General features: G+C 39.1%; 1 protein-coding gene across 1 annotated transcript; it reads right to left on the reverse strand.

The window, feature by feature from the left end:
- Positions 1-19,971: 19,971 nt before the first annotated feature.
- Positions 19,972-35,573, reverse strand: RAP2C (RAP2C, member of RAS oncogene family). The gene is made up of 4 exons (XM_011958251.1): positions 35,386-35,573; positions 34,472-35,276; positions 31,601-31,913; positions 19,972-22,504 (listed from the first exon to the last, which is right to left on the reverse strand). Exons 2-3 carry the CDS (start codon positions 34,742-34,744, stop codon positions 31,635-31,637), a joined length of 552 nt encoding a protein of 183 aa, XP_011813641.1. The 5' UTR covers positions 34,745-35,276; positions 35,386-35,573; the 3' UTR covers positions 19,972-22,504; positions 31,601-31,634.
- Between the last annotated feature and the right edge of the window lie 36,516 nt (positions 35,574-72,089).

The following is a 72,089-nucleotide window of genomic DNA, read 5'->3' on the forward strand; positions in this document are numbered from 1 at the left end:
AAGGGGGAAGCCCCTTATAAAACCATCAGATCTTGTGAGAACTCACTCACTATCATGAGAATAGCATGGGGGTAACCGCCCCCATGATTCAATTACTTCTCACCAGCCCCCTCCCATGACACATGGGGATTATGGGAACTACAATTCAAGATGAGATTTGGGTGGGGACACAACCAAAACATATCAGCATCTGACTCTGCACACCATGCTGGGGCTCTGCAGGGACACCATTCTCACTGTGCTTAATCTCTGACTCCTCCCTCCAAACTGCCTTTCCATATACCTTGCTCCAGACCTCATGATGGCCTGGGCACTGAATTATTCAGGAAGAGAAGGACAAGGAAGAGAAGAGGAACAAGTAGAATTCTACCCATTTAACAGGCTCCAACCACTCTGCTGCCTTTAGTTTCTGAGGCCACCATACCTCTCACCCAGGATTACCTGAGTTACTTCAAAAAGCTCCACCTTTTAAAAGGGTCATTTTAAATGTCATCTCTTTATGAAGCATTTTCTTCTCAATCTATCCACATGGCATGGACTACACTGGAGGCAAGAAAGATGAAGGGAAGCTAATGGATATAGAATACATGATGGAGGTAAAACTGACAGGACCATTTGATGGATTGTTTGTGAGAGGGAAAGAGAAGAATCAAGAATGACAGGTCTTGGCTTTAGCAACTGGGTGGTGCCAATAACTGAGACAGGGAAGATTGGGAAAGAGAAAGGTTGGGGTGGAAGGGGGAAATCTAGAATTCTATTTTAGCAAGGATGAATTTTGAGTTCTATCAATCAGATATCCAAATTGAGAATGTTAAGTAGGCAACTGGATATAAATCTTTGAAATTTACTCCATTTTAAAATTTCTGTCATACCTGCCTTGCTAATCCTCAATTCTGGACAAACACAGTTATGTCTCTTTTTTAAAAAAAAATTTGTTCCCTTTACGGGGTTCATGAACCCTCTGAATTTGTGTGAGAATTTTGTGTAAGAACTCTCTGAGTTTGTGTAAGGATTTTCCATATATGCATGTATGTACAACTATATGGATAGACAATTCATCATAGTTATCACATTTGCAAAAAATCCAGGATGTAAAAAAAGTTTTAGAACAATTGCATTCAATGGTACTGACACATATTAAAAACAAGCCAGAACAATAATTAGTCTCATTGTAAATTCATGTTATTCAAGCTTAGCTGGTTTCTTAATGTTATTTAGTGATTTTTTTTTTTTTTTTACTGTTTACTGTTTACTCCTGTTAAAAGTTCAGGTGTTGGAGATATTTGAGGATAAAAATATAGGTTTTTTTGAGACAGGGTCTCACTCTGTCACCCAGGCTGGAGTGCAGTAGCACAATCATGTCTCAGTGCAACCTCTGCCTCTTGGGCACGAGCAATCCTCCCACTTTGGCCTCCCAAAGGGCTAAGGTTACAGGCATGAACCACTGTGCCACCTATACAATTATATTGAGGTTGATTCTTTGAATTATAGATGTTTCCCAAGGTATGCTGAATATTCAGCTAGATAGGGTAGAGCAGAAAATGTTTGGAATCAACTGACCCAAGTTCTAGTTCCATATCTGCCTAAAACTCAGGGTGTGTGTTTGGGCAAGTCATCTAACTACCTCTAAGCCTCACTTTCCTCATCTGCAAATAAATATAATAATATCTCACAAGGTTTTTAAAGGTCAAAATTGTAACCAATATTTATGAAAGCATTTAGTGCATATCTAAACTTCAAACCACATGCTGAAAATGAGAAATGTCTTAATTTTTGATGGTGTGGTTTGAGGAACTGCTAGACTGTTTTACCTGGGCAGTTTTTAGAATCTACAAATGCACTGCCCACCTCACTCATCAAAATCAAAATTTCCCCTTTTACAACAGGTTGAGAAGAAGGGTCACCAGAGTGAAGGCCTGGAAGCAATAGAAAGTGGACTGAAAATTCATAACTAGTAATTGATTCAATGTGTTTTGGTGTAAACATACTCCTGGAAATATTTTCGATCTTTCGCTGTAAATCTCTAGGCACTAAGCTGGGGCAAACAGGGAGGGGTTCTCCTTGGATAAATGATGAAATCCAGGATGTGTCTTTTTGACCCTCTCATGCCCTCCCCACCCCCACACTCCATCCCTGCCCTCAGTGTCCCCTACTGGCAGAATCAGAATATATCTCACCCTCCAGAAATGTGGGAATGTGGAACAGCCTGAGGGCCGAAAGAGGCAGAGAGAAGTCAAGCAATCATTCCTGCCAATTTCCCTTCCCTTTACCTTTTGCCCAAAAGAAGTCATGTGTTTACCTGGTTCTCTCTCTGTCTGTCAACTTCCTTTCTGCCAGGGAGCTTTGCAGTTTCTTAAGAAACTTTTGAAGACCCATAATCTTTCCAGGCCCAAATGAAAGAATTTTTTCATGGTGTTATTCTAGGTAATGTGACAAGCAGTATCTGGAAGCCGGGCTTTCTCAGCACATTGAAAATTCAGCCTGATATTTGCTGTCTTTCCTTCCTGCTTCAATGATGAATCTTGGTGACAGAAAAGAGAGCTACAAGTCTGGAAAGTCCTAGTCAAACCTTCTCTTCCCAGAATTATGTCACTAAGTTAGTTGACTTAGCTAATGAATAAATATTGAAGCACCACTGGCTTCTTGTTGAATCCTTGCAGTTGATAATTATTCAAAAATAGCTAATATTAAGTAGTGCCATGTATCAAATGTCATTGAGATTATGGTGTATTGCAATGGTGCTCAATGCAGGGTGCACAATGGAGTCTACTTGGAGGGTAAATTATTGGAATCAAGTGACACCCATCCCTAGCAAGTATGATTCATTTGGTCAGGGTTGGGGGATAAGTGAGGTGGGCAGTGCAGTAGTAGATTCTAAAAACTGCCCAGGTAAAACAGTCTAGCAGTTCCTCAAACTATTAAATATAGAGTTATTATATGACCTGGCAATGCCAGGCCTAGGTATATGCCCAAGAGAAGTGAAAACATATGTTCACACACAATATTGTACGCGAGTGGTTTATAGCAATGTTATTCACAACAACCAAAAGATGAAAGCAGCCCAAAATCTATCAATGGCTGAAGGGATTAAGAAAATAAATACATACATACAATGGAGTATTATTTGGCAATAAAAAGGAATTAAATACTGATACATACTGCAACTTGGATGAACCTTGAAGACATTATGCTAAATGAAAGAAGCCAGTCACCAAAAGTCCAGATATTATATGACTCCATTCATATGAAAGCCCAGAATAGGGAAATCTATAGGGATAGCCAGGAGATTAGTGGTTGCTTAGGGCTGACTGTGGAGGATGGGGGATATCAGGGTGATAGCTAGTGGGTATGATATTCCTTTTTGAGGTGATGAAACATTCTAAAATTAACTGCAGTGAGGAATGCACCTATCTGTGAATATATTAAAGCCATTGAATTGTACACCCAAATTGTACGGTGTGGATTATATCCCAATAGAGTTGATTTAAAGAGAGAAAAAAATACTCCCCAGATGATTTTAATGTGCAGCTGAGTTTGAGAACCACTGATGTAGTTGAAAGAGCATGCACTTGAAGTTAGACAGATTGGAACAAAATGACTGTGTCATTAGGTGACCCAGCTGTGGCTTTCTGAGCCTCATTTTCCTCATCTGGAGAATGAGGATAATAATTACCGTCTCATAGGCTTTAGAAAGAGGATTTGGTGTGGAAAACAAATGAAAGTATGTGTAGAGTCTGACACTTAGCAAGCCAGCACTCTACTAAAGGAAGCTATTGCCATCATTGTTTTTCTTTTCTGCCTGAATGCTCACAGGGCCAGCATTAGAAATATGCGTCCTCACTGCACTGACCGGGGAGAAGGTGATCTGGAGTAGAGGGGACCAGGCCAAATGCATTATCTGAATGCAGACTCAATAAATGTCCTCTGTGCTCATAACAATTTTTTTGGCCCCATCACAAAGCCCACATTCTTCCCATGAGTAAGACTGCAGCGTCATTGTTCTCTAAGGAAATGTGATTGCTTTTGTTTTTTTTTTTTTTCTTTTGGGCCATTAAAACTTATGGAAGACCAAACACAGGTCCGCAGTGGGATCTTACTGGTAGACCCTTGCCTTTCATAATATATTTGTCATCAAATTCTATCAAATCTACTGCTATAATACACCTCTCAAATCCAGCCACTTGTATCCATTTCCACTGCAACTACCCTAGACCAGGCCTCTAGCATCTCTTACCTAATAATTCTGATCTTCTTTAACTGCCTCTACCCTTTCCCCCTCCAAATCCTTCTCCGCACTGCAGCCAGAGTGATTTTTGTAAAATGCCAGTTTGATCAAATCTCTCATTTAAAGACCTTCAAATGGCTTAAAATCTTTCAATGATCCCCTATAGCTCTAAGAGTCCAACGTCTTTCTTACCCTCCAGCCTTATCTCTTACTACTCTCTGTCTCCTAAATATCTTTTGAAATTGGCCATTTCTTTGTTGCTCTATACTGTGAGTCCAATCTGCCATCATACTCAATCAGGGCTCTTGAACAGCTTGCAAACAGTTTTTCCTAGCTTCAGCCATGCCCCCTTTGAATCCACCTTCCACACAGCAGCCACTTTGACTCCTTTGCTTAAACCCTTTTTATTCTCCCAGTTTGCCTAAAAACAAAGATCAAGCTTCTTATCAGGGCTATAAGACCTTCCATGATTTGACCCTGCTGACTTATCCCCCTTCATGTATAATTACTCAGTTTTCCGTACACATTACTTCTTCCTATCCACAGACCTTTGCAAACATTCTTGCTTTCTGGAATTTCCTGCCTCTGTCCTTGCACGTCCAAGTCCACTACATCCTTCAAGGCCTAGTTCAAATAATACTGTATTCAGGAACTCTCCCCCAACTTCCCCGAGGAACAGTTCTTCCTGGCTTTTAGATATCTCATTTTGCATTATCTTTGTCTCATCACTTTCTCATTTAGTTTATCATCATGTCTAGTATGGATCTCTCTGCCTCAAATCTAAGATTGTTGAGATTTAACCACAAATTTTGTTTGAGCCATAAATAACTGAGTCTTAAACAAAAAAACAGAGGATCTGGGCAATACCTGAAGGTATTGATTTGGGGGGATGTGGCTATGCAAGTGTGAGGAGTAACAAGCTTAAATATATAAACTCCTTGGATTACTAAAATAGATTAGAATCATCCCGCCTAGGTGGTGCAATGTGTGAATTTAGATCGAGGGGAGTTAAATCAAAATGAGAGAAGTTGTCATAGAGTTGAAAAACAAAATCAAGATCATTGGCAAGGAACTAGATCTAACTAGAAACGTATTAGAAGGATGTGCTGGGCATGTACCACTGAATGTGCATATGTATACATAAATGTGCACATGCATGTTTTTTTATAGGTATGAGTGATTACATATATGCGTGAGTTTAAGTGTGTGAATGCATAGCTCTACACGAACAGACATGTATGTATCTGTTATAAATATTTTAAATGTGGTTTTATATGTGTGCATAGCTGGGGAGTAGGGAGGGTCCTAGCTTGAGCCTAAGCTCTGTCAATTGCTGACATTCACACATGCCTGGGCATGGCTGGGAAACTGGTGGGGCAGGCCCGTCAGAAATATATTTGTATTGAAGGACTAAGGATCCTCCTGGGAGATAATTTATCCTGGAAAAAGAAAGAGGTATACAAACTTGGCCCAGTTAGAAAGCTTTAGTCACTAGAGGGGAGGGACATTTCTGAATAGAGCACAGTGGCTGTCACTTGAGTTTGTCTACAGACTTAGCACCATAGATTCAATGTCTGAGCCTTATGGGTATGTAAGAAGTTGTAGTCAATAAAAACAAAAAGAGTTGTTTTACAAAAAATATTTTGTCATTAGGCACATGCATGACTGCTTTGGGACTGTACTAATTCATTCATTTTTTTCAGTCAACAAATATATTTATCTAACACCTGCTCTGTACCAGATACTGTGCTAAACGTTGGGGATGAAGTAGTAAACAAAGTGACAGCTTACATTTGAGTGTAGCCCCCAAAAGAGAGGCATTTTCTGCCACATCCTCCCAATTATCATATACCTGGACATCTACAGGCAGAGTTGCAGCTAGTCTATACTGTATCTGTACAAATTAGAAAATGGCACTTGCTCTAGGCAGCCTCAAATCTTAGAGAGGGGACAATGCACTCTCTGAGCAGGTGAATTAGAAATAGGTATCCATCTTCTACTCTAGGACAGATTCAAATCCACAGGCAGAGTTGCAGCTAGTCTATACTGTATCTGTACAAATTAGAAAATGGCACTTGCTCTAGGCAGCCCCAAATCTTAGAGAGGGGACAATGCACTCTCTGAGCGGGTGAATTAGAAATAGGTATCCATCTTCTACTCTAGGACAGATTCAACTCCACAGGCATACTGCATGACAGGGGAACGCGGGATGAAATTGACAACTCCTTGTCCTCTCAGAGAGGCATCTCTTGTGCAGTGTGCAATCTGCACAACAGTCCATGGTGACCGTGGCTGCAAGTCTTCAAGGTGTCAACAGTTGCTCTGGGCACAAGATAGTGATGGCCAGCACTAATTTTGGTGGGTATCTTAGAAAAGCTACTACTAAGGGAAACTATTATTACTCCATAGAAGTAACAGCAGTTTCTACTGTGAATTGCAGAAGCCAGCAGAGGTAGCTGATATCCAGTTGATGTGGTACCATGCCTTCCAAATGCAGCATTACACAGCCTAAGTGTCAGCTCTGCTTAGAAAATATAGCATAAATGATGAATTGATGGGTGCTGATGAGTTGATGGGTGCAGCACACCAACATGGCACAAGTATACATATGTAACAAACCTGCACGTTATGCACATGTACCCTAGAACTTAAAGTATAATAATAAAAAAAACAAAAAACAATAAAAAGAAAATATAGCAATGCTTAGATCACATAAGGGCACCTAGAGGATATAAGCTGGAGCACAATAATGGGAGAAAGAAAACATAAAAGCCATGTACTTATTCTGACACTACACATTCATGATCATGTGTGAGAACCCCCCTAAAAACACGCAGAGAAAATTTATTGTGTTACAAACCCTTCAGGGGGATAAAGGAGAAGGCAAGAACTAGGAAAGTGTGTGTGTGTGTGTGTATGTGTGTGTGAGAGAGAGAGAGCACATGCATGTGTGCAAATATGTGTGTGCACAGGCAGACCAGGGGCTTCTCTTTGCATTTCACATGAAGAATAGAGCCCAAAATGCATAGCTTTCCAGCCTCTCCAAGAAGAGGGGTAGTTTTCCCTTGAGTAAAATAAAATCCATTTGTTCAGCTCCGCAGAGAGTTTTCCTCAATATTGGTTGAACGATTGAGTTTAGATCCACAGGACTCAAAGTACTATTGATAGCAATATTAGGATATTTATATCTAGAATCCTAACGCTTTGTTTAGATTTATGCGAGTTCTTTGTATAATAAGAATATCAACCATTTAAAGAACTGCTGTAAATATTCAGTTTTTCCTAATGTGTTGCTTTTTATTAACAGACTCTTTTCTGATTTTAAAAGCAGTATATGCTAGCCTGAAGAGTATGTAAAATTCATAAAGAAGGAAATAAAAATTAGCCATAGCCCCACCATCTACACACACACACACACACACACACACACACACACACACACAAATGCTATGTAAATAGTAATTATACTATATTTTTTATTTTCATTATTATATATATATATATGAATAGTTTTGATCAGCAGTTGGTTGATTCCACAGATGCAGAACCCATGGATATGCAATCCGTGGTTACAGAGGGCTGATTGTATATATACATATATAATCCATATCCACGGATTATGCTGCTATATACAATTTTGCGTTCTGATTTTCACTTAACCTTATATATATATACAATCAGCCCTCCATTTCCATGGGTTCCATATCCATGTGTTCTGCATCTGCAGAATCAACCAACCGCTGGTCAAAACTATTCCAAAAATATATATAAAAACAATAAAATAATACAAATACAATATATAGTATAACAACTATTTACATAGCATTTTCCTTGTGTTAGGTATGATAAGTAATCTAGAGGCAACTTAAACTGTATGGGAGGATATGTATAGGTTATATGCAAATACTACACCATTTTATATCAGGGATTTGACCATCACAGATTTTGGTATCCACGGGGGTACTGATAGCAATCCCCTACAGATACTGGGGGACAAGTGTGTGTGTGTGTGTGTGTGTGTGTGTATCCGCTAATATTGTGATGTTTTTCCCTGCATACACACACACACGCACATTAGGATTATGCCTCTATATACAATTTTGTGTTCTGATTTTCACTTAACCTTTTATCGAGAACATTCCCCATGTCAAATTGCATATTCTTTTTTTTTTTTTTTGAGACGGAGTCTCGCCCTGTCACCCAGGCTGGAATGTAGTGGCACAATCTCGGCTCACCACAACCTCCACCTCCAGGGTTCAAATGATTCTCCTGCCTCAGCCTCCCCAGTAGCTGGGATTACAGGCACCCACCACCAAACCTGGCTAATTTTTGTATCTTTAGTAGAGATGGGGTTTCACCACGTTGGTCAGGTTGGTCTTGAACTCCTGACCTTGTGATCCACCCACCTCGGCCTCCCAAAGTGCTGGGATTACAGGTGTGAGCCACCGTGCCCGGCCGTCATATTGTATATTCTATAAAATATATTTAATAAATGGCTGCATACTATGTCATTTTATGAATATGCCATAAAGATTTTCTTTTGCTATTATAAATAACATTTCAATAAACATCCTCAAATATACATGTTTATGAGCATCTTTGCTTAGTTACTATTATATATTATTGGAAGTGGAATTATTCAGTTGAGTTGATGAACATTTAAAAGATTCCAGATACATATCACTAAAGTGTGCTCTATTTAAGGTTAAGCTAATTTACACTCAATGTACAGTCTTAGCAGCAGTGTATAAGTACTCTTTTTTTTTTTTTGAGACGGAGTCTCGCTCTGTCGTCCGGGCTGGAGTGCAGTGGCCAGATCTCAGCTCACTGCAAGCTCCGCCTCCCGAGTTTACGCCATTCTCCTGCCTCAGCCTCCCGAGTAGCTGGGACTACAGGCGCCGCCACCTCGCCCGGCTAGTTTTTTGTATTTTTTTAGTAGAGACGGGGTTTCACCGTGTTAGCCAGGATGGTCTCGATCTCCTGACCTCGTGATCCGCCCGTCTCGGCCTCCCAAAGTGCTGGGATTACAGGCTTGAGCCACCGCGCCCGGCCATAAGTACTCTTTTCACCCCATGTCTGTTAATAATGAGGATTATCTTTTTATAAATATATTTATTAATTTCACTCATAACAATATGTATGTTTTAGTTTCAAATAGTATGGCTGTATAGGAATTTGGACATATTTCTGCAGGCAGAAAATAGCTAAAACTGCTGGATAAAGTATATGCATATTATGCTATGTACAGTGTATATATACATACATAGATAGTATATATATGATATGTGTGGAGAAAGAGAGAGAGAATCTTGTTAAAAGTGTCAAAAAGCTAATGAGATGGAAAGTACCAGGCACGGATCTAAATGAAGGCAGCAACCCAAAGAAATAAGCCAAGCCCTGAAATTTTTCCCTAAGGACATTTGCCAAAACAGCCTAATTTGAGCTTTGCTCTTTTGTGTCTATGTGATTTATCCAGATATGGGGACAGAACATAAAGCTCAGGGCTCTACCAAGATGGGGAAACTAATTAGGATTCCCTACCACCATAAATCTAGTGTCCTAAAGGGTTATGTTCTTAGTGTAAAGGTGAACCAGAAATAAATACATATCCTCAGGAAAATGTAAGGAAAGTTTCTTTGTTGCCTATCACAGCTAGTTGGTGGGAAAAGGCGAATAACCATTCCTGGTAAATTATAACCACAATTTAGTTCTTGTGTGGGTTTATTGCCCCAAATTTACATTACAAGTGAGAACATGTGGTATTTGGTTTTCTGTTCCTGCATTAATTCATTTAGGATAATGGCCTCCAGCTGTATTCATGTTGTTGCAAAGGACTTGATTTCCTTTTTTATGGCTGCATAGTATTTCATGTATGTACCACATCTATGAAAATATCTTTGAATCTTGAGGATAAAATACAATTTTCAAACAGAGACTTTGCCACCAGCAGACATACAATATAAGAAATGATAAAGGATGTATACTACAGGCAGAAAATGATTTTTGATAGAACATCTGAATACCAAGAAAGGTTGATAAGCAAAGAAAATGACAAATATACAGGGATAAGGAAACATTAACTATATAAAACAATAGTATCTTGTGGAGTTTTTTAAAAATAAGAGAAGTTAAGTACACAATAATGAAATAATATTTTGCTGTTGTATTATTTGCGTATTTTTGTTACCAGTAAGCTTGAACAATTTTTGTATGTAGCCATATATATCTTTTCTATGAAATATTTTCTTTGTCTAATTTTCTCTTGAGTTTTAAAGTTTTTCTTCTCAATTTGTATGAGTTTTAAAAGATAGATTAAAGCTATCAATCCCTCATTTATCATATTTGTTACAATATTCTTCCAAGTTTTAAAAATCTAGTACAATCTAAAAATATTTTATGTCATCCATTGCTTTTAAACTAAAAAGGTTTTCATTATTAGCAGATCTGATGAACAGTCTTTTTGGTTTTTTTTCTATTGTTTTTGTTCAGTTCTTCACATTCCCTTTTTCAGATCCTTCTGGATTCTATACTGATACATATTGTGAGATGAAGCTCTAAAGAAGCCATGTTTGCTCATTTTTGCTTGCAAATATAATTTCACAAATACCCTGACTCTGTGATAATGTGCATCTCTCTGGAAAGATGCTTTGAAGACGAAACAGGATAGAGCACATGGTCCCCCACTTCTCTTGCCTGAGACCTATATTCCTTAAAAGATGAATGACCCTAGTCCTTGCCTTTTCAGCACAGAAGATAACATCTGACTGGGTTAGTGATTATGCCTCTGTATTGATAACCATATGTACTCTTTATTTATTTTTTTCAGACGGAGTTTAGCTCTGTCACCCAGGCTGCAGTGCAGTGGCATGATCTCAGCTCACTGCAACCTCTGCCTCCTGGGTTCAAACCATTCTTCTGCCTCAGCCTCCCAAGTAGCCAGGACTACTGGTGCACACCACCACACCTGGCTAATTATCTGTATTTTTAGTAGAGATGGGGTTTCACCATGTTGGCCAGGCTGGTCTTGAACTCCTGACCTCAAATGATCCACCTGCCTTGGCCTCCCAATGTGCTGGGATTACAGGCATGAGCCACCGTGCCCGGCCCCAGATGTACTCTCATACCCAAACAGTTATATGATTGGAATGTAACTTCTGAGCAAGTTTAACCCCTACAACCTGTATATAAGCAATAGGCTGAAATACAGTATTTAGGCCTTGGTCTATAGTCCTCCAGAAGACTAAATAAGACTAACTTCATTTAAAGGCTTGACTTTTTTCTTTAGTCAACAATAGTTATCTAATTATCCAAGCACTATTTGTAGTATAATTTCATACTTCCCCACATATGTTAATACCTTCTTATAATGTATTACATTATATGAACAAGAAATCTTTGGGGGGATGATCCTTCTGTTTCACTGATTTGTCTGTTCATTCTTACAGTTGTGTCAACCTGTTTTAATTACTATAGCTTTGTAGTATATTTTCATGAATGCTAAGGCTAAGGCCTTGTGCTTCCCATTACTCTTAGTTTTCCAAATAATTTGAAAATCAAGATGAACAGTAAATTGGTTTTCAGAAGTATATTGATTGATTTGATCTTGAGGCCATCTAATTCAATGTTAATAGATCATCAAGAAGATAAAACACAAGGTAATTAATATGCCTTCACAGAGTGTGACAGAACCAGAATAAAACATTATATCTAATTTACCTGTCTTAGGATACCCAGAAGAACATAAGACTTGGGGCAGAAAAAAATGGCCTTTCCTTCCTCATGCTAACTTTTAGGATCATAATAAACTCTAAAAGAAACAAATGTGCTATTGTGAAGCTAGTACAGTGTACATGATCCTGATCTTAGGTGGAGGAAGGCCCTGAGGTAGCTAAGTGCAGAACTACCCATGTAGAGAGGTCCTGTTTCTTGAGTCAAAGAAGGTCTTTTAGGTGTAGCCTTGTCTTCTTCATGGTGTATTTCTATAATGTCCATCATGGGGTTTCCTAACGAGACACATTTAGAGAACAAGGCACAATAGGATGAAATCCTATGCTAGACAGCGGAGATGCATACTATAGGATGACTATCCTCTACAAGGTGGGTGATCTCTACACTCAATCTTATAACACTGCTATATATCATTTTCTTTTTTTTTTTTTTTTTTTTTTTTTTTTTTTTATTATACTTTAAGTTCTAGGGTACATGTGCATAACGTGCAGGTTTGTTACATATGTATACTTGTGCCATGTTGGTGTGCTGCACCCATCAACTCGTCAGCACCCATCAATTCATCATTTATATCAGGTATAACTCCCCAATGCAATCCCTCCCCCCTCTCCTCCTCCCCATGATAAGCCCCAGTGTGTGATGTTCCCCTTCCCGAGTCCAAGTGATCTCATTGTTCAGTTCCCACCTATGAGTGAGAACATACGGTGTTTGGTTTTCTCTTCTTGTGATAGTTTGCTAAGAATGATGGTTTCCAGCTGCATCCATGTCCCTACAAAGGACGCAAACTCATCCTTTTTTATGGCTGCATAGTATTCCATGGTGTATATGTGCCACATTTTCTTAATCCAGTCTGTCACAGATGGACATTTGGGTTGATTCCAAGTCTTTGCTATTGTGAATAGTGCCGCAATAAACATACGTGTGCATGTGTCTTTGTAGTAGAATAATTTATAATCCTTTGGGTATATACCCAGTAGTGGGATCAAAACCACAATGAGATACCATCTCACACCAGTTAGAATGGCCATCATTAAAAAATCAGGAAACAACAAGTGTTGGAGAGGATGTGGAGAAATAGGAACACTTTTACACTGTTGGTGGGATTGTAAACTAGTTCAACCATTATGGAAAACAGTATGGCGATTCCTCAAGGATCTAGAACTAGATGTACCATATGACCCAGCTATATATCATTTTCTAACAGCAAATAAATAAATATATCAGAGCCAGAATTATTTGCCAAAGGCAATGCATGTATTAGTTTCTAAGGCCTCCATGGAAACCTTAATCGGAGGCTGAAGCCCTTAAGTTTGTTTACATCAATGAAAGATACTTCAGCACATCCAAATAAAATATGGAAAAATACTCACTCACTCAGTAACAGACTAAGAAGCATCTTGATTTGCTGGAAGGAAGGGAAAGGGAAAGCGGGACTGGAATTTACCCATAAATGTGCAAGGTTTGCAGCAATAAGAGATCCTGATATTAGCTTCACTTGACTTTGGCTACAGCCCCACTTGAAGCTGATGGAAGAAAAAAAATCTTTATCATCCTATTCCAACCCCCATCTTCAGGCACAGAGCCAGAGGCAGAGAGGACTAGAAATTTGGCGTGGCTGACTTTTCCGCACTGGGTGTGGATTTGGTGTTGATGTAAATTGGGAGGCTGACATCCACCATGCTTAAATAGAAACGGTGTTTGGGTCTGCTTTAAGAGTGCCACTCCATGAATGGGCAGAAGACAGAGGCCTGTCCTTGAGATAATTAGGGAAAGTACCCACCGCACTTCCCCACCTGTTACATGCAGTTCGCCATGCTCCAAGCTGAAATTACACACCCCCTTCACTCCCAACTACCCCATTAACTTCCTTTTGCAGTACAAAAGGTCTACTGATAGTATTATCATCTACCCAGCTGAGTTCAGTTCAAAAATCTTTACTGATCATCTATTTTGTGCTGGATACTGAGATAACTAGTAAATTACACATTAACCTTTCTCTTTTAGAGCTTACAATCTAGAAAAGGAGACAGACAAGCAATTTCAGTGTATGAGTAGGATAGGAGATAGGCAAAGAAGAGGAAGGAAGTTTCATATGGGCGAAAGATGCTAAGCAAAATCTTGAGAGTGTATGCAAGAAGCTATGAACTCATGTGATAGTCAAAGGGAAAGTGTGAGAATAGAAGCAGTGGAAAACAGAGACAAACAAGTAGTCAGGGGCCAGGTCATTCTAAGAAGTCTGGACCAAGTCTGATAGTGATAATGAGACACTGGGGAGCTTTTGACTGGGAGAGTCAGGATTATATTGACCTTTGTAAAAGATCACTGTGGCTGTTTCATAAAGAAAATACTAGAATGGATCAAGAGTGAAAGCAAAAATACTTATTTAGAATCTAGATTATTTAGGCCTGTCCAGTTACCCAAGCTAGAAATTGCTTACTTTATACTTGCCCCTTTTCATCATAACCAATAATCACATCAAGTTCTCCCAGTTCTACTGCCAAAATTCATTTAATCACTCAGTGTTTATTGAACTCTTCTATGCATCCAATGCCATGATAGGTGAAAAATAATTCATTTTTCTCCTGAGAGGCTGATTGCCTTGTGGGAGTGGAAAACATGTAAACAGGTAATTTTGAAATAATATAATAAGTATTTACTGGGTGCTCTCCAAGCTGGAAGTGTAGAGAAAGATGGGGGGGGAGAAAGATAAAGAGAGGGAGGGAGGGGGAGAGAGAGAGAGAGAGAGAGAGAGATTCTCTGTGAGGAGAATGAGAGAGAAATAAGGGATCCATGGAGATGAAGTATGAGTTATAAAGATGAGTAAGAATTCCCTAAGGGGAGGAAGTTGGGAAGAGGGTATTGCATGTGATGGGAATAGCTCATGCAGAGGCATGGAAACATGATTGAGTAGGGCTTGGTTTAGGAACCAGCAAGAAGTTTGGAGTCGCTGAAACTGGAGCTTAGGTTATGAGAGTTAGCATAAAAGGTGAGGTTGGAGAGATAGGCCAAGTTGGAATGTGAAAGCCCTCGTGTGATGAGGTGAATCCTGGAGAGTCATGAGAGATTTTTAAGCTTAAGAATGTGATTGATCAGATTTCGGACTTGACTCCATATCCTAGGTCACTATAATTTATCACCATCTCTTCATCCTCCCTAATTGTGTCCTATGAAAGCTCTTGCTCTTTCTTATTTATATGATTGCAGTGGTCTCCTTACAGATCTCCCTGCCCCAGGTAAACCCCTCCAAACTATCCTTCACTTTTGTGTCTTTCTAAAACCCCAATCTGCTCCTACCACTCTGCTGCAGCAGGCCAGTGACTCCCCATCGTTGCCAGGAGAAATCCTCAAAGGCTCAATATGGCATGCAAGACTCTCACGTTCCAGCCTGTGCTTTTTACCCTCATCTCCCATCTCTCTTTCTCACTCTTATTCTAGCCAGCCCCTCTTGACATCCCTGCTAACTCCAGGTCTCCCAAACCTGCCAGGCACACTCAGGACTCCACGCCTTTCCTGAGTCTCCTCTCTCAAAGTCTATCTGGAGATGTTCTTACTGCAAATTGCTCCTTAATCTTCAAGAATCAGCCCACAAGGCAAGTTCCTCTGACCTTGCCTTGACTCCTACAGGAAAAATAAATCCCTTTCCTTCTCTGAGCTCCCTGGCATATGGCACATGCTGATATTAGCACATACATCACATTGCCTCATAATTGTTGCTTAAAAGTTTGTCTCTTAGGCGAGAATATAAGTTCTATCAGAGGATGAGGCCATATCACATTCTTCCTATAAACTCAGCTCATAGCACCGTGCCTGGCACATACTTAGAAGCTTGGCAAATGTTAAAGACACTGATCTTCTTGTCCCATTTTTGTCTGGAATCTAGAATCTTCCTCACTAAGCAACTACTTCCTGTCCAAGGGAAGTCACTACTTTTTGGGCTAGGTTTCCATTGCTAGGTCACTGCAATTATTCTCTTTAACCAGTCGGACAGTAAAAGGCCTGTAGCTGAGACATTTTTTGACTTAGAGAGCACAGGCCTCATTCTCCATGCCATAGCTTCCAGAGGGACTCAAGCACCCAACACAGTCTCAGCTTGCAACCAAGCAACATGATAAAGCCTGTGTTTGTCTTTTAAATGTCCACCCCTTCCATTCACCTCTGTATATTTTGGGGCCCAAGCAAAGACCAAGAACATTCTCAGAGCTATCGTGGGGCATGGCATAACGTCTATACTTCAGCTGAGATTTTTCTAAGGATAGCCACACATATGTCCCAAAGAGGGATTACAAAAAAACAGGGAAAACTATGTCTGCTAGTATCCGGGCTTCCTATGGCTCCCTCTTAAATGGAGGAAAAACAAACCCCCAAACTGGGGTTAGTTGAAGGGTCAGAGCCCTCAGAAATCCTTCTATTTCTCAATTGTGGATTTAACATCCACCCACTTTCAAACTCCAAGTAAAGTCCAGCATGGGCTCTAACCCACCCCCCACACCATTCCCTCAACTTTTAACGTTTACAGCAGCTGGTAGGAACTTCAAACTACTAAGCCCAGGACACTCCCTGGAGCTTACAGCATGAGTAAGAAAGTATCTAGTGCCTCAGGAGCCAATTCCTGGAGGGCTTTCTGGGGCACCCGGGAGTCTCTGGTTACTTGGCAGACTGCACAGGCTACTCATATTGAAGCACACATGTAGGGCTAACAATTAAGGTTACACATGTAACCTTAGGTCGGTTTAAGGGCAGCCTGAAAATGTCTCTAATTATTGCTGTCAAGAGTTGAAGACTGACTTTGGGAGGCCAAGGCAGGGGGATCACCTGTGGTCAGGAGTTCGAGACCAGCCTGGCCAACAGCGAGACCTTGTTCCTACTAAAAATACAAAAATTAGCCGAGTGTGGTGGCAGGTGACTGTAATCTCAGCTACTTGGGAGGCTGAGGCAGGGGAATCGCTTGAACCCGTGAGGCGGAGGTTCCAGTGAGCCGAGATCACGCCACTGAACTCCAGCCTGAGCGACAGAGCAAGACTTTGTCAAAAAAAAAAAAAAAAATGTTGGAGACTGAGTCTTGGGGCTTGTGGGAAGCAGAGTAAGAAAATTTTACTTCCAATAGCTTTAGTGCTCATAAAACTATCCATGATTCACATAGAAAAAATGGAAGGGACAGGGTAGGAGTTTAGTTAAATGAGGGTACACATTAGTTTGTGGGTACAATGAGGGAATGGGGCAGAGACAAAGGAAAAGCAGAGGAATTGACTGCAGGGAAATAGGTGGGGGATCACCCAAAATTTTGGAAGGTTTGAAGAACAGGTATTATTGCCTCATTAAGGGGAAACACTTAAGATGTTTTAGGAATCCACTATAAACATTTCTCTGATTTGCCTAAGAATGAAGTAGGAACAGGTCCGGGTAAGCTTCAGGATCTACTGGAGAGGAAACCCAGGCATTGATAGCAAATACCCTTTCTTTGATTGTATTCTTGTCCCTATAGTCTTAGGGGATTTAGTTTTAGACTCAAGGCCCTCTAGTCCATATTCACAGTGTGACTGTATGGACCATCTCTCTATAGTATACATTTTCCCTGGAAGCGAGTTTAGAAACAACTATTATAAACAAAAACAGGAAGCAAAACAAACAAGCAAATAACAATTTAGCACTGCAGAGGATGGGGGAGAGAAAATGCACTTCCCACACTACCTAAATGTTATAAATTTAAAAAGACCAGCAGAAAATGGCAAGGTTAGGATTTTCTAAACAGCAAACACCAACTGCTTTACTCATTCTGTTACTATAACTTCATTAAATATTTATTGAACACGATAAAGTACCAGAGATAAGCACTAAGGATGAAGAGGTGACTTATGCAAAGTCCTTACTTTCAAGGAATTCACAGTCTATGGAAGAACACTCATAAATTATAACACCATACCAGGACCATTGAGCTTGGGAGTGGGATGACCTCACCCATTGAGAACAATGCTTTTAAGCACAGGGATATGGCTCTGTGCTGACAAAAGACGAGTTGAAGATCAGCTGCACTTCTGGTTCTCCATTCAAACTGTAAGTTTAGGTAGAAAAGGGGTGCAGCTGAGCTTTGCGATTGATTCAGAATACAGCTGCTAAATCTAACTACAGTTCTTTTGGCACTGCTTACCAGGTTGGATTCTGCCTGGTGGTCAAAGGCTGCCAAATCCTAGATTTAAGACATTGCCTTTCCAAAGAAAAATAGCTATAACGAAAATAGCTTATGACTTACATAAATTTTAGTAATATAACACACACATTACCTTTAAAAAGGATGCTAGTATTTTGTTACATATGGACCATCACACTGACTTAAAATAGTTATTTCGTGCTGTCTTTTATCTTGTTTCCATAAGCTTTATAATTTTAATAGTACCCATCTGACTCTACCTAATGATACATTTTTTTGAAAACTTCTCCAAAAGAAACTTTCTCAACATTTTAATCATTTGACCTTACCTTTATGAACTTAAGGCACAACTTTCCTGAGCCTTGGTTTCATCAACTATAAAATGGGAACAATAAACTCCAAAACACCAGCTAGCGGTAAAGTTCAAATGAGATTAATATGTGTACAAGCTGAAGTTTAACTGAAAAATGGTCTCTACTTTAAATCTAAATGAGAAATCTTATAGCCTTGAAGCTTGACCCCAAGATGCTATAACCTGGAAAAGTGTTAAGACTAGGTAAATCTTTTCCCAGGATAAGAATGGCACGAAGAGGACAATGGGGAGGAGATAAAGGTAGTCGGCTGTGACGGAGTCCCTTACTGATATTCAATGCTGATTTGGCTCATCAGGCTAGTTTTCCTTAGCTCTTACCTTCCTGTCCTCTCACCCTGTTACTCACTTGGTTAAACACGTTGACCTTGCTGGATGAAGGGATACCACTCCTTTAGTGGAAAAAAGGTGGAAGGTCCTGAAATCCTGAGTGCCTTCATTTTAGAAAAAAGTTATGTGTTGACTGCAAGGACAGCATCTAAGGCAGCACATATGGAGTGTCTGGAGCCCAACTGAAGGCCAATAATTGATGATAATAAACAATAAGATATTTTCTATATGATACAGGCACATAAAACTACCCATTTACAAATATTTTAAAAATGCAGTCCACGTACATTTGGATAGACAGAACTGCCTAACTTCAAAGAAAAGACTGATAATGATTTTTTAAAATTAAGGTTAAAAAATCTATTCAACAATTTAAAAAATGTTGAATTGGACAGCGAATTAAAGTGATTGTCAAAATGTTTCACTGAATAAAACAAAATAATTGTGTCAGAGTTCCTTAACATTTTCAAATTTAATTGTATTGCTTAATATTGTCTGAAATCTGGGCTGGACATGGTGGCTCGTCCCTGTAATCCAAGCACTTTGGGAGGCAAAGGCAGGAGGATTGTTTAAGCCCAGGAGTTTGAGGCCAGCCTGGGCAACATAATGAGATGCCCCCATCTCTACAAAAAAAAAATGGAAAAATTAGCTGGGCATGGTAGCAAGCATCTGTAGTCCCAGTTTCTCAAGAGGCTAGGGCAGGCAGATCACTTGATCCTAGAAGTTCAAGGTTGAAGTGAGCTATGATTGTGCCACTGCACTCCAGCCTGAGTGACAGAGCAAGACTGCCTCCAAAAAATATACTGTCTGAAATATTTTATACATGGACAATTCCCAGTGGACAAATTTGTTGTTTGGCCACTTTCTGCATGTAGATCAGGTTATATACATCATTCTTTTTTAGCCATCGTCTATAATTTCTGACTTATTTACAAATTATTCAAATTGATTACATATTATATTTTAGGGCATATCATTCTCAGTTTTCCCCCAAAATATGCCAGAATGGTAATTAAGGAAACAGGCAAATGAATGTTTAACTTTGTTTAAACATGTACTGCAACACACATGATCATTTTGATAAAAATCAATGACTTTCAGTTTTGAGAAAGATTTATAAGTTAGCAAATCCAGAACATGAAGCAATACACCAAATAATTAAAGAAACCAACCTCAGTAATACAGATGTCTATTTTATTAAAAAAGTTACAAACAGGTGGACTGCAGGGTCGTCTTACAAAATGACAAGAATGAAATCTATTGGAAAAATTTTACTGTTACAAATCTTTATAGGTAATTGTTCAATGTTTGTACTTGTTATTTGAGATTTTACCTTTCACTGATAAAGTTACAGTACATTAGATCCATGATAATAGGTTACATTATTTTATTTGCAGAGCCCTACTGCAGTGATTTGAACAACTCCTAAACAGATGCCATAGTAAAGACAAGACATATATTGCATTTAATATTAATTTATTATCCTAATAAGCAACATGCAATCTATTGAGGAAGCTAAAATAACTTTTGGTCCCTTTTCTTAAAATGTGCTGGAGAAACCACCTTTAAAATCACTTTCCCCTGATTCCTGTGATTCTAAGTGAATTCAAGTCAAATTTGCTGCTGAGGTCAATGACAATGAACACTGTAATTTAGAGAGAGAGAGAGAGAGAAACAAGAACACAATCTATAGGAAAGAAACACTACAAAAAATCAAAATCTCTAGAAAATTTAAATCATGATGAATTATTTGATTCCTTTAGAATTTCACAAAGCCACAAAGCTAATAACAATGATCCATGATCACTTAACCTACTTTTAAATGAGTGTTTGGTTTTAAGTTTGGTATTAAAGTGCAAACTTAAATTAAGTATTCATTTCAAGCAGTTCATAAATAAGGAACAATGTTTCAATTGCCTCTATCTTTACAATCTCACCATAAAATTCAAAATTTAAGAATAAGAGTTCACTTTGAGGGAATTTGCTCAGGAATCAAATGCAACACGATTTAAAAAAAGGAAATCAAAGTTTAATCAATTTCTACTCAATAATTAATGGTCATGCTGACCAATAAATCACATGAATGTAGATACCACTTTATTTGAACATCACACACAATATAAATTTAAAATTGCCACACCCTTTCATAAACCATCACTGCATATATTAGAGCTTTCCTTGACAAAGTTATTGAGCTATTATTATAGATCAAAAGTATAGTTTTGGTTTTGTTTTGTTTTATTTTATTTAGAAGCATGTTCAAATGACTAAAGCTGGGCTCCTAAAATCGAGAACTTTGGTGCAGTAGATGAGCTGCAGTTACTAACTTCTGCAAAAAGCACACAACTAAAACCAAATAAAAACCCAACAATAAAATACTGTCAAACTTATACAATTTAAAAATCATTGCTAGAAAAAGCCCTCATTGTCACGATGTTAAAACTGAACCAAAATATTACTCTTCATAAGTTTCCTTTCTGATTCTATACCTGCGTTACTGTTAAAATGTTCAAGTATTCAGACAAAATGTGCTGATTAGGTAAACAACATGGAAGGCAATGGCTATTAGAAAGCACATTTGCAAAAATAAAAAATAGCCCAGAGACTTGGCGCTATTCTCCCTCCTGTTACACAGATTTTGTCTCTACTACGAACATGCTTCTTGAGAAATAACTAAAAAGCAATTGTGATAGTGCAAGAAAACTTTAACAAATATTGCTTTAAACTATTATTCAGAAAGACAAATATTAAGAACTAGAAAGTGTATATGATTTTATTTGAATTCAATTTTACATGTGCAGAAGTCTACTAGATGTCAATTACAAGCCGGATAGGCAAAGATGAGCTATCTCTGTTTAGGTATACAATTAATTTACCATGGATACAATATCCCTTTTCAAAGGCATTGCTAAATAGGTCATAACTAAATTTAGAACTTCACAGAAAGGAAAATGTTACTGCCGCAATTCAATGCTGTAAATGAGATTAACACATGTGAAAACCTAATGGAATTGAATGCTTAACTCTTCAACTAAATGCTCTACAGTCAATTTCAAATATCAATTGTAACTTTCAGAACATGTTAATTACCAAAAAAAACACAAACAAACAAACAAACACACACACATCACAAACTGCACTTGAAGAAAAGGGATATTCCATCCATACAGGTAAAATGTGATCTTTAGTTTCTTTTTACAACACTGCCACACGTAAACAAAGTCTCAAAGTATTAACCAATAATTTTAAAGGAGAAAGATTTTACAAATAGGATGAAGCACTGGTACGAGGTAATATACAGAAGTAACCATTTGTTTAAGGCTCAATTTTTTCTCCATTATAACTTTCTTTTAAAAGGCATTGAGTAGGTAATACTGAGTTTGAGTATTTAATAAATACAAGTCGAGAAACTGATTAAAGAAATCAATTAAAATATTAAAAATTAACCCTTGCATATTAGCCATCAATAAGAACTTAGAAAGCTATAAAAGGACTGATTGATAAAGAATAGATTTTAAACGTATGGTAAACGTGCTAAGCATTCCTGTTTAAGGTCGATGGATCTTGAAGGCCAAAGACCTTACACACTTAAATAGATGTATGGCAACATGCTGTAATAGAGACAGGTTTACCAAGGCTCAGTTCTGCAACCCAGGTTGTAAAGTTCTCCAAAGCAGCATCTGTGCAAATTTCCTCTGAGTTTTATCTGCAATTAAGATAAACATGTCATAAAAATGTAGAAATATATAGTTTAAAAAGAGAACACTGACAACAGATCTATATAGACAGCGAAGTGGTAACAGAAAAAAAAAAAAAAACAGAAACACAGAAGTGATGCACTGGATATAATGTACTTTGTGTGTGCATGTGTGTAGCTATCCTAGCTTATTTTTATAATATTATTATGCCTTGTACTTGTATTATACTTATGCAATATTTAAAATGTCCTTACTGGTTTAAATGATCTTACAGTATAAAAGTTGTTGCAAATGCTGCTTCTACTTTGAACTTGATCGCTTCACATTTTAACTGGAAATGGTATTGTTATCAAATGCATGCTAATTACGAGTTAATAGGCAGTATGTTAGACTTTTCCCAAATTTAGTTTCTTGAGAGACTAAAATGAGAAAATGTCATTCAGGCCAGGCACAGTGGTTCATGTCTGTAATCCCAGTACTCTGGAAGGCCAAGGTGGGAGGACTGCAGAAAGAAAAGAAAAGAAAGAGAAAAAAGGAAGGAAGGAAGGAAGGAAGGAAGGAAGGAAGGAAGGAAGGAAGGGACGGAGGGAGGGAGGGAGGGAGGGAATGCAATTCAATCAAGGTCTAAATATTGAGCACCTACTAGGTGCCTAGGTTAGGTCAGAAGCTAGGTGATAGCAGCAGTTCACATTTTTCACTTGGGTCTTCCGTTTTTGGGGGACATCCTCCCAACCACAGGATCTTCTTTTATGACTGGAATTCCTCATTCCCTGCTCTTATAGCTCACAGATTTCTGCCCTTCCAGCTAATACTAGGGAAAAAAAAATCTATCGTTCAGACAGACAGAGTGTCCTTCAATTGTGCTGAATCACCAAATAGCTTCTAGGGGAGTGGAGTTATGTTTGTTTGCAAACGCATGAGATAAAAAACGTTATCATAAAGCCAGAAACAAAAGTAGAACAGCAACTATGAAAGAATGCCAAGGGAAACCAGTTTATAATCATTTAAGGGCTCTACCAATGTTTATAAATGCATAATTTTGATTTCATTTGACAGCTACACTTCTATTAGTGTTCAAAGTGCCTGACATAGTGCTTTATTAGCAGCTATATCACAAAAATGATTATTATTAAAGGACATCACTCTGCTCATTATTGAAATTCTGCTACCCTAAACACATTAGGAAAAAACAGAACAAAAGTCTTCCTCTTTAGAAACTATTATAGAAACATTTTTCCAATTAAAAGACATTTTGCATTAAATTGTTAATTAGGACACCAGTTATTTAAGCTTGGGCATGTCCGGTTTCCTCATCGTTGAAAAACAGATAAAAATACTTTCTTCACAGGGTTGCTGTAAATTTGTTTTCCTTTTCCAACTATGTTATAAATTTCTAGAAGACTAGGATTGTACTTCTGATATCTAGACTAAGGACCTTTATATTTTTTTGGTCTAGCTGGAATTTCTATACTTACTTGAACACAACAGTATTTCATTACATATGCAGTATTCATAATGAATAAAAAGTATTCATTATGAATACTTTTTTGTAATTTAGACAAGACTTCCTTCAATTAGTTTGAATTAATGAATTTGCTATAAATTTTCATTTCCCTTTTTAAATCAAACAATTATAAAGATGTTGAGATTTTCAAAAATGATTATTTCTCTTAAATATTGAAGACCTGTTCAAGCATTCTGTAAAATCAAATTGAGAAAGTAGTTATTTATTTCTAGCCAAAATATTAATAATCAAATCATTTTACTAACCATAATCTATATTGAATAAAACATGATATATTAATCACCTCCCACCCTCTAAAAACCTGGGTAACATTTGGTCTATCCACATACACAGGATGACAATACTCCTGTGAAATCCTGAGTTAGGCTCAGTAATATTAACATTAGGCATACCTTTAAGCAAACAAAGTATTAATACTAGCTACTTTTCAAGAGAGTAATAAATTATAATTATCTGCAGTAATAAATCCTGAAGTAAAATGCTTGCATTAAACAAAAACAACAATCTCTTTCAGATTAGAATTGCAAGTGCAAATGTTCTTGCTCCACAGTGACAGCAAAATTTTCAATATACTAACACACTCATGTATGTAAAAATAAATCGCTGAAGGTTTAAAGGCAGCTGGTCAAACCAGTACTTTTTAACTTGTAGGATATCACATCCAAGCACATTGCAAAGGTATAACTTGCAGCTTTCAAGACAGAACCCAAGTTATCCTCGACCTCGCTCTCAGGTTTCCAGCAAGACATTCGACAAATCTTAACTCTGGAAGCTTCTATTCAAACTCTTACTTGTCTGGTTCTACTTTTTAGCTTTTCACTAATGCAATATTGTAGGAAAGTACAAAACAAAAAACACACACTAATCCAAATCTTTTGCTCAGGAAATTATGAAATAAATAGGGTCTGTCAAGTGGGGTAAATTGGTATATAAGAGTACCAAACACAGAACAAAAAGGAACAAAGATCATTATTTATGTCAGCCTGAAGAAAAAAAGGGGAATCTTGATTCAAGACTAGCACATCATTTCACATGGCAGCAGAATGCCTGGTATGTTAACAAAGGCTCCTGAAAGGCTTAGCAGTTTATGAACGTCTTTTTAGCTTAACTGGACTTAACTTATCTAAATACAATGGTATTTACTGGCACTGTCTCTCTCTCTCTCACACACACACACAAATATTAGCATGTAATCATAATCACTTTTAATTTTTTTCCAGTTTTAGGCATATGATATTCTTGGGATTTAACCAAAATACTTTTTTTGAAAACGAATTTCATGTTTAATTATCATTTTATATACAAGTTAAAAGTTAGTTGTATTAGCAAAACATCAGGCTGGAATTATAACTTTAATAAATCATTATTTTAATAATAATGTTAATAAATCATCAAAAGTGCTATTTTAATAAATCATTATTTTAATAATAATTTTAAGAAAACATTAAAATTATTATTTTAATAATAATTTAAATCTCAGAGACAGGATCTTGCTCTGTCATCCAGGTTGGAGTGCAGTAGTGCAATCACAGCTTACTGAAACCTGGAATTCCTGGGCTCAAGAGATCCTCCTACCCCAGCCTCTTGAACAGCTAGGACTACAGGCGCACACCACCACACTCAGCTAATTTTTTTATTTTTATTTTTTGTAGAGTCGGGGGGGGTCTCATTACATAGCCCAGGCTGGTCTTGAACTCCTGGCCTCAAGTGATCCTTCCACCTTGGCCTCCCAAAGTGCTGGGATGAGAGGTATGAGCCACTGCATCTGGTCTTAGGCTGGAATTCCTTTGATACAGGTTATGTTTTTGTTAAATATCTTTTGTTTTGTTTCTCTATCCTAATGCGCATAGTACTTATGAAGCTTACTGGGGTTGGAGTGGGAGGACTAGGTCTTTAAACGTGTTCACTGTCACCCATTAAACACAGAGAGCAAAAGCGGAACCTATGGCATAGAATCCTTGAATGGAGATGGAATCACACATGAAAGAAAGCAAGCTCACAAAATGTTTATGGTGAACCCAGGGTAGAAGGGATGGGATTAGCTATTTTTATGTACTAGATCTAAAATTTCTGAAAGTTTAAATTAATATGATGAGTTCAATTCTGAGATCTCAAATATTATAACCAAGTCCAGTGATAATAAACAGCAGTGTGAGCCCAATGATCCAATTCCAGTTGCTAGCTTTGAATTACACCAGGTAAGTTAGTACACCCCTCAACTCTAAATTGCTTTTTCTGAATTTGATATTCCTAAGATTGGCTAATCAAAAGAACTTGGGAGTATGTTTTTGATTGGATAACGTTTTTCTAACAGCTGACAGGACTTAAGTTTTTCTTACTGATACTATCTTTCTGAATTGTAGAATTCTGCTGAGAAGTAATCCCACGGGGACAATCTTTTCTGTAGTATGGCTAGAACACTTCCTTGGTGGCAATTCTCCAACTCCATGATGCAATTTTTGTTACTTCTACCGATGGTTCATTCTAAGCCAGAGAGGTAATGGAGTAAAACTGAATGGCTCATATGCATTTTATTCTGCAATAAAAGCCTAATCTTGAGGTTAAAAGGAAGCAATTAAAGAGGGAACAGATATACAAACAGTCATTCTAATCACCACACACCTCCAGATCTAGAGCAGATCTAACTAGGCACCTGTCCACTCTCAAGTCTCAAACCATGAACCAACCCTACAAATTCAGTGAAGGTCTGGGAGAATTAGGGGTAGCAGAAAGGGCAAGGTGGCTTTGTTTTTCCCTTTTACCCAAGGTTCGCTGAGGCGCTTTATGGTACATACCACCCCCAAAGCATGCTTCTTCCTCCATTCAACTCCTCTGCTCCACTTGGACTCACCATGTGAACTGGATGACAGATGAGCATTTTAAATAAGCCATTTTCCCCATTCAAAGTGATACGCAAATAGAGCAGTGGGAAAAAAAGAAGTATCTAACAAAACTATAACTTCTACAACAGAATTCCACTCCAGCGTTTTACTGATATTATTAATATTTACCTTGTATAGGAAATTATAAGTACATGATATGATTTGAGGATTCTTCTCCTCACATTTGCTAAAGCCCCAGCATACCATAAAAAATTAAAAACTAGGCTGGACGTGGTGGCTCACGCCTGTAATCCCAGCACTTTGGGAGGCCAAGGCGGGTGGATCACGAGGTCCAGAGTTCAAGACCAGCCTGGACAATATGGTGAAACCCCACCTCTACTGAAAATACAAAAATTAGCCGGGCTGGTGGTGGGCGCCTGTAGTCCCAGCTACTCAGGAGGCTGAGACAGGGAACTGCTTGAACCCAGGAGGCAGAGGTTGCAGTGAGCCAAGATTGTGCCACTGCACTCCAGCCTGTGTGACAGAGCAAGACTCCGTAAAAAAAAAAAAAAAAAAAAAAATTAAAAACTAAAATTAAAAGCTAAAAAAATTAAAAACCATTCTGATTCTACTTTTTTTATTTTAAAAAAACATGAAAATGTTAATCAATTCCACTGTATTTAGGAATAGTAAGTCTAGCTAGACTAAAATGATGTTCAAATATGGTTTAGCCTTTCAGTAGCCTTTGTTAGCATCCCAGGCATTCTGCTGCCATGTAAAATGATGTGCTAGTCTTGAACCGAGAATCCCCCTTTTTCTTCAGGCTGAAATACATAATGAACTGGGGCTGACATAAATAGTGATCTTTGTCCTTTCAGTTTGCTTCCCTGTGTTTGGTACTCTTATGCACCATTTACTCTAGTTGGGAGGACCTGTTCCATAGTACACTGAGAAAAATGGTATAAAATCTTACAGGAGACCTTCAAACCACAGTGAATAACACCCTTTCCCCCCATTTTCTTTCTTTATCACTTTCATCAATACTGGACTGACATAAAGGAATCCTTGAAAAATCATCTTTAAAACATTCTATTTGCCAAAAGGATATATCAAGCTGTCACATTTAAGAGACATCTTTACTGCACTTCCCCCCTTCCTATTAGGGAATCAACAGAATATTTTAGGATATGATTATGCTCCTTCTTGGCATTCTTTCTGTTTGAAAGTCAACACTGACACCTTCCACCCCCACCACCAATCCCCTCAAGTCCTACCCATCTTCAAAGCCTGATTCAAATGCTATTGCTACCAGTATCTCTAACTCAGTGGCTCTTAACTAAGGGCAATTTTTGTCCCCAGGGGGCATTTGGCAATTTCTGGAGATATTCTTGTCATAATGGGGGATTAGGAAGATGCTACTGTCATCTAGTGGGTAAAAGCTAGGGATGCTGCTAAACATCTGACAATGCACAGGACAGCCCCAAACAGCAAAGATCCCAGAATGTTAAGAAACTCTGTTCTAATTGGTTGTGATCCCCTGTTTCCCTGAACTCCCACAGGACAGTGATTTGCTTCTTTTATAGTATTACAAGATTATTAACAAAACATCGATCTTTCTCCACAAAAATATACCAAAACAGTGAACTGCCAATAATTTATACCAGCACAGAAGAGCTATGACATAGTGAAGGAAACCAGAACAGGGAGACAATGCTGACCTGAGTTTCCATTATACTGCTGCCATACAGCAAAAGAAGTCCCTTCAAAGCACTTGATCGTACGCTCCTCAGATCAGTAAAGAAATCAGGATGATGGCAGTGTATAAGGAATCTGGTTATGCTTCCAAACTTACACTAAAGTTACTAATGGGAGGGTAAAAGGTGAGGAAACAATCCTGGGAGCCATGCAGATAAACAGGTGTTAGGCAAGAGACCAGTGACCCAAATTGAAAGGTGTTAAGACATAAATGTGAGGAATTATCAGAAGCAATTCTTAGAGCATTAATAAATTTTCCCTCTCAGTTAAAAAACAACCAATTAACAACAGTAACAGTGTTTCTGATTTACATCCTATTATTTCTAACTTGGACAAGGTACTCTTCTAAATATTAGGGACAAACATTTCTCAAATCACCTTTACCTGTCAAAATTTGACATTCAATTTAGATCTGGATCTAACAGATTTCAAAGCTCCATGACTCAAGCTATAGTATTCAAAATCCACCATCTATTTTCTTTTCTTTTCAGGTAAATGGTGAACAAGGACAACCACAAATTTTACTAGCCTCAGATTAGAGATTCCCATATATGGGAATCAGTTCAATTTTATTTGATGTCAGGAAAAACAACAACAACAACAACAACCCTGCATATAGTGCACTTTGTTCTAAAAGATCTTGGTCAGGGAGTTCCCCTTAGTATTTTTAGAAATTCAGCTTATTGGGTATTTTATTTCAAGGCTAACATCTTCATTTATATATTCTGCTTACAAAAACAAGCAAAAACCTACACACTATAAAAAACCCACTACTATAAAAATGAATTATAGGTATTAATAATAATTTCCATTTTTAGTATGTTAATTAACCAAAAATATATAGTTGGCTTGAGATACTAAAAAAAACTATGTACTCATTCCTGTAGGTAACCAAATAGGTTAAATATAATTCAGATCACAAAAAGTTACCAAATGAAATAAACTCAGAAATGATTCAGAAGAAAAGAGGTTCAAAAATAGCTTTAGAAATTATTCACCTGCCAATTTGGCTGAGACAGCTGGCTCTTGACATGTGTGAGACCAATTTTATTCAGTTAACCTCCTATAGCTGTCTACATTAATGATGGAAGGAAAACTGAGAACATTTCGTGGGAGTTGATTAATTTTTAAAAAGATGATAAAACTAACACAAAATGTATATGGACACTTACATCATCTGCCCAGTAAGTGTCAGATAGAAAAATAGAGCAAAACAGTAAAGATGCAATCACCACACAGAACTTGCTCAAATGTGAAGCTGGCTTACAATTTAAGGAGAGAGATTACAGCAGCAAGAATATGGGACTTGATCCATAAGCCTCTCCCCTCCTCAAAAGACTATAATGCAAGTGCGATGCTATCAACCAAACATAAGCTGGACTATGGTCTGAAAAGTGACTTTATAAAATAATAGATGTAGCTAGACATAAGAAAATAAATGAGTTTTCATCATATTCTGGTATGCGAAAGGATGATGAGTGAAAGCATTTTAAATAAAGCATTGTTGTCATCCTTCATTTTCAAAGATGACATTATCTGACAGGAGACCTTGTCTGAAAAGATAAATTAGGGACCGTTAGTCTTTTCTCCAGGGAGCATACACAAAGCCAGACCCTTGATTAGGAATCATTGCTCCAATCTGAAATGCCTGTTGCCATTTGCAACACTGCCTCCTAGACTCGAGGTCAGCCTTGGCTCAGGAAGATCAATTTCATTCCTGATACTGCCAGGCTAGTCTGGCATTTGCTGCGGTTTCTCAGTCATTCACAATATTGGCTGTTCTATCTTATTATCTAAGTGTTACTGTCTAAGTGAGACTATTTGCTCAATTACAATCTAGACTAAAAGATCATGACATGAATAATCTTGTTTTAAATGCTTCGTAGGTTTTACATAACCTTACTTTTAAAAAAAGTATGAGTTTTAAAAAAACTCATTCATTTAAAAAACTTGTAAGTTATCATTTAACTCAGTGAAAGGCCTGAAGGTTTGTTACTGTTCCTATTAATCTCTTTTTTTTTTTTTTTGAGATGGAGTCTCGCTCTGTCGCCCGGACTGGAGTGCAGTGGCCGATCTCAGCTCACTGCAAGCTCCGCCTTCCGGGTTTACGCCATTCTCCTGCCTCAGCCTCCGGAGTAGCTGGGACTACAGGTGCCCGCCACCTCGCCCGGCTAGTTTTTTTTTTTTTTGTATTTTTTAGTAGAGACGGGGTTTCACCATGTTAGCTAGGATGGTCTCGATCTCCTGACCTCGTGATTCGCCCGTCTCGGCCTCCCAAAGTGCTGGGATTACAGGCTTGAGCCACCGCGCCCGGCCGTTCCTATTAATCTCATAATTTATTAAACTGAATAAATTTTTTTAATGCATGAACTGTTCCTTCTAACACATCACAGATAATTCAACCAGATTATCGTTTGGACTGTATATTTATAATGAAGTCAGGGTACATTGTGGCACTACAATTTGTTATTATCAGAGGTCACTTAAGTCCCTCAAGTGTTAGGTACAGATGAATTTGATTAAATAATTGTATTGTTAATCAAGCACGTGGTGATTAGTAAACTGGTGATTTTAATTGCAGCAATTTGCTTGCTCAGGACATAAAAACATAAAAGTATAGAAAATACCACAAAACTTCTGAAATTATTACTGAGTGCTCTCCTGTGCATTTTGGATGCTAAATCAGAAGAAAAGGGAAAAAGTGTGTTATGGTTTAACTCAACTCAAAGAAATGTTACCAATAAAGCAGAGAAGGAAGAACAATAACTCACTTAAAATCTTGGTGATGGCAATATAAGCAATTTTTTACCTCTGCTTTGCTTATCTGCATTTAAAAAAATTTTCTTCATTGAATGTTGACTATTTTGTGTGATGGAAAATGTTATTTTAAAAATAAAGAAATTTAAGACAGTGCCATGTGTATTAACACTAACCAGCTTTTTGTTATATTTGATCAAAAAACAAAACACTACCTGATTCACACAGTTCCATCAAAAACTAACCTGCTCGGTATGGCCATGATTGAGGTTATCTTTTTTACTGGACGACGCAAGTTGTACAACACTGATCTTGCTTCTCGGGCAGGGATGAATAGTTCATTTGCCTGACGATCTCAGCAAAAAGTTCATCCACCATTGATTTACTTTTTGCCGATGTCTCCATGAAAGGACAGCCCCATTCTTGAGCCAGAGCTCTGCCTTCTGAAGACATAACCTCTCTTTCTGGTTCCAGATCCACTTTATTTCCTACTAGGATTAGTGGGACTTTTTCATATCTCTTCACTCTGACAATTTGATCTCTCATTGGCTTGATATCCTATTCAAGCAATCACAAAGAGAAAGAAAAACATTATGTTGTTTGTAAAACCATAACAGAAATATTACAGTATTACAAAAAGTCATACCTCAGTGAGTATACAAAGCTGAATCCAAAATGAAATCACACCTAAACAGAGAAAACGTCATCATTTTGTCCACAGAAGAACTAGATAATTTCCACAGACTCTACCTGCTAGGTTTGTCAGGAATATAAAATATGGGTTGCACACTAACCTTGACTCATATAATCACTTTTACCCACCCCTAGTCTATACTGATTTAAAAAGCAAGTTTCCAAATGATTAATCCATTCGTACATAAGGATGTTTGGCCATCTCCCTAAACCTGCCTGCTTGTCATCACTCCTTGTAACACCTGTTATCCTAGCACAGGATTGCAGCATCTATGCATTCCTAGCCATGTAGCAAGAGGGCTTGAGTGAAAGTGTTTTAAGTGGGAACAAAAATCACTCTGTAATGCCTAGAAGAAAAGAGTTACAACCAGATGGATATACTTAAATGTTTTATTTTAAACTGAATGGTATGCATTTATTTCAGTAAAATCAAACACCTTAAAATACACTTAAATTCGCTAGAAACTACTGTAACAGTTAGCAACTCCTGGGAAGGACAGTGCAAGGGGAGTCTGGGTGGGAAGAAGACAGTTTTTTTTTTTTTTTTTTTTTTTTTTGCCTGTGTTTGTTTTTTACTGCTTGATTGTTCCCCCATGCGTATTACTTTTTCCAAGTAGTTACAACGAATTACAAAACATAAGAGCGTTAGCAATCCTCCAGTAGCATCAATTTTGGGAGGTGGGGGCAAGTATTGATTTAAGACAATATTATAGATTTAATTATAAAAATCACCATTTTTTGTAATATTTCATAATTTTAAAAGTTTGCCTTAAATAGAAAATGTATGCTTAATTGGAAGTCACAGTAAGCACAGAATATTCACATGTGGGTCTACGGGAAAGCAAGGGACTGTGAAAATCTATAAAAATATAGTTATTTGATATTTACATCAATTTGGTTTGATCATTTATCAACTCAGTCTTCTAGGTCATGCTTATTTCCCGTTGTCTTTATGGAAACATAAATTCAGCTGAAAATCCAAACTTATGACATTTGGGCTCAAAGGAGTTTACATCTCCACTGAAATAATGGCACAGTTTTTCACTCCCAATTCATGTCTATAACAGAAATGGATATAACAGAAATCTTATGAAACACCCTTCAAAAGACTCTCAGGCTCCAGAGAGTAAGCTGATAGAATAACAAATCTCCTGAGGATCCTTTAGGGAAAATAATGCCTGTCAAACAGCACCTTTAGTACTTTGGTACTTTCTGGGGGAAAATGCTTTTATGATACTATTGTTTGGGAATTTACGCCCACATTAAGTGAATTTAGTTTGGTCTCAATAGCTTTGATTTATTTCCCCAGAATTTATCATCTTAAAAAAAAAAAATCTCTGAAGTTGTTCTATCAGGTTACTGGGAAAGTTCACTATAGTACTTTAATTTAAAATACCAAAGAAAGTGGAATTAGCACATTGTATTGGATAAAGCACTTAAGGTCTCTTAAGTAAGCTACATTAAGTGCATACCTTTAAATGCAGAAAAAATATATCCATTTCCTAAATCAATGGAGGTCAATATAATGGGTCAATATGAGGTTATTTATTTTCAAGGAATAAATAGAAACATACATCGCATCTCCTAAAATAACGTTAAACCTTCAGTCTGTTTCCCAGTGAAGGACAAGACAGATTTTCTAAGAGATGGGACCACATCCAGTTTGGCCACCCAGCCGGAGTAAGAAATCTGCACTTGTTCAGTGTTCCCAGACCCACGTATTTTCTGTAAATACAGGCAGTTACCAGAAACAATTTGGATCAACTGCAGAAAAGGAGTCATTCCTGATTTTTGTTGGTTATTAATTCTAGGTACTAGTCTTTTCTATTAGTAACTTTCCTTCCTACTACACGCCCCAAGTAATTAAGTAAAATGCCTAGAAGGCAGGTCTTGAGTTCTTCATTTTGCAACACTAAGATTTATGAATCTAGTTGAGAAACTTGAGAGAGAAGGGGAGGGCGGCGGGAGGGGGTGTTGCGGGGTGGGAGGGGAAGGTGTGGGTGGGACAGACAGAGAGGACTTATCTGTGCAACAGATAATCGGCTCCAAATAATTTTTTCAAAGTGCTCTATTTACCCGAGATTATTTGTTGGATGTTTTGTTGAGTAAGTTAATCAATACTTGTTGAATTGAGCAAGCAACTTCAGAAGGTTATATTCCAGGCGAAATATACACAGACTGACATTTTTTTCACTTTTCTTTCACTTAAAAATAGCTTTAAAATATTTGTTGACGCTTGTTACTTTACTACGCTCTATAGAAACAACCCGATAGTCTTCCACGCCTGGAGTAACCTCAAAAATGCGTCATGTCTAACTTTCAAAAGCAAAACACTGTCATTAATGCACGTTTCAAGCAACCCAGAAGTCGATGTCGGATTACCACACCCCCTTCTAACAAATTACAAGACTTGGTTTGGTTACCTGAAAAGACTGTTGATTAACCAGGCTATAAACCAGGATGAAACCTTGGCCGTTTTTGATGTAGAGATCTCTCATGGAGGCAAACTGCTCAGTTCCTGCGGTGTCCAGAATTTCCAGCACGGAGGGGGAAGAGTCCACTTCGATCTCTTTGCGGTAGAAATCTTCAATGGTGGGGTCATATTTCTCAATGAAAGTCCCAGTGACAAACTGCACAGTAAGGGCAGATTTGCCAACCCCTCCGCTCCCTAACACCACTACCTTGTATTCCCTCATGAGTCTCACCTTCACCAACTCCTACCAGAGAGGGGGAAAGATCACCCCGCTAGCTGCGGCGCGGCTAGACTACGCGGAAGGTGGGCGGAAATCTGCGAACTGGGGAGGAGAGTGCAGAGGAGCAGAGGGCCCAACCGGGGAAGAAGAGGAAGTTACAGGAGGGGGAGGGGAAAGAGCGTAGAGTCAGGGAGGGTGGGGAAGGGATGGTAATGCCCTTCCTATAGGAACTGCGGCCCGAGCAGGGGGCGTGGGGAGGAGGGCGAGTCTGGGAAAAGCCCGGCTAGGGTGACGAGGAGGCGCGTGCCCCCGGGAAGGAAAGGGTGGGGGCCGCGACGAGGGGACCCCGCGGCGAGGCGGACGTCAGAGTAGCCCGCAGCCCAGCCCGCACCCCTCCCCCGCCCTTCACACAAAGGGGCCCAGGGACCCCGCTTCCTGCTCGCGCAGCCCAGCCGGCCCAGGCCTGCGGGCTCCGTTCCAGTTACTGCTGCCCGGGCGGGTTTCTGGGTCCCGGCTCCCGCGGGGGTCGTCCGGCCTGTGAAGGGGAGAAGGATGCACATTACCCGGCTGACCCCCGCCCCGAACCTGCGGCGCCGGCCGCCGCCTCCCCCGGCTCCCACCCGGATCAGGCTACCGCCGCTTACCCCGCCGTCCGCACCCGCCCGGCCGCCGGGGAGGCTCTGTCAGGCCAAGGCCATGGCCACCCGCTGGCTCCTCTGTCTCTCCTCTGCCCCAGCGCTGCTGCTCGCGGCGGGGAAAGGGGCGGGGGCCGTCCGGCGGCGGCCGCAGGGGCTCTAGGCAAACCCACCTCTTTTTTTCTCACCCACCCCCCACCCCCCCAGCACACACCCGGAAGGGTTTCCCTGACACACTGGCTGAGGTGCCCCAGTTCCCCGAGACTGGACGGGATCACTTCCGGTGGGGAAAGTCCCACCTCTTCGGGGCGAGCCGGGTGGCGCTGGGGCCGCACCCTGCTGAGCGAGCGCGCTGGCCAGGGACGGTTTCGGGTCGGGACTCCGGCCTCGGGAACAGGCCTCTGGGAACCTGCGGCGTCAGTCCTTACTCGTCTGCGGCTCCCGCGGACCGTCCCACCCCCAAACCCGTAGAAGCGCCTCCGCCCCGCAGCCTCCGGCCGCCCGGCTCTAGGACTTGAGCCGCTCCCTGGCCGGTGCGGGACTGCGGGCTAATAATCTAGCGACCGGGAGAACGCCAAACATCACTGGACTAGAAGTTGCAGGGGTAATCAAACAGCCCAGAAAGTTTATTCTCCTTACTGGTATTCCTTCCACTTGCTATTTTGCTGAGAGATGCATGCAAACTACCCTTAGACTTCGGATGCAGTGCGTTTTACTTAGCCGTGCCTGACAAACACACACAGTACTTTTACCGTGTGGTAGACCCGCCTTGACTTTAACAGCGAATACTAAAGTCACTTAAAAAAAAAATCACAAGGCTCGAAAACAGCAGCATTAGAAGTAGACTTTATGGTACTCTGCTCAGCTATGTTCTCATTTGATTCCAACCACTACACGGCAGAAAAGGTAACCAATATTCAGGAAAGATTTGATTGGAAACGGTTTAGACCTAAAGAGTAATTTATTTTAATAGTTGATTATCTGTATGTATAACAATTTGCTTGGCTGGCTCTTACATGCTTAAGTTTTGTTTTAAAGGCCATCCTTTGTAGTCTTTGAAATTCAAAAGCAAGTAGTAACTCTGGTGTTAGATTCTAAGTTTCTATTTTTAGATAAAATTGTTACTTCCGACTATATTTCCCTTTGCTAGCTTTCTATTTGTAAACTTTGTGTCGAATCCACAGATCCCCAGGGCCAGGAGTCTAGGCTGTATTTTAGGTATGTCACTTTCTTTTCAGTTCAAGCATATACCCAGAAACCTGCGAGACTCGGTGGCCAGCCTAGCAAAAATGACTCCAAATTCCCTTACTTGCAAGCCCTAAATGGCCAAACTCTATAAAAAGAGATTTATTACTCAGCCTAAATTGTTGGACATTAGAACACAGACGAATCACAGTAGTGTGAGGTCCCACTGTCCCTCCCTGAGTATTCCCCAATGTCACTTACAGTCTTCAAAGGAGAGTTTAGTTCAATTTCTCCTTGACCTCAGGCCGGTGCTATCTCTCCAGCGAAGTTCCCAGCTCTGGCTCCAGCTGGCCTGGGCCCTGTCTCATATCAGAGGCACTGCCCTCTGCTGGAAGAGGTTTGGTCTGTGAGTTATGAGTTTCCCCACAGGTCACTGCTCGTTTCACACGTGCTGTTGCCTGATTTGGAGCTCTGCTGCTCATCTCCCTGTCTAGCTGTCTCCAGACTGTCTGGTGGGATTCACAGCTCTCCACCAGCCGTGCTTGTAACTGAGTCTGGAAATTCCTCTTCTCATCCAGCTAGTGTTGAGCAATCGTGGCAAGTCTTTGCTCTATTACTAAACTGTCAAAACAAGGAGTTCTTTTTCAGGTCATCCCACCTGTTGGCAATCCTAATATCTCTGAATGTGTTGGTCATGCTTAGGAGAGAGCTCTTTGTTTCTCCACGCAGTGAAACATACTCCTCCCCTCAGTACAGCGTCCTGTGGGGTCACTCTCGTCAACTACAGTGGACAAATATCACACTCAGTCTAAAGATCCTTCTAAACTTTCTTAGGAAGGGTATTTATTACAGCATTGATTAGGAAATCAAACAATTGGGAGAAGCTTAAATGTCCTTCAGCAGGTGATTTTTAAAAGTTTTATAGCTCTCTATATCTATTATCTATCATCTATCTACCAACCTACCTACCTGCAGGATATTATGCAGCTACTTTAAAAGAGAAAAGTAGATTTGTAAGTGCTTGTATAAAAAGATGGCCAAGGTATACTGTAGGGCTGAAAAAGCAAGATACTGAACAAATGTCTAATTGCTACTGTTTATGTAAAACTCAGGTGTGTAATAATTACATAGCCATTGAAATCTGAAACAAAGTAATTATGGGTGAGGACTATTATGAAATGGCTTTTATTTCTCCATATTATTTTAATTTATAAACAATAATCAGGGGAAAAAGGAAGTAAATATAACTTTATAATATTTTTAAAGGAGGAACAAAAGAAAGTTGTTGATCTAAAGATCCTGACTGTCTAGGGGTCAGTGGACAGGTCTGCCCAATTTCAACAAATTCCCTACCCCTGCCTGCCCTCCCCAAACATCTCTATACTTAGAAAAGTATTTTCACATACATTATCTCATTAGACTCCAGTTGTTTTCAGTGTACTCTCATTAAGCAATGAGGGTATAAAGAGCAACTAGAAGAGTGTGGCCTGGCAGTTGAGACCTAGGGCTCTGAAATGAGACAGAAGTACATTAAAATTGCAGCTCCCCCACATTCTAGCTCTGTGTCTCCAAGCAAGTGATTTCACTTGTCTGAGCCTCTAACTCCTCACCTGTAAAAAGGAGATAAGAAGTTAATGTGAAAATGTAATGAGGTATTACAGGTAAAGTGCTTAGCACAGTCTCTTGCACATTATAAAGCCTCAATAAATGCTATTTGGTTTTTATTCAAAAGATTTAATGAAGTGTTAATTTTTTAAAAATAGCAAACATGGGGGAAACAAAATTTTAAAAGCTCAAATATCTGCAAGTGACACGAAAATAATAATTCAGTTACTCTTCACAAAGGTATTTATTGTTAGAAGCTTCTTATGTTCTTTTGGAGGGAACATTATTCATATGTCAGTATATCAATCTACCTTCTATATATATTTAAAAATTACTGCATTACAAAAGTAATCACACTATACACACTATTCTGTACCTTGCTTTTTAAAATTTATTTTTTTTAAGACAGCGTCTCCCTCTGTTACCCAAGCTGGAGGACAGTAGCATGATCATAGCTCACTGCAGCTTCGACCTCCTATACTCAAGTGATCCTCCCACCTCAGCCTTCTGAGTAGCTAGGACTACAGGTGCATGCCACCACACACAGCTAATTTAATTTAATGTATTTATTTTTTCAAATAGAGATGGAGTCTTACTATGTTGCCCATGGTGGTCTCCAACTCCTGAGCTCAAGGGATCCTCCCGACTTGGCTTCCCAAAGTGCTGGGATTACAGGCATGAGCCACCATGCCTGCCCTTCTTAATTTTTATTGCATGACTGTATCATAAGTTAATTAGCCAGCTCCCCTTTGAAGGATGCTGATTGCTTCTGGGTTTTTGCACTAAACGCCTTGGACATATATCATTGTCAGTTAATGTTTAGGGTGAATTTCTAGTAATTCAATAATTGAAACAAAAGGCACTTGCACTTAAAATTCTTCTGGTAAGTATTGCCAAATTGTCCTTCAGAAAGGTCACACCAATTCACATTCCCACCAATGCAGTATGACCATATCACTTTATAACCTCACAGTAGGTATTACTAATTTTAGCATTTTATAGTGATTGTTACTTGCTTTAGGGTATTTTCAGGACTAACAAATGCAGGGAAGTGTTTTAGAAGGAATTTGGGCTTCAGAGCCAGACAGTCCTAACACTGCCCTTTTGCAAGCTACACCTCCATTCCTTCATTGGTAAAGTTGGGCATAATAGCAGTATTTAACTCGTAAAGAATAAATGAGAAATCCATTCAAAGCATTTAGCCTTCCAAATACTAATTGCTCAATAAATAGAAACTGCTCAAGTAATAATTTTCCACTCCGAAGGCTTGAATATGGGAAGAGGGGAATGGGAGGACTTCTCTAGAGATCATGCCCTTGAGATTCACAACTTTTGCTTTAATTCTGCATCAACCTCCTCTCCAAAGTATTGCTCAGGTATTATTTTAAAGAACACAACCCATTTTTACCATAGTGTGAAGAAACCACAGTGTGTGCACTATATGCAGATAATATAAGTAATAGGACCATAATCTCATTTTATGAAATTAGTTTGGCACAAGTTTAAAGTGCTGGATGTTTGCTACAGGTACCAGTTGCTTACTTATCCCTTTCTTGTTTTTAAGTTGTTACTTCCTTAAGTTGCAATCCTTGGAGCCACCAAGTGCCTGGGATATTTTACCCTAACTTTTCACTCTCCAAATGAGCCCTCTTGCCTTCTAGGTCCTAGGAAAAAGCCCATGGCTATCCATCTATTTTCTATACATGGCTATCTATTTTCCATCCAGGCTCTTCCATTCTCTTTTGCTAGAAGTTGCTCTTGAATTACCAGAAAGCTTGAGCCAGTAGTGTCCTCAATCTTTGCCTACAGAAATCTTATTTCAATGCTTTGGGGGCCCCATTGATATCAGCTAAATTGTCCTGGATTCTTTCTAGCTCCTACCCTCTAAGATTCCAATCTTCTCTTTCAAATCCTGCCTTCAGCTACTCCAATCATTAGTTAATCATTAGTTCTGTATGTCAGGCTCCCCCAGTACACAAAACCAATTTTATACCTTTATTATTATCTTTTTCTCATAAAAATAATGTTATTTGCAAAAAAAATTATAAAATAAAAGTATAATCCCACTACTTGGAGAAAATTGCTATTAACATTTTAATGTCTTTCACAGTTTTTTTTTTCTGGAGAGAGTTAAAGAACTTTTTTTTTTTTTTTTGGTAAACTAACAATGGGTTCAGATAAATTTGTGAATGGCTTCTTTCACTTACTGAAACATCATGTCTGCATAAAGCACTAAAATATACTCGTGTATCCCTCATCCCCTACATGAGTAAGCCTTTCTTCCTATAGCTTTAGCTTTCCTACAGCCTCAATGAGAATTTAATCACATTCAATTTTGCTCACCTGGAATCCTTCATCCAACCAATGAGATTTCACTAGAGGTGCTGCTGACCACAGAGGACACTACCCCAACCTGGCCAGGCAGACACTCCTACAAAGACACAAATTTCCTTTTCCATGTGTGACTGCTGACAAAGTTAGTTTCTCAGAACTGAGAGGCGTACTAAATAGGGATGTGTTTAAAATAGATCTGAATTCCTTAACGATTTTTCCCTCTCCATTTCATCCTTGATTTGAAAGATAGTAGTTGGAAAATTATTTTGTAATCTCTCAAGTGCCAAATAAATTTAAAGAATTAGTGCTAAAATAACTATACCCCTATACTCCTAATATATGTACATCAGAATCACCTGGAGGTGATGTGAAACCACAGACAGCCAGGTCTCAACCCCAGAGTTTTTTATTCAGTAGGTCTGGGTCAGGATCTATAATTTGCATATCTAAGTTCCCAGATGACACTGTTGTTGCTGGCCCAGGGACCACACTTTAAGCACCACTGTTCTAAAAAGCGGCAGGACATTATTTGGGGCTTTCTTACTTGATATTCATTAATGTATCCACTCATTCATTTATCACACATTTATTGAATTCCTACTCTGTGCCAAGCACTTTACCAGCATTTTTGAGGAATATAGACAATACAACTAACACTTACAGTATAGCGTGGCACATCCTGTGATACAGATATCGGCCAGGGTTTTATGGGAGGCTTAGGAAGGGTATCAGGGAAGATTTCCTGGAGAAGGTGATTAGGCAGTAGGCAAGGAGGCCAGAGGAATCGGTAGGGGCTAGAACCATAGGGGAAAGCCTTGAGTAATAAGCTAAGGGGTTTGACTTTTCCCCTGGAGGCTGTAGGAGGCCATGGAATGTGTTTTTACAAAGGTCTGAACTGCAATACACAAAATCAGGGGCCAGCGACATCCATGCCAGGTTCAACCATTGGCTGTGCTGCATATGTAGCCTGAGGCAAGTTACTTCTTACCTTCTCTGAGCTTCCCTTTCATCATGTGTGAAGGGAAAATATTAATAGATCTACCTTATTCGGGTGTTATGAAGATTAAGTAAGAAAAAGTGCCTAAGTATCCAGCATATGGTAAGTGTTTAACAAATGGTGATTATGATCAGGTTTAAGCCACAGAAAGAAATGACATGTAAGACGTGCTTCTCAGATTATTAAAATCCATTTGAAATTGCCAAGCTAGTCTCAATATCAAGGCCATATTTGATGTGAAGATTAAGTAAGAAAAAGTGCCTAAATACCCAGCATATGGTAGGTGTTTAACAAATGGTGATTATGATCAGGTTTAAACCATAGAAGGAAATGACATGTAAGACAGGCTTCTCAGATTATTAAAATCCATTTGAAATTGCCAAGCTTGTCTCAATATCAAGGCCATATTTGATGTGGTGGCAAGTCGGATGATTTAATCATGTAATGATAATAATTTATCTTGTCTTTTGTTTTGTTTTGTTTTGTTTTGTTTTGTTTTGTTTTGTTTTGGAGACAGTTGCTCTGTCGCCCAGGCTGGAGTGCAGTGGTGCAATCTCAGCTCACTGCAACCTCTGCCTCCTGGGTTCAAGCAATTCTCCTGCCTCAGCTTCCCCAGTAGCTGGGGCTACAGGTACACGCCAGAATCCCTGGGTAATTTTTTTGTTGTTGTTGTATTTTTTAGTAGAGATGGGGTTTCACCATATTGCCCAGACTGGCCTCCAACTCCTGTGCTCAGGCAATCTACTTGCCTCAGCCTCCCAAAGTGCTAGGTGTACAGGCATGAGCCACCACGCCCAGCATGATAATAATTTCTTGATTACAGATTATTTGCCAGGCACTGTGCAAAGTGATTTACATACATCATTTCATTTAATCCTAGCAATAACCTTGAGTTAGGTATCATTATTATTATTTCCAATTTTACAAATGAAGGAATTAAGGCTCAGAGAAGATTAGCTTCTCTGATCTAAGATTATGTACAAGACTATGTACAAGATTAGCTTGTACATAGTGGAACAGTTGGGTAGTGGTAGAGCTTGAATTCAAATCTAAGTTAGTCTGAGCCTATCTTATATTAGCCACTTTGTTCCACAGAAAGCAGTTCTGTTTCTTTGAAGGACAGGGCAGTGAATGGGCAGTGAGGCAAGGTTAAAGAATCTAGACTTTATTACCCTGTTTCTCTGCCCTTGAGTAAGACTGACTGTTCATACTGATTTCAAGTGCCCTCTGGAAACATGCCTCTATGACCGCCCAGGGGCCACTTGACCTTGGATCTGTGGCACCTGGTACTGAAGCTGAGGTGGTCATAGTTACTTTCCAAGGTGTTCTGGAACATTTACAACAAGGAGCCCCCTTCTTTTGACAGCATTAGACTCCATAAGAGGAGGCATTGGGGTAAGCCTAGTTATTTATTTATTTATTTATTTATTTATTTATTTATTTATTTTGAGACAGAGTCTCCCTCTGTCGCCCAGGCTGGAGTGCGGTAGCCAGATCTCAGCTCACTGCAAGCTCCGCCTCCTAGGTTCACGCCATTCTCCTGGCTCAGCCTCCTGAGTAGCTGGGACTACAGGCACCCGCCACCTCGCCCGGCTAGTTTTTTTGTATTTTTTGGTAGATACGGGGTTTCACCGTGTTCGCCAGGATGGTCTCGATCTCCTGACCTCGTGATCCACCCCTCTCGGCCTCCCAAAGTGCTGGGATTACAGGCTTGAGCCACCGTGCCCGGCCTAAGCCTAGTTATTTTTAATGCTGCTATTACTGCTATTGTTTATTGAGCACTTGCCATGTGTCAGAAATTCTGTAGAATACTTCAATCCTTACAGCAACCCTATAAGGCAAGCACATTATCATCATCATCTCTAGTTTAGAGATGAGGAAACTGAGGCTCACACAACTAAGTTCACACAGCCAGTAGATGGAGATTCAAGCAGAAAACTGGTTCATTCATTTTTACAAACCTTACATTTTCATTTCTTCCTTTGCCTCTGTAGCTATAACACCATCAAATACAGATTTAATCCTCCTGAATTGTTTCTGCCCACAAGTTTTAGCTACCACAAATAGTTTAAGCCCTATTTGTAATGATGTATATACAAATCGTGTTTCTCCTCAAAATTATTTCATACCATAAGAAGTCGCTCTTCCCTCCCTTTATTTACAAATTCGTTCCTCTTTAGAAATGAGCACTTATAGGCTGGGCGCGGTGGCTCAAGCCTGTAATCCCAGCACTTTGGGAGGCCGAGGCAGGTGGATCACGAGGTCAGGAGATTGAGACCATCCTGGCTAACATGGTGAAACCCCGTCTCTACTAAAAATACAAAAAACTAGCCAGGCGTGGTGGCGGGTGCCTGTAGTCCCATCTACTCAGAGGCTGAGGCGGGAGAATGGCGTGAACCCGGGAGGTGGAGTTTGCAGTGAGCCGAGATCGCGCCACTGCACTCCAGCCTGGGCGACAGAGCGAGACTCCGTCTCAAAAAAAGAAAAAAGAAAAAAGAAATGAGCACTTATAATAATTACATGAAAGGCTAAATTTTTGCTGTTTAGTGTAAACTCATAATGTGAAATTGAGAATGACTGAAAAGCATAGTTATGAAAACATCGTGGACTCCAGACTCATCCCATACGATTTCCAAGGGAAATTTATTCTAAGTGCTTTAAAACTTACAAAGAGTTAAATTCTGAACTACTTGGGCCTCTATGCACTCTTAGCAATTCCCCCAGCAGGGAACCAAAAATGAGAATAGGAAGAAATTGCCTCAACATTGAATTCTTAGACATTTAGAAGGCCTGGAGTCTGAATACTTTAAAAGGCTGTTATTTAAATGTGAGAAATGATGTGAAAAGTATAATGTAAAGATAAGATAAATATTGTTTGCTAAAATAAGTCATCTTTTTTGTCAAATCCATGGCAATTTAAAAATCCTGTTAATTCTATTTTTTTTTTTTTCTTATTTGGAGCAGGTAGCTGAATATGCAGAGTTCTGGCACTAGGTGTCAGCAAAAGATTAAATTAAAAACACCCACTTTGGGTTTTTTTTTTTTTCTTTTCGTTTCTTTTTTCTTTCTACACATATATATTTGAGACGGGGTCTCACTCTGTCACCCACGCTTTAGTGCGGTAGCATGATCATAGCTCACTGCAGCCTCGAACTCCCTGGGCTCAGGTGATCCTGCCAACTCAGCCTGTGGAGTAGCTGGGACTACAGCCATGTGCCACTATGCTCAGCTAATTTTGTGTATTTTTTTGTAGAAATGGGGTATTGCTATGTTGCCTGGGCTGGTCTCAAACTCAAGTAATTCTCCTGCCTTGGCCTCAAGCAATTGAGAATTGCCTGGCTCAAGCAATTCTCCTGCCTTGGCCTCCCAAAGTGCTGGGATGAGCTACCATGCCTGGCCTAATCTTCCATATATTTCAAACTTTATAAAAATAAAAATAAAATACATAGTCTGGATTTTAAAAAGAAGAGAAAACACACTTCCTTGTTGCCATGACAATGTCAGCATGAGAGAGGCTGGGTTGCTGCTACTCAAGTAGGCACCTTACAGAGATACTCGTGGCTCAAGGAATTCACTGTAAGGCTAAGTTTGACCTTTAGCATTGAATGGCTGGGGACTTAATTTTGTGTCAACTAGAAAGCTGGAGAATGAGAAGTTTGGAGGGTTGGATGAGGTGGTGAGGTACACTCCTGTAAACCAGATCCTGAAAGTCTAAATATTAAATTATTTTACACAGAAATGTAGTGTTCAAGCCAACCACAGTGCTTGTGCAGACAAATTCAGTGGATGCTTTTCCCACATGGACAAGATTAACAAAATTAACTTAGAGGCTAGCTTTGAGAACCCAGGCTGATCCCAAGGGTTTCTCAAACTTACTATGTTAATATTTAGCATATCATAGGGTATTTTTTTCCTTTTAATATCCAGAGCTTTCCCCCACTTCTTGTGTTTCGTGTCACAGTAAATGGTGCTACCATCCAGCAGTTGTTGAAAGTAGAACTTAGGATAGGGTATTGTGTTAGGTCATTCTTGTGTTGCTAGAAAGAAATACCTAAGGCTGGGTAATTTATAAAGAAGATGTTTAACTGGGTCAAGGTTCTGCAGGCTGTACAGGACACATGGCACGTGCATCTGCTGGCTTCTAGGGAGGCCTTGGGGAGCTTTTACTCATGGTGGAAGGTCAAGCAGGAGCAGGCAGGTGACACGGGGAAGGCAGGAGCAACAGGAAAAAGGCCAGAGGTGCCACACACTCTTACACAACCAGATCTTGCAACAACTGACTCACTATAGCAAGGACAGCACCAAGCCATGAAAGATCTGCCCCCATGATCCAATCACCTTCTACCAGGCCCCACCTCCAACACTGGGGATTACATTTCCACATGAGATTTTGTGGGGACACAGATCCAAACCATATCAAGTATCACTCTCAACTCTTCTTTTATCCTCATTTCCTATAACCAAACAATCATTAAGTCCTGCCAAGTCTACCTCCTTAGTCTTTCTTGTATCTGTCCTATCCTATGTCTGCTCTAGTGTGTAGAGGGACTGGAGAAACATTTGTATGACAACTCTTTCCTGAATGCGGTAATAGCCTCCTAAATTGTTTGTATGTCTCTGGTATTTTCTGCATACTTTTACTAGTGTTATGAAACAAGTCTGTTTGAAACAAGTCTAACTACATATTTCTGCTCATTTCAACAACTCTCTATCAGAAAAAGTCCAAGTTTATATGCGTGAAATATAAGGTCTTCTATATTCTTTTTTTGTCTTTTTTTTTTTTCTTTTTGTGGAGAACAGGGTCTCGCTATATTACCCAGGCAGGTCTCGAACTCCTGGGCTCAAGCTATCCTCTCACCTCTGCCTCCCTGAGAGCTGGGATTACAGGCGTGAGCCACTGCGCCCGGCCAGGTCTTCTATATTCTTATCCCTACCTACCTTCCAAGCACATCTCCCACCTTCACATTCTTTATGTTCTAGTACAAATAAAATCATCATGGTTTCAGTGAATTTACACGCTGTCTTATGGCTTTATATCATCCTAGAGTCCTCTTTTCCCCTTATGCCATACAATCCAACCCATCTGGAGATACTGAAGTTCTTACCTTCATAATATGTCCAAAATGTGACCATTTCTTACCACACCCACTGCTAACAATCTGGTCCAAACCACCATTTTCACTTTTCTGAATGATTATTGTATTCTTCTGATTGCTCTTGCTGTTTGTGAACTTAGCCCCTTCAATCTATTCTCAACGCAGTAGCCAAACTGATCCCGTTATAGCCACAAAATCCTACAGTAATTTCCCATCTCACTCAGAGCAAAGTCAAAGTCCTTACAATAATCTAAAAAGCCTTACATAATCTGGCTCTTCATAAATGATAGATATTTTTTACACTAGCCTTTGTACTTGCTGTGCCATCTAGAATGTTCTTCCCCCAGATTCACTATTTCCTTCCTTTCTTCAGCCGTTTTACTCAAGAGCTCCTACTTTGTATAACATTGCACCCCCACCTTATGCAATACCTTCAAGTCTTATTTATTTTTTTCTCATTGGCACTTAAACACTTTTCTAATGTACTATGTTCTTTAGGGATTTTAATATGTTTCCCCTATTACAATGTAAGCTCCACAAGGATAGGTACTTTTGTAAATATTGTTCGCTGCATATCCCATGATCTAGAAAAGTGCCTGCAACATAGTAGGTGTTAGTGATGACGTTATTAAACTGTTTACATTGTTCTGCACATATTTTATTTGCATGTGCCTTATATGTATTGCCTCTGCCCAGAGGGCTTTCCCCTATCTTCATTTCCCACCCCACCCCCCATGGATTGGCAGCATTCTTTTTTCTTAAAAAAATCAACTTTATTGAAATATAATTTACACACCACATAATTCATCCATTTAAGAGGTACAATTCAATGATAGTATTATATTCACAGAGTTACGCAACCATCACATTTTTTTTCTTCAAATTCTATTTTAAGTTCAGGGGTACATGTGCAGCATGGGCAGGTTTATTACGTAGGTAAACATGTGCCACGGTGGTTTGCTGCACAGATCATCCCATCACCTAGGTATTAAGCCCTGCATCCATTAGCTATTCTTCCTGATGCTCTCCTTACCCCCACGCTCCCCTCTGACAGGCCCCAGTGTGTGCATCAACACAATTTTAGAACATTTTTATCACCTCAAAAAGAAGCCAGGTACTCTAGCTATTGTCTCTCTATCCCCCATTCCTGCAGCCCTAACCAACCACTAATCTACTTTCTGTCTCTCTAGATTTGCCTGTTCTGGACATTTAATATAAATGGAATCATATAATATGTGGTCTTTTGTGACTAGCTTGTTTCACTTAGCATAATGTTTCTAAGCTTCATTCATGTGAGATCTTGTATCAGTACTTCATTCCTTTTCGTAGCTATATTATATTATATTAATATACCACATTTTGTTTATCCATTTTTAGTTGATGTACAATTGGGTTGTTTCCACGTTTTAACTATTATGAATAAGACTCCTGTAAACACTTGTGTACAATTTTAAAATGTGGACAAATTTAAAATGTGTTTTCATTTCTCTCTCTCTCTCTCGTTTTTTTTTCTTTTGAGATGGAGTCTCACTCTGCTGCCCAGGCTGGAGTGCAGTGGCATGATCTCGGCTCACTTCAACCTCTGCCTCCTGGGTTCAAGCAATTCTCCTGCCTCAGCCTGCAGGGTAGCTGGGATTACAGGCACACACAGATCATCTCATCCCCTAGGTATTAAGCCCAGCATCCATTAGCTATTCTTCCTGATGCTCTCCCTCCCCGCACCCATGCCTGGCTAATTTTTGTATTTTTATTAGAGACAGGGTTTCACCACGTTGGCCAAGCTGGTCACAAACTCCTGACCTCAAGTGATCTGCCTGCCTTGGCCTCCCAAAGTGCTGGGATTACAGGCCACCATGCTCGGCCTAATTTCTTTTGAGTTGAGAATTGCTGGGTCATATGACAACTCTAGGTTTAACCATTTGAAAAACTGCCAGACCATTTTCCAAAGTGGCTGCACCATTTCACATTCCCACCAGTAGTGTATGAGGGTTGAAATTTCTCCTCATCCTCTCCAACATTTGTCATTATTTCACTCTTTGATTCTAATCATCCTCATGGGTGTGACGTGGTAACACATTGTAGTTTTGATTTGCATTTCCCCACTGACTAATGATGTTGAACACCTTTTCATGTGTTTATTGGTTTATTTGTATATCTTTTTTGGAGAAATGTCTAGATCCTTTGCCTATTTTCAAATTGGGTTCTTTTTCTTTTTATTGTTGAGTTGTAAGAGTTCTTTATATATCCTAGATATAAGTCTGTATTAATCTGTTCTCACACTGCTATAAAGAACTACCTGAGACTGGGCAATTTATGAAGAAAAGAGGTTTAATTGGCTCACAGTTCCACAGGCTTAACAGGAATCATGACTGGGAGGCCTCAGGAAACTTACAATAATGGTGGAAGGTGAAGGGGAAACAAGCACCTTCGTCACATGGTGGCAGGAGAGAGAGAGAGAGCAAAAAAGGAAGTGCTGCGTGCTTTTAAACCATCACATCTCATGAGAACTGACTCACTATCAGGAGAACAGCAAGGGAGAAATCCTCCCCATGATCCAGTCACCTCCCACCAAGTCCCTCCTCTGATTCAACATGAGATTTGTGTAAGGACACAAATCCAAACCATATTCAAGTCCTTTATTAGACATATACGATTTGCAAATATGATCTCTCATTCTCTAGGTTGTCTTTGGGTTGATAGTATCTTTTGGAGCACAACATTTTTTAAGTTTGATAAAGTTTGATTTATCTATTTTTTTTCTTTGGTTACTTGTGTTTTTGGTGTTGTATCTAAGGATACTTTGCCAATTTTGAGGTCATGAATATTTACCTTATATTTTCTTCTAAGAGTTTTATAAGTTTAGCTCTTACATTTACATCTTTGATTAATTTTGAGTTAATTTTTGTATATGGGGTAAGGGTACAATTTAACTCTTTCACATGTGGCTAACTAGTTGTTCCAGCAGTTTTTTAAAACAACTATTCTTCCCTGTTGAATGGTCTTGGCAAAAATCAATTGACCATAGGTGTATGGGTTGATTTCTGTACTCTCAATTCTATTCTATTGTTCTATGTCTGTCCTTATGGCAGTAAAACATTGTTTTGATTACTACTGCTTTTTAGTACATTTTGAAATCAGAGGTGTGAATCTTCCAGGTTTGTTCCTCTTTTTTATGATTATTCTGGCTATTCTGGGTCATTTGCAATTCCATGTGAATATTAGAATCAGCTAGTCAATTTCTAAAAGGAATTCATCTGAGATTATGTTAGGAATTGCATTGAATCTATAGATCAATTCAAAGGCTATTGCCACCTTAACAATATTAAGTCTTCTCATCCACAACCATGGGATATTTTTCAATTTATTTAGATATTCTAAAATTTATTGAACAATATTTGTTAGTTTGCAGAGTGTAAGATTTGCACCTCTTTTGTTAAATTTCTTCCTAAATATTTTATACTTTTTCGATACTACTATAAATGGAATTGTTTCTTAATTTCATTTTGAATTGTTCATTGCAAATGTATAGAAATAAAATTGAATTTTGTATATTGATTTTGTACCCTAAAAACTTGCTGAATTTGCTTATTAGTTCTAATAGTTCTTTTCAGATTCCTTAGCATTATCTACATACAAGATCATGTCATCTGTGAATAGAGATCATTTTATGTCTTCCTTTCCAATCAGGATGTCTTTTATTTCATCTTCTTGCCTAATTGCCCTGCCTAAAACTTCCAGTACAATGTTGAATAAAAATTGTGAGAACAGATCGATATCTTCGTCTGGTTTTCCATCTACTGGAAAGCATGCAGTCTTTCACCACTAAGTACGCTGTTAGCTGTGGGTTTCTTGTAGATACCCTTAATCAATTTGAGGATGTTCTTTCTAATTCTAGTCTGTGGAGTGTTTTTTAAAATAATGAAATAGTGTTAGGATATTTGTCAAATGATTTTTCTGTGTCTACTGAGATGATCATGTAATTTTCTTGTTTTATTGATGTAATGTATTATACGAATTGATTTTCAAATGTTGAACCAAACTTGCATTCCTGTGATAAATCTCACTTGGTTATGAAACATAATTCTTTTTTGGTTTTTGCTGGATTCAGTTTTCTAGTGTTTCTGGTGAATTTTGGTATCCATATTCATAAGAGATATTGGTCTGCAGTGTTTTTTTATAATTGTGATGTTTTTGTCTGTTTTTTTCTCTCAGGATAATATTGGTCCCATAGAATCAGTTGGGAGATGTTCCTTCCTCCTTTTTAATTTGGAAGAGAATGTGATGAACTGTTATTAATTTATCATCATATATTTGGTAGAATTCACTAGTGAGGCTATCTGTGCCTAGGTTTTTCTTTGTGGGTAGTTTTGCCTTTTTTTTTGTTTAACTATCTCTTAATTGTTATAGGTCTTATTTGTTATCTCTTACTTGTTATAGGTCTCTTCACATTGTCTAACTTTTCTTGAGTAAATTTTGGTAGTTTTTGTCTTTCTAGAAATTTTTTCATTTAATCCAGGTTATTTATTTTATTGGTAGACAATTGTTCATAGTACACCTTTATAATCCTTATTCCTGCAAGGTCTGTAGTAATGTTCCCTTTTATGCCTGGCTAATATATATTCCTCCTTTGAGATCCAACTCACACATCACCTATTTCACAAAGCTTTCTTTCACACTCCTCCTACCCCTATCCCCACCCCAATAATCTTTCTGAAGTAATATTCTAATACCCCTCTTCATTCCCTCATCATATCATTTTACAGACTGTATTATTTCCTCCTTATTATGTCTATTTTCCTCCTAGACTGTGAGAAACTTGAGGAAAATAACTTTGGTCTTAATGACGCAAGATGCTTAATGAATATTTTTGGAAATTAACTGAAATTAGTGACTGTTATGAAGCTCCCTTAGCTTGATGCATCTATATCTACTATTGAACTACATTTGCTATTCCTATTTTCTCATCAGTGTCCTCTCTTATTCTTATTTCTGATCTCTCTCTTTGCCCTTCTCCATGATGACCTCTCTCTCTCATCCACAAGTTGCCAAGAACTTCCTTAAAAAGTTAAATCTCAGTTATCCATATTCCACCCTTCTAAATCATTCATGGTTCATTGTAAAATCTCTGGCTGAAAAAAAACATAAAGAGCCCTAAACTCATGAAAAGATACTCAGTCTCACTCCATAATAAGAAAGGTGTAAATTAAAGCCACACTGAGATACTGTTTTTCACCTATCAGATTGGCAAAAGACAAAATGTTTAATAATACACTTTGTTGGCAAGTGTGTGGGAAAACTAACACTCAGAAATTGATAGTGGGACTGTAAACTGTTAACTTCTATGGAGGGAAATTTGACAATTTCTATCACCATTGGGAATCTACATATTCTTTGATCCAGCAATCCTAGTTCTAGAAATTTATCCTACAGCTATACATACATGCATTTTAAATGACATCAAAGCATTTATTATAGCACTGTCTAAAACATCAAAATATTGAAAACAATCTAATTGTTCTTCAGTATTGGACTGATAAATCATGGCCATGTAGTGGAAAATTATGCAGCCATAAAAGAGTGAGGAACTCTTTAATGATTGGCAATAATCTTTAAGATGTATCATTGAATTTTTTAAAGAAGCGAAGTGCAGAACTTGTGTAGAGTATGCTGCCATTTGAGCAAAAGTGGAGAAAAGGTATGCACACATATTAACTTATATGTGCATGAGATATTTTCAGAATGATAAATCAGCTAAAATCTTTGGTTGCCTCTAAGGAGACGTAGTGGACATCTGAGAGACTTTACTGTCTCTTTAGTTCTGCAATTTGAATTTTTGACAATATCAATATATGCTTGTCCATCTTGAGTCTTGAGTCTGTGTGATTAGGGAATTCAAAGTCATGATGTATTAGTTTGTAACCAAATGAGACTAAAACATGATCCTCATGGCCTGTCTGCTGCAAAAGATATGACCTATTTCACTAATAGTCCAGTGTTTCTCAATGTGTGTTCTCCAGACCTGTAGCATTGGCATTACCTGGGAAACTTGTTAGACATACAGTCTCAGGTCTCACTGCAGACCTACTAAATCATAAACTCGGGGGTTGGGCCCAGCAATCTGTGTTTATCATAAGCCCTCCAAGTGATTCTAGTGCAAGATCAAGTTTGAGAAGCACTTCAAAGTCAAATCACCTGATGAGGCATATGTACTTAATGAACACCTGTTGTGCAGATCATCTCCCTTTCCCTCTTTCACTGGGTCAGGCCACTGAGTCTGTTGACTCTTCCTCTGGAATATCTCCTGCATGCATTTGCCACTGCCTCTTCCCATTCTCAGCCTCACAATCTTAGTTCAGGTCCTCATCACCTCACATTACAAGAGCATCCTAATTCCCCACTCTACTTCTAACATTGTCCCTTCTAGTTCAACCCAAGATTCCTAGAATACTGTTCTAAAAAACTAATTTGTCCACATCAGTCAGTGCCCTACTCAAAAAAAGTGATAAATGCTTCATCTGCCTCCAGGATGAGACACATCTTTTTCAATTGAGATTCAAGGATTTTCTTAATTTAGCTTCAAACTGACTTTAAAACATTTTTTCTTTTATGAATCCTCAACTATATATCCAAATTAATCCTTAAATTATACCATGAGAACTTTTGCCTGTATATCTTTCCCTTCTCAACTCCTCTCACCCCACACCACCCTTCCCAGCTAACTCCTATTTATCCCTTAGATTTTAGCTTAGATGGGTTCTTCTCTTTTAGGAAGCCTTCCTGGGTGCTTCAGACTAGGTGAGGTACCTCTGGACTCCCATAGCACCCTGTACCTCCACACTATATTTTAAATATCTGTTTATCTTTCTCCTCCACTAGTATGTAAACTCCCTGATGGCAGGAACCTTGTTCATTAACTCAACAAATCTTTACTGAACACTACTATGTGTCAGGCCCTGTATCCCTGGCACCTAGGAGGTATTCAATAAATATTTTCAATGGATTTAAAGAAGGTTTATTCTCTTTTTATGTTTTCCCCTCCAGTCACATATTTCTCTGTTAACCATGATTTCAACGGATAAATTTTTGAACACTTAAGATCACATCCAAGGGCAAGTAAGTGGTATAAAAAATATAAGAGCTATGGAGTTAGTAGCAAAGAGGAAGGGAAGGAAAGAAACTTGTAACCATCAAGCAACTACAGTGGACCAGGCACATTACAGGAAATAAGTGATTGATTTCCTCCCTCTCCATCTTTTATGTGAATTTGCAAGCTAAAATGAAGTATGTACAAATAAAATAAATTTTGCTTGAAAAGTAAGTTATTTCTGGATACATATTTGTGTATCAGAAAATATGAGTGTTTCATATTAAGATAAGGAAAGAGTGTGAATTAGGTTCAACTATACATAATTTACAGATAGATTATAAATCTTTTTCCCTATCTTGCCATATGCTCCTCCTAATCCTTATTAGTTAATGACATCAAATGAGAATGCATGTAATTTAGGAAAAGATAGTAGAGAATAAAAAAGGGGATTTCAATGAGTTTTCAGACAACCTGGAAAGTTCAGCCTCCTTTCAGTGTGATCAGGAAAGACTGAACTATGAACAGGATTCCAGATTCATCTAAAGTTAAGGTCGAAATTTCTAAAAGTGGGGCTGTGGATCTCTTAGAGGCTTGCAAATCCCTACATTGAATTGTCTGTACACAATAAATAGATCTGGTATATATGTGCAATTTTAAAAATTTATATTGTTGTTATTGTGAAGAATAAAATATAAATTCACATATGTTTAAAAAAATTTTAGTTTTTTCTTTTTGCAAAAGCAATGCATGCTAATTGTCAAAAACTATGGATTGGCAAGAGGAAGAACATAAAGTTCACCTAAAATTCTACCACCCAGAAGTAACCATAGTTGTATATTTTTTGATAGAAATGATTTAGATTTACAGAAAAATTGTGAAGATAGTATAGAGTTCCCATATAATGTACACCTAGTTTCCCCTGTTATTAACATCTTACGTTAGCATGATACATTTGTTATAATTAGTGAATCAATATTGATTCATTATTATTAACTTAAGTCCATACTGTGTTTGAATTTCATTAGTTTTTACCTAATGCCTTTTCTCTGTTCAAAGATCCCATCCAGGATACCACATTACATTTAGTCGTCATATCTCCTTAACCTCTTCTTGGCTGTGACACTTTCTTTGACTTTCCTTGTTTTTGATGACATTGACAGTATTGGTTAGATATTTGTAGAATGTTTCTCAGTTGGATTTGTCTGATGTTTTTTTGTAATTTGACAGAAGTTATAGAGTTTGAAGAGAAAGACTATAGAAGTAAAGTCCAATTCTCATCAGTAAAATGCCATTCCCATCACACCATATCAAGGGTATTACATTATATGTGTGTGTGTACATTACATATATGTGTGTATGTGTACATTGTAATTATATGTGTATGTATATGTAATTACATATAATTACATTGTAATTATATGTGTATGTATATATAATTACATATAATTACAATGTACATACTGTTTTGTACTCTGCTTTCACTTAAATACCTGGCATGAAACCCTTTCATGTCATTAACAGCAACATGTTAATATCTACAAGTTCATTTTAAAATGTTAATGATTTCAGAGGAGCTTTATGTCTCCATGTCTTTCCTCAAATGATGGATTCTCTGGGTCTACTTCCTATCATGTGGAAGACAGTGTCATTTGTTTACATTATAGAAAGGGATCTGATTGAAGAGTTTGCTTCCTAGACTCTGACACTTCTCTTTGAGGCTGTAGGTTGTGTTGGGTTTTGTGAGCTATTTTGAATATTTTGAATTCCTTTTAGGATCAGTGATAAGTGAGGAGGTAAGAGAGATAAATATAGAGGATACGCTATGTAGAGAATTCAGAAAAACAAGAGACTTTTGGATTTATATCTAAAGGGAGATAATCCAGTTCAGAGTCACTACCTGAGATACTATTGGAATTGACAGTCTCCAAAGGCTATGTTTTGCTAAACCACAGCATATTTCCACGAATTAGGACACAAGGGATGGGAAAGATTTGTGGCAGTAGATATTTGCGTCATTTAGAAATGTCAACTAGAACTCATGGTATTTTTTATGAATTGAAAAGTGACCCCAAATAACTAGCTAATTTGTACTTTGTGGTAGCATTTTATTAAATATTAAAATTTGGTTCTTCTGGGTGGACTTTTACCTAAGATAATAATTACAATATATTATCATTTAAACCAACACTGTGGTTGAACACAATGTCGTATTTTGAGTGTTACTGCTATTTGGACAATGTTTACTTACTACTCCCTATGGGTTAGAGGTAAACTACATTATTTTTTTGGGCTTATCTCTGCTTATGTTGATCCAAAAGATGTTATTAATTTCTGCTAACATTATTGTTTGAATGAAGTCAAATTAAGGGTGTGTTATGATGACTAATAGGGTGAATGTATTTATTCATTTATTTATTAAGTATTTGAGACTGACTCCTGGGGATTACAATAGGAGATTCTGCTGGCTTTTGCCTACACATCAAGAAAAGTATGTATGCAGTATCATGCCAGGAAATGAGTGGCAGGGGCTTGGACTGGGAACATTATACCAAGTGTAATGTATTTACAGTAAACTAGAAGCCAGGGAAGTTACAAAAACAAGACTGCCAACTCACACTGAATGTCTATGCAAATAAGCAATTGAGAGACCTTAGTTTATTTATTCAAATGTGGTATGCTGACAACAGCAGTGGACTGAGAAGTATGAAGGTCTGAGTTTGGAAGCCTTCTCCTACAACACCAACTCCCTGTGTAATCAAGACTCATCACCTCCTCTTTCTGAGTTTTCCACTCCCAAGGCTCTTTCTAGATCTAGCAGCCTATGAATCCTATGATTCTACTAGGTGTGAAGCACTAGGTGCTTTGTGACAGCCAAAATTATAGTTCTTAAAGTTCTTTTCTTGGAGGCTGTATATTTTTAATAGAAATATTAAAAATTTCTCTGTTGTTGTGTCACACTCTGTCACTGTGTCACCCAGGCTGGAGTGCAGTAGCACAATCATGGCTCACTGCAGCATCAATCTCCTGGGCTCGAGCAATCCTCCTGCCTCAGCCTCCTGAGTAGCTGGGACTATAGGTGCACACCAGCAGACCTGGCTAATTTTTGTATTTTCTGTAGTGACAGGGTTTTGCCATGTTGCCCAGGCTGGTCTTGAGCTCCTGGGCTCAAGTGATCTTCCCGCCTTTGCTTCCCAAAGTGTTGAGATTACAGGTGTGAGCTGCTGTGCCTAGCCTCAAATTCTCTCTCTCTCTTTTTTTTTTTTTTTTTTTTTTGAGACAGAGTCTCACTCTGTTGCCCAAGCTGGAGTGCAGTGGTGACATCTTGGCTCACTGCAACCTCTGCCTCCTGGGTTCAAGTGATTCTCCTGCCTCAGCCTCCCAAGTAGCTGGGATTACAGGTGTGTACCACCACGCTCAGCTAATTTTTGTATTTTTCATAGAGATGGGTTTTCACCATGTTAGCCAGGCTGGTCTCGAACTCCTGACCTCAAATGATCCACCTGGCTTGGCCTCCCAAAGTGCTGGGATTACAGGCCTGAGCCACCGTGCCTGGCCCTGGCTTCGAGTTCTTAAAAATCAAAGTAAGGAGTTGAATATTCCATAGATATTCCACAAATATTTGCTCACAGGACTCAAGAAGGCCCCAAGTACTGAGGCAGAGACAGAGTACATAAGTGGACAATTACGCAATTCTAACAATGAAGCAAGGCTACAATGTTTGTCTTCGCTTCAATTCCATTTGTTTTGCTCCAAATATCTATCTATACACAGCTAAAAATTAGTGATAACATTGTCTCTTATCTGTTTTGTACTGCTATAACAAAATGCCACAGACTGGGTAATTTATAACAAACAGAAATGTATTTCTCACACTTCTGGAGGCTGGGAAGTTCAAGATCAGGTGCTAACATCTGGTGTCTGGTGAGGGCCTATCATGCTTCCTCACATAGCAGAAGAGCAAAAAAAGAGCAAACCCACTCCACAAACCCTTTGTATAGCAGCACTAAACACCTCTCATTAGGCTACACCTCCCAGCAGTGTTGCATTAGGGATTAAGTTTCAACATGCATTTTGGAGGGAACAAAAACATTCAAACCATAGCACATTGGTTTAAAACCAATATACCAGAACTTAAGCACAGTGTATCATCTCTTTGAAGTAATTGAACAATTATTCAAAGACACTTGGAAACTGCCTACATAACCTGTGGCACATGTTCAAATTGACTCGATTGGGATAAATTTTGGTCATTGGAGAATAGAAAAGGTGTGTGGGAATAGCCAAACATCACTTAGAGCCAAATGAAGTGAATATGGTGAGTGATAGACTGGGTGCAGTGGCTCACACCTGTAATCCCAGCACTTTGGGAGGCTGAAGCAGGTGGATTGCTTTAGGCCAGGAATTTGCGACCAGCCTGGCCAAAATGGCAAAACCCCATCTCTACTAAAAATACAAAAATTAGCTAGGCGTGGTGGTACGCACCTATAGTCCCAGCTAATCGGGAGGCTGAGGCAGGAGAATCATTTCAACCTGGGAGGTTGAGGTTGCAGTGAGCCGAGACTATGCCACTGCACTCCAGCCTGGGTGACAGAGTGATAGACCTGGTCCATAAATTTTGAGTTAAAAATGAGGTATGATAATTAAGAAATGAGATTGGTTTTCTTGAGGGCCTCGTAATTGGCTCTGAAGGCAAGTCTTTTTTTTTTTTTTTTTTTTTTTTTGAGACGGAGTTTCACTCTTGTTGCCCAGGCTGGAGTGCAATGGCATGATCTTGGCTCACCACAACCTCCGCCTCCTTGGTTCAAGTGATTCTCCTACCTTAGCCTCCTGAGTATCTGGGATTACAGGCATGCGCCACCATGCCTGGCTAATTTTGTATTTTTAGTAGAGACTGGGTTTCTCCATGTTGGTCTTGAACTCCCAACCTCAGGGGATCCATCTGCCTTGGCCTCCCCAAGTGCTGGGATTATAGGCGTGAGCCACCGCACCTGGCCAGCAATTCTTATTCCTACAGATGTTTTGAGCATTACAGGAATAAGTAGACTTCCTCCCGAGGGAGGACACTTTGAAAGGCAACAGTCCTTATCTGACAAACTTATGATTTCAGAGTTGATTTAATTAGAAGTAATAGCTATGTTATTAACGGTTACATATTGTACTTCACTGATCCTCATTGTTAGATTTTTGGTAAAAGTAATATCTTTTACTTCCGAAGGAAAAAAAATTAAAGTAACATTTACTGAATCTCTCCGCCATTCAGCTATTCATTATATGCTATATGCTGAGCTAGATTAACTCCCACAGCAACTCTGTATGAAGTAGATATTCATTTTCCCCATTTGGCAAATGAAATGGCAAAACTGAGGTTCAGAAAAGTTAAGTGGCATCTTGGTAAAAATAAGAATCTTCCTTCAAGTTTGCCAAAAGTCATTTAAAAACCCACCTCCATAACATATTTCAGAAGTTCTTACACAGTAATTAGCAATGTAGCATTAGTACAATTGACTTTTCCCTTTTTTTTGGTATTTTAATACCATTTTAATTGACTAGAGTACACCATTGCTTCCATACCTCCCCGCCAGAGACTAATGTAATAAAAATAAATTTTCATTGATTTAATAAATAGATGAACAATAACACTTTCACATTTGTCAGTTATCTACAAAGGGTTTCCCCACTTTTGTTATGTGGTTGGTTTTATTGAGCTTCAAGTGTGTTTGAACTATATTGTATATTCATCTTAGCTCCCGAAAAAAATTATTTTAAGTAGTAAATAAGTCTAGGTTTCTGACGTTTTTTTACAACCAAGAAAATAGGAACTATCTAACCCTAGGTAATTTATGTAATCATTCTGAACCAGTGTTCTTGTCTTTCACATGGGGATAGAAATGTCTACCTTACTGCCCTTCAGATAATTGGTAGATGGTCTGAATGCAATACTATATTTGAATGAACATCGAAGAAGTAAAATTTGTGGTACAAAAATGCACAGTATCTTTTTTTCACATTGATTATGTGATTGACTAACCACTAAGTCAATGTCTATGTATTCTGATGTAATTTGATCTACATTCTGGGATGGCTCCAGAGAAAGATTACTTTCTCCTGGTAGCTATAGGAAACAGAAAGAAGTCATACATTACAAAAGTCCAGGCTCTGAAAAATTTCCTTTTGACAATCAAGCACAGCAGCTGTTACTACTCACCGTCTAAGACATTCAATGAGGTGGTTCATATCAATGGACTGAATGGGGACATTTCACCAAAAAGGCACCCTTGCACAGAGAAGCTCATCAGTCTAAACAAAGATAATAAGGAGAAGGAGTAAAATATCTCAGTGCAAGGAGCAGGAGGCCCCCCAGGGCTTTCAACCCTGATTCTTGCCCACAGTTTGAAGGTGAGTCAGGCTCTGTCACATTACGATAATCAGTTTCTTTGACTAAAACAAGATGAGGGACAGAGAGAATGATACTTGCTTTATTTACTCCATTGGGGTACTGTGAAGAGCTTTGCCAGTTGTAGAGACCTACACACAAGTAAAGAATTAACTCAACAAATGTTTATTGAGTACCTACTGTGTATAATGCACAAAAGGAAACATTCATCTGCCTTCAAGAAACTATTAGCCTGCTAGAGAAAGAATAAAATATATAAAAATGAGAAATGTGAGGTAGAAAATCCTAAGTGCCAAAATAGAGGTAACATTTCTGAAAATATTGCAGTTACTACATTTCTGAAAATAAATTAAGTAGGTGGTTATTGGAATTGATCAATACAATGACTACAACTATAAAAATGATCTTTTTAAGGCACACAGCTTTAGCATCAGATTTGCTTTATTCCCAGTACTTAATTAAATCATTTTCACCTGAAAAACATTTATTGAGCAACTACTATGAGCTGGTCCTTGTCCTAGGAGCTGGAGATAAAGTTAAAAATGCATTTCCTTGCTCTCGATGAACTTATAGTTTAGTAAGGAGAAACAAACATGCACAACAATGATAAAAATTTACAGGTGCAGTGGGGGATAACATAAGGGAAGCAGTGGTTAGTTTTAGCTGATGGTGGAGGTTGAGCAAGGATCTGGGAAACTGCTTGGAGAAGGTTGTGTTCAGTCTTGAAGGAGAGGGAGGACTCCCTGAAGCAGGCAAGAGGCAAGGAGCCACGGATATCTCTGGCGGAGCGAAGGGCATGAACACAAATGCAAAACTGCAAAGAGCCTGGGAGTGAGGGCAATTGTAAGTGGTTTCCGGTGGCACTATTGAAGTAGGCTGAGGGAAGAGAAGAGCCACGGAAAATATGAGACACCTTTTGATTTCTTTACAACTTTGCCCAGATTCAGGCCTGTAACCATCCTTCAATCTGAATTCCTTTTGTTTTATATAATAGCTTCAAGTCTGAATGATATGCTTTGGTTCTGTGTCCCAACCCAAATCTCATCTTGAATTGTTATCCCCACGTGTTGAGGAAGGAAAGTGGATCATGGGGGCAGTTCCCCCTGCTGTTCTCGTGATAGTAAGTGAGTTCTCACGAGGTCTGATGGTTTTATAAGTGGTAGTTTTCCCGTACTCACTCACACTGTCTCTGCCAACATGTAAGATGTGCTTGCTTCCCCTTCTGCTTTGATTGTAAGTTTCCTGAGGCCTCCCAAGCCATGCAGAACTGTGAGTCAATTAAACCTCTTTCCTTTATAAATTACCCAGTCTTGGGTATTTCTTTACAGCAGTGTGAGAACAGACTAATACACTCACTTACACGCAGTTGAAAACACCTGCATTTGCCAAAAAAAAGTTTTCTTTCCAAAATGTATTACAAGTATTTTCCATGTGAACATGGTGTTGAATGACACAACTGGACTTGGGGTAGTGCATTACTCTCTACTGCATATTCATCCAAGCTGGTTAAAGGCTTTCTGTGTGAACCTCTTTTCTTCTAGGAAAAAAAAGGAGTCTGAAAATTTTTAATTAACCATTCAGGTTTCTAGAGCTCTGAAACAGTTGTTAGCTCACTAAATATTAGTATTATTCTAAAACGTTTTTCAACTAAAGTCTGCATTTTCTGTGTTTCCATTCTTTTTTTCCCCTCACTTTGTGGCTTCACTTGCTATATTGCTTTCAAGTTTGGTGAAAATGGATCCTTTCCCTTTTACTGTGGGCCAGTTATTATTGTGTGTTAGAGCTCACTGGAATAAATGCTTGGTGCCCCTAAGAAGTCATGTTCATGCTCTTTTGTGATATACTCCCCACTCAAAATTGGAGCACCTGCCTGTATCTGGTGTTGACTACAGGCTATCTTGCATGAGCATCATTCCTGCCTTTTGAACAGGAGCTAGTGTAGCACAATAGCCATTTGCCATAGGGGAATTCCATTACCTCTCCTTACCAGGAGGATGGATTCTGTCTGGTGTTTACACTGAAGATGGGGGAAATTTAATTAAATTCTTTCAAGTGCTAGATTTACTTACACTATCAATTTACTGCTAAAAACCACCATTCTCATTTTGGAGAACGAGAATAGGACCATATGTCTTAAACTTATCAACTGTCAACACTTCCAGTAATAGTTTTCTGCTTAGAACCAAAGAAAGATTTGGGTTTTTGAGTTCCCAAAGCCCTCTAGTTAGAACCTTATGGATCTCATGATTTGGAACTGAATTTACTATACATTTTTGCCCATTGGAATGAGTTTTGCAATAAACCTAGTATCTTATTTGGAAAATGTCTCGGGGTGAAGTTTGGCAGCTTCTTCAAAGAGTAGTTTGTTCCTCCCATCATTGCCTGGTAAAGACTGCAGAAATTAGATTAAACAACACCACTGCCAATAAATCATCCAGATGTTTGGCCAAATAACAAAATACTGGACTATGGGGAAAGCTAGGATAAGTACACACAATAATTGGCATAAAAATAAATCAGTATAAAGGGAAGCATGGTAAAAATTTCAGATGCCAGAGATAAAGCATTCTTAATCCTGTCCAAAAATTGATATTATGAGAAAACTCCCCTTGAGTTTCAGTTTAGATTACTATTTGAAGATGGAAAAGGAATACATATGGATTTTGTTTGTAATTTGTTTACAAAATGTTTGACACTTGCATAAAAGCTGAAAAAAAATCTATCAAAAATCTAATCGATATGAAACCTGTTCTAAAGTAGCTTATAACATAGTTGAAAAGATAAGACTTCCACACTTGGCATCTTTAAAGTCAAAGAAAGCTTGCAATGATGAGTGAAATGCATATAACTTAGTGTAAACCTGCATGATACAGACACACATCAAAAGCTATGGAAATTCAGGGAAAGAAAGGATTAATGAGGAGCTCAAGTCTTGGGAAAAGCTTCATGAGGGATGTATGATTTGTGTTGACTCGGAGGCTAGGCACTAGTCTCAGTTTGGGTGCACAGAAGGGAGAGAGAATGAGATACTCTGATTGAAAAGGGGGAAGAAAAAGAGCAAAGGCATGAGAGATAGAATGAAATTGGTGGGCAGAAGAGGCCAGGCTACCTAGGGTAGAGTATGTGAGAAGGCTGGCATGGCCGGGTAGACTCAGACTTGGCAATGCAGGCTTTAGAAGTTAGTTTGAGTTCCAAAGGCAAAGAAGAGCCATCAGGATCCATTGAGCAGTATAGTGACACAATGAATGCAGTGTTGTGGGAAAATTAGACCAGGATTTATGGGATTACATATGGCCATCCAGATGGCAAACACACCAGTTGCAAAGATTCTTACTTGCTGGTGCAATGAATGTGAAGGGAAAGAAGCTGAAGGCTGGCATGAAATCAGGCTATGATGGAGGCTGAGATCAACGAGAATGGATTCAGATGGAGGGTACAGATAGTTTCTACTGGCATGTGAGAGAGGTGAGATGAAATATTCTGATGTAGAGTACCCAAAAGAAACTAAGAGGAAAAAAGAAACCAAGGAGAATGAGAGAGCTGGAATAGTTAAGGTCCATTATTATCTGGCTCCTGCCTCTGACTCCAGCTTAATTTTCACGTGTCTTCCATTCATATGGAACTGACTATGGTTCCTTGAAATCAATGTTTTCTCATCTTTCGAGGCTTTTTCCCAGAACACCCTTTCTCTAATTTTTTTTTCCTGAATGCGTTTGTTGTAAGCAGAATGGCCTCCAAAGATATCCAGGCTCTAATCTCTGGAATCTGTGGTTATGCTGCATCACACAGCAAAAGGGACTTTGCAGATATAATTAAGGTTACAGTCTTCAAGATAAGGGAGATTATCCTGGATTTTCCATTTGGGCCCAGTTTAATCACATGAAGCCTTAAAGGCAGAGAGCTTTCTCCAGTTGGAGTTAGAGAGATGTGACAGGAGAAATCAGAGAGATTTGAAGTGTGAGAGAAACTCAAATCTGTTTCTGAAATTGAGAGGCACATGGAAATCATGAGAAGGAACAAAAGTAGCCTCTAGGAGCAAAGACTGGCCTCTGGCTGACAGCAAGGGAATGAGGGACTTCAGTACTAAAACTTAAGGAACTAGATTTGGTGAATAACCTAAAATGAGCTTGGAAGTAGATTCTTCCCAGAACTCCAGAAAGGAATGCAGCTGCTGGACACCTTGGTTTTGACTTGTGAGGCTCATAGCATAGGAACCATCCAAACCATACTGTAGCCAGACTTTTAACCTACAGAACTGTGAGATAATAAATGGATGTTATTTTAAGGCACAAAATTTGTGGAAATTGTTATGGAAGCCATTGAAAATGAATGCATCATCCTTTAACACTCAACTCCAATGGCATGCTTCTGGGAAGGCTTTCTTAATCATGGCAGCTGATAATTATTGTTCAGTAGGGCTTAGGAGCAGTGTGGTGACCATAGCCACTGGAGATGCAAATAAATACTAAAGGAGACTGAAAGGTTAGGAGGAAATATCAATAATAGACAAGCTGATTCATCCTAGAGGACTTTGGAGAAGGTCCAAAATTGCAGGCATTAAGTTCTGCCCACCAGTTACAAAGCCCCACTAATGGAATACAACTTCCAATGCACTGTCTAGTTCACTCTTAAGCAGGAATGGATAGCCAAAAATCACCAGTTATTTGAAGGAAAACTCCAATTTGAAAAAGAGAGACCAAAACAAAGATGAAAAAAGAAAACAAATCTAAACAATGTTAGGTGTAGCTGACAAATGTATGAAGAAAAGCTCATCATCACTAATCATTACCTAATGCAAATCAGAACCCCAATGAGATAGTATCTTATATCAGTCAGAATGGCTATTATTAAAAAGTCAAAAAACAACAGATGCTGGCAAAGTTTCAGAGAATAGGGAACACTTACACACTGGTAGTATGAATGTAAATTAGTTCAGCCACTGTGGAAAGTAGCATGGAGATTTCTCAAAGCAGTGTGGAGATTTCTGTTTAAAACAACTGTCATTCAACCCAGAAATCCCATTACTGTATGTATAGTCAAAGGAAAATAAATCATTCTACCAAAAAGACACATGCACATGTATGTTCATTGCAATACTACTCACTATAGCAAAGATGTGAAATCATCCTAGGTGTCCATCAACAGTGGATTGGATAAAGAAAATGTGCCACATAAATAATAGACACATAGACCAATGGAACAGGATGGAGAGCCCAGAAAAAATGCCACACACCTACAACAATCTGATTTTTGACAAAGCTGATGAAAACAAGCAATGGGGAAAGAACTCCCTATTCAATAAATGGTCCTAGGATAACTGACTAGCTATATGCAGATAATTGAAACTGGACCCCCTTCCTTACACCATATACAAAAATCAACTTGAAATGGATTAAAGACTTAAATGTAAAACCTAAAAATATAAATATCCTGGAAGACAGTCTAGAAAGTACCATTCTGGACATAGGAACTGGCAAAGATTTCATGACGAAGATGCCAAGAGCAATTGCAATAAAAGCAAAAATTGACAAATGGAATTTAATTAAACAGCTTTTGCATGGCAAAAGAGGCCATCAACAGAATAAACAGACAACCTACAGAATAGCAGAAAATATTTGCAAACTATCCATCTGACAAAGGTATAATATCCAGAATCTGAAAGGAACTTAAACAAATTTATAAGCAAAACACAAACGACCCCACTAAAAAGTAGGCAAAGGACATGAACAGACACTTTTCAAAAGAAGACATACATATGGCCAACAAGCATATGAAAAAATACAGCCGGGCGCGGTGGCTCACGCCTGTAATCCCAGCACTTTGGGAGGCCAAGACCATCCTGACTAACACAGTGAAACCCCGTCTCTACTAAAAATACAAAAAATTAGCCAGGCGCGGTGGCGGGCGCCTGTAGTCCCAGCTACTCGGGAGGCTGAGGCAGGAGAATGGCATAAACCCAGGAGGTGGAGATCGCGCCACTGCATTCCAGCCTGGGCGACAGAGCAAGACTCCATCTCAAAAAAAAAAAAGGAAAAAGAAAAAATGCTCAACATCAGTAATCATTAGAGAAATGCAAATCAAAACCACAGTAAGATACCATCTCACGTCAGTCAAATGGTTATTATTAAAAAACAAAAAATAACATGCTGGTGAGTTGCAGAGAAAAGGAAACACTTATACACTCCTGGCAGGAGTGTAAATTAATTCAGCCATTGTGGAAAGCAGTGTGGTGATTCCTCAAAGAGCTAAAAACAGAACTCCCACCCAACCCAGCAATCCCTTTATTGGCCATATACCCAAAGGAATATAAATCTCTCTACCATAAAGACACATGCACATGTATGCTCATTGTAGTACTATTCACAATAACGACATGGAATCAACTTAAATGCCAATCCATGGTAGATTGGATAAAGAAAATGTGGTACATATACACCATGGAATACTACAGAGCCATAAAAAGGAATGAGATCATGCCTTTGCAGCAACGTAGATGGAGCTGGAGACCATTATCCTTAGCAAACTAATGTAAGAACAGAAAACCAAATACTATATGTTCTCACTTGTAAAGGGGAGCCACATAATGAGAACACATGGACACAAAGAGGGGAAAAAAAGACACTGCAGCCTACTTGAGGATGGAGGGCAGGAGGAGGGAGAGGATCAGAAAAAATACCTGTTGATTACGTGGCTTAGAACCTGGGTGATGAAATAATCTGTACACCAAACTCCTGTAACACAAGTTTACCTATATAACAAACCTGCACATGTACCCCTCCACCTAAAATAAAAGTTAAAAGAAAAAAAGAAGAAAATATGGTACATATACACCATGGAATACTACGCAGCCATAAAAAGAATGAAATCATATCTTTTGCAGCAACATGGATGCAGATGGAGGCCAGTATCCTAAGCGAATTAACACAGGAATAGAAAACTGAATACCATGTGTTCTCACATACAAGTGGGAACTAAACAATGAATACACATGGACACAAAGGTGGGAACAATAGACACTGGGGACTGTTTGGAGGGGGAGAGGAGAAGGGGAGTATGAGATGCAAAGCCACCTATTAGGTACTATGCTCTGTACCTGGGTGATGAGATCATTTGTACACCAAGCCTCAGTAACATGCAATTTACCCATTTAACAAATAGGCAAATGTACCCTCCAGAACCTAAAGCAAAAGGAGAAGAAAGCCTGTAATCCCAGCACTTTGGGAGACTGAGGCAGGAGGATCACCTGAGCCCAGGAGTTTGAGACCAGCCTGGGCAACATAGGTAGACCCCATCTCTACAAAAAATTAAAATTTAGCCAGGCATGGTGGCCCATGCCTGTGGTCCCAGGAGGCTGCGGTGGGAGGATCGCCTGAACCCAGCCAGTCAAGACTGCAGTGATACATGATAGTGCCACTGCCCTCCAACTTGGACAACAGAGTGAGACTTCATCTCTAAAAACAAAAGGGAAAAAGTTCTGAGAAAGTGATTATTTTCACCCATGAATTTTATCCTCAGCTAAGCTATCAATCAAATCAGAAGGTAGAATAAAAACATTTTCAGATATGCAAAGTCTCAAAAATATTACCTACCATGCATCCTTATTCAGGAGGTGGTGCTCAGCCAAAACAACGATGGAAACCATGGGAGAGATTCACAAAACAGGGTGCTATCCAGGAGAGTGGGGACAGGAATGTACAAGACGACAGCTGTGCAGCAAGCTTAGAAAGCAAGCAGTTCAGACTGGAGCAGACCAGAGGGCCCCAAGAGGGACATTTCTAGGGGAAAACCCCCTAAACCCAAACAAACAAAACAATAGCCTAACTGAGAGAATCTGAAAGCTTTGCTTTTGTGACCATGTGAACATTGTACTGAGGCATTTGATAAGACTGTTGGCAAGTATAGGAAGATTTGGTCACAGGTTCAAATACACTATGCAAAGGAAAAAATGAATCGGTGAATTATTTACTTTTATTTTATTTTACTTTTAGAAACAGAGTCTCACTCTATCACTCAGGCTGGAGTGTAGTGGTGCGATTATAGCTCACTGTAACATTGTGATCCTGGGCTCTAGTGATCCTTCCACCTCAGCTTCCCTAGTAGCTGGGGCTACAGGCATGCGCCACCACACTGGCTAATTAAAAATAAAATTTGTATGTGTAGAGACAGGGTCCCACTATGCTGCCTAGGCTGGTCTCGAACTCCTGGTCTTAAGTGATCCTTCTGCTTCTGCCTTCCAAAGTGCAGGGATTATGGGCGTGAGCCACTGTGCCCAGCCAGTCATTATCTTTTTTAAAAACAGAAATGGTACAAAAAATGTTACCACAGTATACTTCTTGGTTCAGTAGTGAACAATATTAGCATAGTCATAATGATGCAAACTTTAAATTGTGATATATAACTCTATTGGTAGAGCAGAGGAGGAGAGGGTATTCATAAGCAAATTGACTCCTCATTTACCGGTATAAGATGGCAATAGGTTAATTCTAATGGATCAAAAGACAGCAATGCCTGCATGTTATTTAAGAATATGAAAGTAAATGTCAGAAGAAACAGTTAAAAAATTGAAAGTAAGATGGGGCAAGTGTGAGGGCAGAGGGAGAACAAGGAGACAGGAGTCTTGCTTTTTGTTATAGCATAAACCTTTTATACTAGGGTAATAAAACATTGTAATTCAGTATATATTATTTAGTCAAAAATAATGATCAGTTTGAAAAAGTGTCAATGGTGGTTAAACATAAGGTAGAGGTTATTTTCACCCCCATTTTCTCAACTGTCTGCTCCCATACATCCTGTGGTTTCCTCCTGGCCATAATTGGAGAGAAAAGAGCCTGAAAAGCTCTTTCACACTGAGATCATAGTCTCCTACACTCCAGCATGGGTGACAGAGTGAGACTATGTTTCTAAAAGTAAAAAATATTTATGAAATAAAATAAAATAAAAGTAAATGATTTACCAGATTCATTTTTTCTTTTGCATAGTTTATTTGAACCTGTGACCCTAGGCACTTAAGTGTCTATCCCTTCAGGAAGAGGGTACTGGAGGGTAGAATCTACCTTTTTAAAAAAGGAGTTTGGAGCAGGTCAATGCTAAGCAAGAAATAATTTCTGAATATGGATATATAGGCGTTTGTACATTTTCTGACCAAAATGGGGTTTGGTTGCAATGGGTGGGCAGGTGACATACTTTCTTTTTCTTTTTCTTTTCTTTTTTTTTTTTAGAGATGGAGTCTGGCTCTGTCACCCAGGCTGGAGTGCAGTGGCGCGATCTTGGCTCACTGTAAGCTCCACCTCCCGGGTTGACGCCATTCTCCTGCCTCAACCTCCCGAGTAGCTGGGACTACAGGTGCCCGCCACCACGCCGGCTAATTTTTTTTTTTTCTGTATTTTTAGTAGAGACGGGATTTCACCGTGTTAGCCAGAATGATCTCGATCTCCTGACCTCATGATCCCCTCGCCTTGGCCTCCCAAAGTGCTGGGATTACAGGCATGAGCCATGGCACCTGGCCACAGGTGACATACTTTCTAGCAGGGAAGTTTTCACGTTGTTCTCAAATACAGCCATGTAATAAAACCAAGCATTTGTATTGCATTTATGAAGTACTTTCATCTAGGTCATCTTATCTGAGTCCCATAAGGCCAAGGTCATCCAGCTAATGCATGAACAAAGATGGAGCAGCACTAAGATCCCAGACTGGCTGCCAGGGATCCCAGCCTCTGTACTACTTCATTGAAGTGCCCTCGCTGCCCTTAGAGGAATCACTTGGCCAGCAAACTAGTGCTGCACATGCCCCAGCTCCTCCCAGCATCCCTTCAGCAACCTGCCCTGCTCACTGCCTCTTTTCTTTCTAAGCCCTAAACAAAGGTAAGCAAAGGAAAGGCAGGAACATGAGAAAAAGGAAGGCAAACAGATGAGGTTAGGTGGAGAAACAGAAAGTAAAGTAGTCCCCAGGTCCCTTTCTGCTTGGTGACTGGAATTGCAAACATGACACCTATGTACACACTCAACGTTCATCTCATCAGATTCACAGACCTGAACACTTTTCACTGCTAACACTCAAGGCAGAAGAAGATAGGCATTAAGGATCATGTGTACTGACAGAAACACATGAGGAAAGGCATAATCATTGCCCCTTGATAGCAAACCACCCAAAGTGCAAATGTAGTGGTCTTCTCAGAGTGTACCAGCCTTCCCAGCAAGAAACTAAAAATTCCATGCAGGGTCTGCCCCATCAGGGATTCTCTGATTGCCTTCAACCACACACCTGGCAAGTTGGACGTCATCCTGAACAATGTCCCAATCAGCATCTCAAGAAAACCTGCCAGTCCTAGCCTGGAGCCTGGTAAGTTTCCCAACTGTTGGAATATTGGGAGAAACTGAGCTTGAGAGGTGAAGAGATGAGTGATGAGGTCTTTGCTCCAAAGTTATTTAAGGAGTGGCCCCTGGGAATGTCCAGAGACCCACTGTTTTGGTCAGCCTTGGGAATCTGAGTGGGTTAATCTTTGCCCCACTAGTGGTTGCGTTTTCACAAGCAAGCCTCCCTGTCAAGCTAGGACAGAGACTGATGGTGCCTGAAACCTGAACAGCAGGGATGCCTCTGCTGCATTTCTTCTTTCCCCAATAGCTTATCCTTCCCCATGTTCCACTTTGTGACCAATGGAGGAGACCATGGATCTCAGATTACTCCCTCCCTCCATCTTGAGAAAACAAAGGGATCAATGGAAATAAATACACTGAAGCATTAAGAAGAATCTCAGAAGCTTTGCATTTTAACAGAGGCGTGAGAGAGCAAATCTTTACCCAGAACTCGAAGCAATGACAGCCTGTGGCTACCCTCAAACATACAGAAATTGAGAGCTAGCAGAACCACTGGAAATCACCTGTCTGCATCCTTATTTTACAGAAGGGGAAACTGAGGTCCAGATAGCTGAAGGGACTTGCTCATCATCCTTAAGGAGTTAGCGGCAGAGAACCAAATTCCCTTGCCAGCAGGGCAAGATTCTCTGCACTTAACCACACCATCTTTAACTCCTAGTTCCAAACAAATTCCTCAGAAACAAACTTGGAGACCAGTTCATTCATAAGACAGGGTTTGGTAGCACTGTATACTTTTCTGTCTTCCATGTAGAAACAAGCTCTTGGAGACCAGCTCATTCATAAGGCAGGGCTTGATAGCACTGTATACTTTTCTGTCTTCTATGTAAACTATCAGGAAGTTCACTCATTAAGTAAATTAGTAAGTGCAGGTGTAGTATCGGATATGGGGAATTGGTAGGGCATGGTGGTTGATGCCTGTAATCCGAGCACTTTAGGAGGCCAAGGTTGGTGGATTATTTGAGGTTAGGAGTTTGAGACCAGCCTGACCAACATGGCAAAACCCTGTCTCTACTAAAAATACAAAAATTAGCCTGGTGTGGTGGCAGGTGCCTGTAATCCCAGCTAGTTGGGAGGCTGAGGCATGAGAATCGCTTGAACCTGGGAGGCAGAAGTTGCAGTGAGCTGAAATTGTACCACTGCACTCCAGCCTGGGCTACAGAGCAAGACTCTGTCTCAAAAAAATAAAAAAAAATATATTTTTGCAATCTCAGATATTTTTTTCTTTCTTTTTCTCTTTTTTTAATTATACTTTATGTTCTAGGGTACATGTGCACAACGTGCAGGTTTGTTACATATGTATACATGTGCTATGTTGGTGTGCTGCACCCATTAACTCATCATTTACATTAGGTATATCTCCTAATGCTATCCCTCCCACCTCCCCCCACCCTACAACAGGCCCCAGTGTGTAATGTTCCCCTTCCTGTGTCCAAGTGTTCTCATTGTTCAATTCCCACCTATGAGTGAGAATATGCAGTGTTTGGTTTTCTGTTCTTGTGATAGTTTGCTGAGAATGATGGTTTCCAGCTGCATCCATATCCCTACAAAGGACACGAACTCATCCTTTTTTATGGCTGCATAGTATTCCATGGTGTATATGTGCCACATTTTCTTAATCCAGTCTGTCATTGATGGACATTT

The sequence above is a fragment of the Colobus angolensis genome, unplaced genomic scaffold, assembly GCF_000951035.1.
Source record: "Colobus angolensis palliatus isolate OR3802 unplaced genomic scaffold, Cang.pa_1.0 Scaffold463, whole genome shotgun sequence".
Classification (NCBI taxonomy): Eukaryota; Metazoa; Chordata; class Mammalia; order Primates; family Cercopithecidae; genus Colobus; species Colobus angolensis.

Bases quoted from the DNA above. Each gene is read 5' to 3' on its own strand.
- RAP2C (XM_011958251.1), bottom strand. From the start codon at position 34,744: ATGAGGGAATACAAGGTAGTGGTGTTAGGGAGCGGAGGGGTTGGCAAA. The intron at 31,914-34,471 runs GTAACCAAACCA...TTGCTTGAATAG, and splicing joins TTAATCAACAGTCTTTTCAG to GATATCAAGCCAATGAGAGA.